The 72089-nt window shown below is 35.2% G+C and overlaps 1 protein-coding gene across 5 annotated transcripts; it reads right to left on the reverse strand.

Moving 5' to 3' along the window:
• Positions 1-259: 259 nt before the first annotated feature.
• On the reverse strand, positions 260-58391 carry LOC145688476 (uncharacterized). 5 transcript variants are annotated; one of them, XR_014131915.1, is made up of 4 exons: positions 56927-58391; positions 16456-16678; positions 5735-5785; positions 3954-4037 (listed from the first exon to the last, which is right to left on the reverse strand). XR_014131915.1 is itself a non-coding variant. In XM_081762791.1 (3 exons), the coding sequence occupies exons 1-3, from the start codon at positions 16501-16503 to the stop codon at positions 3717-3719; spliced, it is 420 nt and encodes a 139-aa protein (XP_081618917.1). In that variant the 5' UTR covers positions 16504-16652; the 3' UTR covers positions 260-3716. The 5 variants fall into 5 exon arrangements, 3 of the variants coding, with proteins under 3 accessions (XP_081618917.1, XP_081618889.1, XP_081618898.1); XM_081762791.1 differs by lacking the exon at positions 56927-58391 and having other exon boundaries at positions 260-4037; positions 16456-16652; XM_081762763.1 differs by lacking the exons at positions 16456-16678; positions 56927-58391 and adding an exon at positions 13587-14378 and having other exon boundaries at positions 260-4037.
• Between the last annotated feature and the right edge of the window lie 13698 nt (positions 58392-72089).

Raw genomic sequence — 72089 nt, forward strand, 5'->3', positions numbered from 1 at the left:
TGTTCCATGTAAAAGTTTTCCGTTGTAACTATTTTTTACCAAAATATATAAGTTTAATTAAAATTTGCGTACTCTTGCCCCCCTTTCCTATACTTGAGAATAACTTCATGAATGCTAGCATGAAATTTCCATAGTATTTTCAACATGGTACCGGTAATATATTACTTGCATGAGTTGCATAAAATACTGTTTTCTTTCTTTTGCACTTATGAGTATATTCTAGTCATTAATAAAATAAGACATAAAATGATTACTCTTACTCTCATATATACATTTATTACAGCAGATTCTTTGGTCTAGTCACAAACTACCTTTACATATATACATCTTTTTACTTAATGTACATACAGTACATAAAGACGTATAATACATTTTTTCTATATAAAAATAACAAAATTCTATGACTTGCGTACATTATATATTACAATTAATTATACATATATAACACACAAAACTACTTCACATTTTTTTATTTGTAATTTATTTTTTTACTAAGATTAAATCGGGACGACTCAAAGTTTGAAAATACTACATTAATTTTGTTAGTAAATCTCGTTTTGTGATAGAACAGTATCATCACACTTCTCTTGACATTAAACGTTAAAATTCGTATAAACGACAGACATAACAGGTTATCGTGTTACTTTTTTCTTAAATATTACAATATGGATGTTAAGTACATTGGAAAGGTTTCACGCGCCAAGGAGAGTAATTTCATAGTTACTTTTTTTTTTAAAGCATATTGTATCATTTCAACCTCACTACACTAGGCACAGTACCCTGAGTTATTCAAAGATAATTACATATAATTAATTTTAAACTATAGTAAGATTTTTTTTAAGAAAAGTTCAGTAAGTAAGAATGTCAACTAATACTTTATTTCATATAAAACAGAATTAAAACTAATTAAATTATTATTTAGTTACGATTAACATGATCACAGTATAACAAACAAACATAGTTGAAAATTGTATTTTCCATGATAATATTTGTGGGAATAGGTATTTTAAAATATACTTCTTTGAAGAATCCGATCACCTTTATCTTTATCTATTGTTAAGCATAAAACCAATTATTTCATATTATCTATACTTTGATCAAGTCACTAAGGTTTACTGATTACATTTTATTATTGTTTAAGCAGTGGACAGAGCAGAGCCATCTATCGTTCAACGTTGCAACTTTCCCACATTCCTGAGCCCCAAATTAACATATAATAAACTGGCACTTAGAGATATGGTTAAATTAACCATGTATACATCCCTTAGCTAGATTTTGGTTTGATAGTCTCATTTTTTAAAAAAAAACGAACGATTACTTCTCTTCCGTACTACGATTGGGTCATTTGGCCGCGGTGGCTTACCACTGGTGCATATAGTCGTTGGTTTGATCAAAGCTCGCGCCAAGTTGGTTTTGAGGTGGATAAACACCATGTGCTTGGGTTCTGCCCTTTCTTTCCACTTTCTTCATTCCACCATTTCGTTCATTATCATCCTCGCTGTTTCCCTTAGTATAGGAGCATAATTCTGAGACATTAAATTCTAAAAGAAAAGGGGTTAAACACTTTTCATTATATCAGAAAATGAAAAGTGTTTATGCCTAAGGAAATGTTTGGAAACAATTATTAGTTTACTTTTTAAATAGATTTTTGTAGATCTTACTTGGCTCGTTTTTTCCGTACATTTTTGATATACTTAATTTTCTTTACGTTATTCACTATGTTTTTTAAAGTAGGGGTAAGCTTAGTGAATAGCCTTAATACAACACGTTTAAGCTAATCATGAAACGAAAGAACATATTTGAAAGTTTAATTTTTCATATTCGTAAGCTTAGTTCGTGACGATAGATGGCAGAACAAACCTAGTTTCCAAATGGCGTCTATGCAGCAAAAAGTATGACTTGGCTTTCCCATAGTCTTTCAGAGATGAAACATGGACACTTTCTGTATATATTCATGTATAAATCTTTATTATGTGTTATATATCTTTTAATACAGCTCTTTTAAACTCGATGAACCATTTATAATCACTGTAAAATGAAAACTATGTACATGTTTGATTAGTTCTTAATCCATACTAACGGGAAGCACTCCTACTCGCTCTTAATTGTAAACATAAACACAATTCATTTCACACATTTCATTTCAATTCATTTCAACACATTCATAGTAGTGTAGTAGAGTATATAAGTAGTTGTAAGAGAGGTTTGCGAATCTATATACGAATATTAATACTGTAGTTCCTATCTAGAAATAGATAGAAAGTACGTGTCAAAGTTTTTTCTTACAGCTCAATGTAGGTCATCGTAAAATAAACTGAGTTTTAACTTTTACGGTACTTTGAAAGTAGTTTTATCTTTCGCTGTTGGTTATTAATTAATTGGAGCGTTCAGAGCACAATAGAATCAAATCCAATGACCAAAGCTGTGAGGAAAAGAGACATGAAGTTTGTATGGTAAGCTTAAATATATGAAAAGTTACTGTTTTAAAATATCAGAGTTATTTTCAATATTTGGACATTAATAATTAAGCTCTGAAAGGAACTTCACATACAAACCTTAAAGACGAAATATGTCCAAAATAAACTTGATTCCCTTATGCACTGAACGCACTAAAAATTACAGTTCTTTATTTTCATAACACTTTACATGAAGGGGTAAAAGTGGATCTGAAAAGGTAGGGAGAGGCATGACGTCATGCCGTTCCCCTTGCCTATCTTTGCCCATTGTAATTTTTTAGGAAGTGGGAGGACGTCATAGATATTTTATGTAAGTGGGGAGACGACGTCCTCCCGCGTTCCCCCTCACTTTTACCCCCTGCTATGTATTATAGAAAGTTGATTTTAAAATCCATACATAATTTAAGGCAATTGTTAGTTCTCTAAACGTGAGTTTCTTAAGTTTTAATCTGAATTTTCTACAATTACACTAATGTTTATCAATGCCTCAAGAAAATCCAGATAAAATCATGTTTTGTTTTGTTTTGAGCCAACCAAAAAAAAGCATACTTTATGAGCTCAATCACTTATATGCTATAGATACCGGTACTGTATTACTTAATTATATTTTTAAAAATAAATTGAAGGACAATAGACTTAATCTGTTAAAGATGAGCTTCCGTTTAAAAGAAAAAGTTCCATCTCACATATATTTTTACTCTTATTATAGATGCTTATTATTATTATTATTATTATTATTATTATTATTATTATTATTATTATTATTATTATTATTATTATTATTATTATTATTTCAGTATTCACCAGAAAAAATCATCGATCACGGTAGAACCAACCGGTCACGGTAGAATAAATAGTTCTAAACATGCTTCACTATATGAAGGTACCAAGTCTCAGTCCTGGTGCCACTAGCTCCGATGTTTGATTTATCACCATATCACTTTTCCTTTCAAGTTTAATTTTCAGTAACTATAAACTTAATGATCAAATTTATTGTGTTTCTGTTGTAACAAAACCTCAAATCTTTTGATTTTACCTTTGTCTTATGCGATCCACTTGCCTTTTATTACTCGCGTTTCCAGTGCCTGTTCTATTCTATGTTTATTTATCACAATTTTCTTTTATGAACTATCTAAAACACATGATCAAAAACTATGTTCTTCCCATTTTACACTGTTATGTTCGTTTAAACTTGCACTTATCAGTCTTTGCTTCGTTTGGTAAATAAATAACAGTACACTAGATACTGGATCTTTTCCTTTAATAAGATTCTCTTAAAATTAAAGGACTTTTTGTGGTCGAACCAAGGACACTCATGGAACTTCTCCTTTGAAGTTCTCGGTGACTTTGGCGTCCAGGAGTGGCTCCTACAGGACGCTGCTGTTGATGTTGTACACCACCCGAGCTGAAAAGTCGAGATCTGGTGTTCTTGGGTTGTTGCGACACCTTTGATGCTGGCCGAGGGTGATCAAAGACAATTGAGTACCGAGGGGGTGGTGTAACTACATCTTCATATTCCGGAGGAAGATCAGCTAAACTGTCGTTCGGGGCCTCTACTTCGTGAAAGTTGAAAGCAACGAACTGTAATAAAAAAAGTGGAATATTAACGATATTAAGAAATTATTGATAGAATTATTTACAAACTTAATTAAAGACTACCTTGTTTCACTCACAGAATGCTTGGAGCTGCAGTAACACGTATTCTGCAAATGGTTAAAAATATATTGTACAGTAAGAGACACTTCTGGATGGTAAACTTTTGCCGTAAATTTCCATATGGGTGTACCATCCAGAAGTGTCCGTACACTGACATGTGCAAAAAAGAAATGAAATTATTGTTGTTTGTCCCATGACTATGCCGTTTAGACTAAAAGAGACGAATGATAGTTGAAAGTGATTAATTATGGTGGGATGTGTACCCAGAAATTTTTGTTGGAAGGGGTCACTGGCGCATGCCACTACCTCTATATTGTATTGAACGGGTATTATTCTGTAACCGAAAAGACAGTAAGTAATTGTAAAATATTTCCACCTATATTTTCCTTAAAAAAATTTTAAAAATGATAGAACTAGATTGTTTTTATAAGAGAAAGAATACAGATTAAGGGTAAGATCAAATATTTATGCTACATCAATCATTTATTTCCCTATTAAACAAGTACATTTTTATTGAGAAGGTGTAAAAATGTATGTTGAATTAGAAACTTTTGAGGGGGTCCGGACCCGGTGGACTACTCGTGGGATGAAACTTTGGGAAAAACGAGGGAACCTGAAGAAAACTCACGGATACGATATTGCTTACCCCTCTAAGTAACTTGGCTTCGGATCGAACCAGAAATCCCTAGGACCAGTGCTAAGCAACCTACCAAGCCACCGTAAGAATAAAATACATTTTTCTCCGTTAACTGTCTATTCAGTACAAGAGCTAAAATCTATAATTCCTAAATGGAAATGAAATGCAATGAAGTATTTAGTTTAATGTCCCACGATTATGCACCGGGAATAACGGAGACGGTGGTGATAAGAAATGTATGAAATGGTGGAATGAAGAAACGGGAGAACCCCGAGAAAACCCACGCGCACGGTGTTTGTCCACCACAAAGTTCACTTGGCGTGAGGTGGGATCGAACCAGAGACACCACACACCAGAGGTGTACACTCTGCCACTGAGACATCGCGGCCCCTGTTTTGTTCCTATCTCCATTGCTTTTGTCTTTCCAAAGATTCAGAGAGAGAGAAACAAATAAACAAGTAAAAACATTAATTAAATTCCTGCTCAGTGTTTCGCATTGGAAATGTGAACTAAGTGTATAGCATAGCATTAATTAGATAGCCTCTGGAGGAAAATACCTTTGGGTAGGATAAGATGCTAGAATCATATGAAATTAGAGCTGACAGTGTAGTAGGCTATAATAAAAATTCTAATTAGATTAGTTAAGCACAGAATAGGATTAGCTATTGGGTTTGTGTTTCTGTCGATATCGCGGTGGTATTATAATCATAATAGTGTTAACTCTTCAATCATGAGTGTAAATCCCATGCGGAGTTCTCTACTGTTATGTAATTAAAAATTGTACGGTAATACAGTATAAGCCAATCGAAACTGCATAAACAGTTTAAAGGTTTGTTAAAGAATGAAATAAAAACTGATACCTAGGTATGCAGGAAAATACAGAAAGAGGAAGTTCAAGCTCATTTATTTACTTATTTATTTTGCCTTTGTGTATTGAAGAGCTACGTTTACTTTAAAAAAAAAAAAAAAAACAAAAAGGTCTTACCGATAACGCGTTCCACCAAAGACTATACGCGGTCTGCCGTCCCGTTCTTGCCTGAAAGGTAAAAGAATAACTCGACGTACTTCATTGAGTAACAGTGAAAAAATAATAATAATGCTTGTTCTTAAAGTAATTTTAAAAAAACAAAAGAAAATTAAATCTTTGATTATGAAGAAGTATTACGATTAGTAATGACTTTATTCATATGCCAACAGATATGAAGGAATTGGGAAACGATTTCGGAATAGAACCTACGTTTATGCATACTTTTTTTTTTTTTTTTTTTTTTGCTTAGTTACCCCTTTTATTATTATGAATATATTTCATTTTAAATCAAAATTAGGAGTTTTATGTGTGTCAGTGTTAGGAGCATGTGTGTCACCGTTAGAAGAAATGTATTTTTAAATTAAATATACAATAAATACATAAAAATATGCTCTAGTATAACAAAATTTATCAACTATTGCCACCGAACGACATACATTTTAGCGCTAAAAACCAGAAACCGGTTTCTAGAAAAACCGAAACCTGAAAAACCGACATTTTGGTTTTCTCCAAAACCGTTCTGTTTCCACCAAAACTGGTTTTGGAAAAACTGAAACCGGTTTTGAAGAAAACCGAACCGGTTTTGGAGAAAACCAATAACCAGTTTCGGTGAAACGGAACCAGTCTTTGGAGAAAAGCGAAACCGGTTTCGACGAAAACATTTTTTTTTAATTTTCTAAAGCCGGTTTTTGTGCCCACCACTATTAATTTTTTTCTCGATTTTTTTCAAAACCACATATGAAGCATCTTTTTTTTTTTTTTTTTTTTTTTTTTGCAAAATAAAAATTAAGGTTTAAGATTTAATCATAATTTTGGACTAAATCTTATTAAATCTATATTGAGCTCCTACCCGGCATAACCGTGGGACGTAAAACTCAAAGATTTCATTTCTATATTGAGCTCCGCCATGTTGCTAGTATCGTAGTGAAAAGATACAATACAAAAAATGAGCTTAACATGTCTTGGCGTCTCTGGCACGTAAAATTTCGGGGGGGGGGGGACATCAAAGAAAATGATCTAACTGCTAGCGAGTATCTAAATAAATTAAATTAAAATAAAATATTGAATATTTCGTATTTCAAAATATTGGGGACGCGTCCCCCCGCCAGAGACACCCATGGTGAAAAGCTTGACGAGCACGACTTCAGCACGAGTTTCACCTTAATAGGTGGCGTGGTAAATTGTGAAAATTTTCACGGGAGAGCCAAATAAGTTTAACGTCCCTTTGAGCAACGAGACTATACGAGACGTGGAACTACAGCCTAATGTAGCATCCGAACCACATGAACGTCAACCAGGAATCGAACTTTGGTTCCTGCGCCAATGGGCTATATCTACAGCCACAAGGGCGCTTAGTGGTGTTGAAACAAACGGATTGGAAGTACCAGAAAGTAATGAGAAAGTATTGGAAAAACTAGACGAGAAGTGAACAATAATACAGATAATTAGAAAATAAGAATTGTTCGAGTATTGTTTGAGAAAAAAAAAAGTCTTTTGTAGGACATGCTATACGAGTAGAAGGCATGATATAAAAAATAATAATAAAATGATGATGGGGAAGAAAAATAATGCAACTGACTGCTTGATTGAAGCTTAACATGTCTTAAGCACTGAGACTATACAGAACAAAACATATTGTTTAAAGATCCAAACCACTACTCGAGTTAAAAAGTATCCCACCAAAATAACGCACACACCAAGCATGCACTTTAGCCACTCGACCAAGAAACAACTGCAAATGATCAATAATATTAAAGAAAAATATTTTCACACAGACATCAAGACGAAGAATGGGTGAATAGAAGTGATATTAGAAAACAATCCGCGTATACGCACTATGAATGCATTAATTAAGGCGACTAGTTAAATTGAAGCGTCTAAAATGAACGTAATACATTCATTTTACGGTTAGGATGGGAAACATGTGCAAAGTGCACACAGAAGTTTGGAACAAATAGATGAGTTGAATGAAACTGCTACAAGATTAAATTCTATGGTGGGCTTTGTATTGTTGTTGTTGTAAAAAGTGTCCTTTATAGACGTAAAGCAATATAAAATAACCCACATAGGACAGAGATGTTCCGTGATCGTCAGTCCGTCGAAGGCGTCTCTTAACTATAGAATTAGTTGTGTGAACTGGTATTGTACATGAAACTCGAGAAATTTCTCGTCTCGTCTCGAATTTAAAATTGTATTTCTCATCTGGTGGGCAATACTAATCACATTACGACTTTCAGACAACGGACGTCTCGTGGACAGATGTGTTATATCGAAAGTATCACAAATGTTATGTCCTGTAAGTAATCTTTTCCTTGCCTTAATTCCATTAACTATAACTGTCCTTAAATACTAATTAATAGAGTAATAATTCTTGAGTGTATTTCTAGGAATAAGATAATAAAACTGAGTATATATATATATATATATATATATATATATATATATATATATATATATATATATATATACAGTAGAGCGTCGATTATCCGAACGTCGGTCAACCGAACGACCGCTTAACCGAACTGTGTACTCGCCCGCACCTGTTACTCTCCCACCCTACCGTCCATCATCCCCCTCACTCCCAAACCAAGTTTCCCACAGTAGTCGCCGCACTGAGCCACCGCTGGCGGAACATTGCTTCTAATGGGGCCTTCATAAGGCGCTGCTGACCGGCCAAGCCGCCAGTGGCTGTGTTTCAACAATCAGCACACTTCTGTCGGTTTGGCACTGGCTGTAGAAGTACAGTACAGTACAGTACAGTACAGTTCGATTATCCGAACAAACCAGTTTTCCGAACACCCATGTCCCCAATTACTTCGGATAATCGACGCTCTACTGTATATATATATATATATATATATATATATATATATATATATATATATATATATATATATATATATATATATATATATATATATATATACTGTAAACAAAAAATGAGCAATACACATCAGATTTCCGGTATTGTATAGATGAATCAGTTAATTTATTTCCGTTATGTAAATATCCAAACGTAAAGTACATGAAAACCTTGGGGGAAATTTGGATCCATGGAAACAGGTCTAAAAGCACATTGAAACTTGAGACTTTCTAGGTCAGGCACTGTTTACTTTTTTTTCGAACACCAAACAAAATATAAATGAAATTAGCACCTAGAAATATGTTGTATTTACCAAGTTCAGCAGTAACATTTCAAAGGTCAATACAATATACTGTAGTTAAGAGAGGGAGAAAGAAGTGGTACTAATTGCAATACGTAATCACTGTCGTTTGTGCGTATTTTACTCTACTTTTGTGCTTCTAATGACTGTAAATTGAATGATAAGTAGCGATGTTAAAGCAAAGTATCTTCCTCCTACAGCGATTTCAAAGAAGAAACGGCAAACAGTGATAAACAGAAAGACACGAATTGGATGGGTTGGTTTATTACTGCTGAAAGAAGGTGAGTAGTGCATTTAAATATCGTTGTAAGTGTTTTCTATTTATAACAACCAACGAATTTTAAATGACTGAAGTATTGATATCTACATTTATCGTTGGCAGAAATGAGTGTTTCTATTATATTTATTACCGTAATTCCCAATTTAATTTCCTGTGACTCAGCTAAATAAGTAATTTAACCGTAGCTAATATATATGCTTTACGCAGATAGCACTCTTAGTACGAGGGTTGCACTGAAAGTTTCGGGAATCACGTATTGGGAACAATGTAATCAGTTGGATTTTGTTGTAGTTATAAACTGTCATCTTTGTTCACTAAATGCAAAAGTGTAGTAACTCGGAATCTTGTTGCAAGTGAGATGGTCGTGATCAAAACGGGCCTGACGAGAGAGCACTTACGTGCCATGATTTATTACGATTTTTGCCAAGAGGTAACACGGCAAGTGTGTGTTCGTCGGATGACTGCAGCTTTTCCTGATGAAGCCCCATCCAGACGACAATTTACAGGTGGTTTTAGGAATTCAGATGTGGTCGGTGCACCCTGAGTGCTGAGGATCATGCAGGTTGTCCAACGACAGTCATTGTGCCCCAAAACATTGAAGCTGTTCGCGAATTAATTAACACTAATCGACATGTGACTTACGGTGAAATTCAAGGGACCTTAGGTATTAGCATGAGCCAAATACAAACAATATTGCATGATCATTTAGGTGTGAAAAATCTTTGCGCTCATTGGGTCCCACACAATTTAAATCAAGCAAAAAAAAAAAAAAAAGTGTGAAGTGGTGCAAAGCTAATCCGAAAGGGTGAAGTCTGGATCACTTAATTTGGTGTTTAGCATCGTAACAAGTGTTGAAACATGGATTTATGCATACGAACCGGAAACAAAGCGACAATCTGCTGTGTGGGTGTTCCGCGATGAACCTACAACAACCAAAGTTGTTCGTGAACGAAGTGTCACGAAACAAATGATTGCATTATGTTTTAGTAAATCAGATCATATTGCAACTGTCCCACTGCAGAATCGTAGAGCAGTCAATGCAGAATGGTACAGAACGATATGTCTACCAGAAGTACTAAATATGAGCTGTCAGTCCAACCCCAACCGAGGAATCATTCTGCATCACGATAATGCCAGCTCGCAAACAGCAGCTGCCACAAGTGATTTTCGGAACCAGGAAAACGTTGAAATCATGACTCATCCGGCTTATTCCCCTGATTTAGCCCCGTGATTTCTTTTTGTTGCCAGTAATCAAAAACATGTTCCCAGTAATAGATCCTCGTACGTAGGAGATCTACATAAACCTTTGCTCAGAAAAAAAGGCTTTTTCTTAAACGCCTTCTACCATAACCTATGCAGTTTTGATTAATTGATTGTAGTTTAATGGGCATGTAGTCTGAAAAAACGGTAGTTGATATGTTTTATAGATTAATATATTTTTAAAAAATTCAAAAATTGAAACAAAGTTCGCCAAAAGTAGAGAGAATATATATATATATGACAGGCAAATAATTCCAAAATAGCAATGATGATAACATATAAAAGAAAAATCTAAAAAGAAAAAGAACTTAACGAACGTTCACTATTCCAATCTCATGAACAACGGAGAGAATAGGTCACTAAAGGCCACATTATACCTCAAAACTTGATTAAGATTTTTAGACAACCCTAAACGTTCCCTGATGGCTGAGTATTCTGAACATTTTACCACTATGTCACGAATACTCAAGTGGGGCGCTATGAGTTTTGAAAATTAATAAGCATTCCATCACAGAGAAATAATTATTTGGAGATTTCATTAGCAGCATTAATTACTTCTTAAAAGTAGAACTAATTGAATATCAACAATATAAGTTCGTATAAGAACAGTAGCATACAGCTCTAAAATAGATGTGTTTCATATAAAACAATAACATTTAAATTACAATATACTATGGCTATTTTTCGATTATGCATAACCCCATATGTCAATCCTTTCTTGAACACTAACATCACTTTGGACTTTGTGTAACATTTTCTGAATTTTAATAATTTCTGTTAAATACCTCAATTTTGGTGGTAATGATCCTTGGCTTACACCAAGCTTTCTCAACCTCTTTCATATGATGATCTTTTTATCCCAACCTCTTACCAGGGACACCCCAAAAATAATTTTCCATTCCTAAAAAGCTTCATTAATTATTACTGCATACCGCTTATAGTTGTATATGCACTGATAAAAAATTGTAGATGGCGTACTTAAAAAGGTAGGTTACATGCGTAATTCCTGTAGTTTTTGGACTTAACGTACAGCAGACGTATAACTGAAAACGCATGTTTTATAATACTTTCCTAATAAGTGTTCCATCTATACGTACTTTCCGTGTGAAGCAATAGAGACGGTCAAAATCTCACATACAAATGGACGTATAGAACATGTAACTGACGAATGTAACATACTTATATGTATGTAATATATCTACGGAAGCCTGTTGGATGTGAGACATCTTGCAACGGCATGATGGAACATCTAAGGGCAGTGCGTATATAGCATATGAATAACGTATGCTCCATACCGATTTCTATAGGAAGCAAGAGGATTCCGTATATTTGTACAATACACCGCTGACCGGAGAACGGATTTTTCTCAGTGTGCTTGTAAGCCTTATGTAGAAATAGGAATAACAATTTGACAATGAGTATGGAAAGAAAAAATATGTCTATCAAATTAATATTTAAAAATATATTTTCCACTAGTAGATACTCCCTTCGGACCCTTGTAAAGATTACGGCCTCCAGTTTGAAAAGCCCCAGCTTAGATTAATTACATATTGATAGGAGTATAAACAGAATTATATTTTATTATATGTTAGTTATCCTAGTGGTTCTCAACCTTTTCTGGTTGACGACACATTACTGAACGCCTACGTCATCGCGACACACCCGTTTGATTTTTTACTAATAATAATACAAATTATAGTAGTTCAAGTTTTAAGTAATTAATTTATCTAGTACTAGGCATTATAGCTACCACTGGAAACGTTAATGGTACACGCTATCTCAGGATTGATTTAACTAATTTTAAAACTTAAATATTTCGCGACACAAACCATAGGACTAAGCGATAGACCCGTTGGAAACTACTTGACTTATCCAATTTCATCACAGATTATTTCTTCTTTCGTAACCTGGATGGAGGTTTCATCTCTTCAAGTGCAGACTTAGGTTCCAGTCTCCTATATCTGGAGATGCAAAAGAGCCGTGAGAAGAAAAAGTTTTTTTTTTTTCTTAACTCTTTCATCTCTAGCTATATCACTATGTAATATCGTCAATAATTATTTTGTAGCGTCATAATTCAAACGTATTTAAATCTATTGAAATGAAGAGTGATGGATGAGAGATGGTAGATGAATCCGTTTTCGACATATAATAAATTCGTCATTCTATCTTTAAGGGGGCAGACTACTAAATATTTTTCAAAAGCTAACAATTTTTCTTTTGCCAGTTTTTCGTAAGGGAAAAGAGATAATGAAATGTAACTTACTATTTGTATTTATTTTGTAATAAAGAGTACAAAATAAATAATTTTTAATTATCAATAGAATTAAAATACAAATATTATTTAAAAAGTAATTAACAAGGAACACAGACAGTGCGATAAGTCATCAATTACCGTTGAGTTCATTTTCTTAGTCGCTTCCATAACCTAGATTTTTGGGTAATTCAAATTCTGGTCTCACTGTAATTTCTATGGATGTCAACAATGAAAATTCTTCCGAATAACATTATGTATTACTGAGGTAAGTCACATTTCATTATATCTTTTCACTTACGAAAAACTTGCAAAAGAAAAATTCTTAGCATTTGAAAAATATTTAGTAGTCTGTCCCCTTAACATCAAATTATAACAATCACAAAACATGATACACTGAACACATTCTATTTATCTTCAGATCATTTATATTTTATTATCAACCTCCTATCGCCAGCATTCTACAGTAGCCCATTATCAGCTTCCGTTCATCCAAAACACTACCGGGCTACATAAATTTTAAATTAACGGTGACTTTGTGTTCTTATTGGTTCATCGCAAATATTAGTATGGTGTTTCTTTATGCAGAATCAGTTTCATGCAATACTACTTAATAATATACACATTCTCTACTTAGGTTTTCTCTTTATGATCAGATAATGCTGAAAATTATTATTAAATTGTTTTAAGAAGTCAATAATTCTGCCAAGGAAATAGAAACACCTAACTTATCATAAATACGTAACAAATGTTGTGTCTTTATTTACTTGCAAATAAAATATGCGGTATGCTAGTATTTATTTGTTTTTAATCGACCTATACCGTGCATAGTTATTATATAAGAATACTGCTTACCGAGGTACTCCTTCGACATCTGTATCCTCTTGTATTAGCTTTGAAGATAAGAACCAGACAACCACTGATGACAATTACAAACACTCCTATCCCAATAAGCACTGCACCTAACTTTACGTTGATCCCCCACGGTTCTGTATCATCTTTCAATTTCACTGATTTTTCAACGCTAGTAAAATAGTCTGTGTCTGTCATTGTCAACGCCATAGCTCCCATCAAGATTAATAATGCACCAATGCAGCAACAAGATATCATGGGAAGGCATCCTGCACAATGTCCTGGCATGTCGGAATATCTGATGGTTCTTGGTGATAACATACTATTATTGTTATTATTATTATTATTAGTTAGTGTTTCAGAAAAATATAAGTCATGCAATATAGGATACATCAATTAAGTATTATCATTGATAATACGTTACATTCCACTGTGAGTACAATACAAAACGGTAGCTGTCCATACTAATTATGTTGTTCTTCAGCAAAAGATTGATTTTTACTTGCACTTTGTACTTTTTGTTATCATCGTGTGAAACACTATTCTTGAATAGAGTCTGTTTGAGGGACAACTTTGTTTCTATTGTGCAAGGACACAAACACATTTATCCTCACTAAAACAATGAGAAATTTCAAATTTCAGTTTTCTTGATTACACAAATTATATATTATGTTACCTTTAACGCTAACAGATAAAACTTTAATAGAAGATCCACACTTGATTTAGAAATACGTTTTGCGTCCGCTGTTAATGAATGAGCTACGCATAATGTTTCGACTGATATGAAATGAAATAGACTGCACAAACTTACAAGGCAACAGTGTGCTTTCGTACAATGGAAAAATACCATTAACAAACGGAGTTGCTTGAAATCAGGAAACTATGATATGGATTTCCTCTTAATACTCATTCTAGTCAAAAGTCTTGACGTTAGCAACCGGAAGTGTCGAAAGGAAACCGACAGAGATGTACCGGAAGTTAGATAAAGAATATTTATTATTTTTCGAAAATATTTTCGTTTTACTATTATTACGTGGATATTACGTTTTCGTATGAATTGTGTGGTTTGTACGTTCGTATGTAAAGATCACATTGTATTCAATAAAACGAAAAAAAAAAAAAGAATATTCGATTACATTACAAATCCAATGACGAACACTTATAAGAAACGATGACCATTATCAATCAAATCGGTTAACTGAATCATTGTCATCAGAAATCATTTATTTTTATAATAGACAAAATAGACTATTAGTAAAACCTTGGGTACTGGTAGTCTAAAAAAGAGTGTAAATTTAAATAGCCTATGAATAAATATTATATTCGATTTTTACCTAAAATGAAATTACGTGTAGTCCCAGTGTGGCATATGCTCTGATACATAACCGAAATGTCGTCCCGAAGTTATACGTCCCGTTTTGACCGGGACTGTCTCGATTTGAAGGCTCTTGCCTTGATGTCCCACATATTTACATTTATCTCGGTTTTCAGTCGTAACAATCTTTTTTTACTTCTTGTTTTGTATGTTTATATTTTCATTGTTGTACCCTGAAATAGTATTATTACATACTTTTATATTATCATGTGTAATCGTAATTCATAATACACTTAATTATTAGTAGAGCATACACACACACGACGTACAGTTCATATAATCTTTGTATCGAATATGTGCATTACTTTCCTAACCGCATCATTACTGATTTATCCAGCAGAAATGAAATAAAAATGGTTCTAGTGCTGGTTCCGTACTTTCTACCGACGGAAGGAATGAAAGTACGCTTTGGACTGGCAGGTATGGTATCCCTAGATAGGCTATATTTTACACTTTACTATTTTGTAGAACAATATTTTTAATTTGATTCTAGTGACAAGGTTTACCTAACTAAAACCAAGATACTGAGCAGTTTCTTATCAAAATACAATTATAGCTTCTTCAGCATTTACCGAGGAATATATATTGTAAAATACAATAAGGAATACGTATATCAGCGATACTATAGAACAGGGGTTTTCAAACGTTTTGCAGTTGAGACTCCCCTCAACCACTAAAGTCTGAACGCGCCTCTTCTGTCAAAATTACATGTGTCCCTACAAGAAAGACTATCACTATGATAAACTCTGTTTCATTTATTAATCACTAATGGAAATATCTCATTAACACAGGTGATCTACATTGTACACACACTACACCTTTTAATGTTATTAGCCGGTGTTAATAATTATAAATTGTGGTTAAGTCAGATATTTATGTTAAAATTGAAAAATAGCAGCACACAGGGAATTTGCATAACAAACACCGACACATTTAAATGTTGAGCAAAGTCAACGGGATGTATGAACTTGTTTATTTTTCTGTTGCTTTAATTTCGGTTAATTCGTTGGTTGAACTTTAACATTCCTTTCAGCACCAAGGATACATGCGACGTAAACTTACAAGACTCCCCACCAGGAATCAAACCCGGGACCCCGTGCTTCAAAGGCGCGCGCGCTATCTACCAGACCAAAGGGGAGGGCTTTCAATTAATTCAATAATTCAAATATTACAAACATGCCAATATTCAAGTGTTCAAAAACATAATTTTACCTAATTTTGTCTAATCTAATGGCTAGCGCGTACGCGTTGCCAGATTTGATTCCCTGTGGGAGAGTGTTAAAATTTGAAAGCATGATATGATTCGGATATTACCTTAAACTGTAGGTCCCGTCTCATATAAGCTCTATGTTGAAAAGAGACGCTGAACTTAAAAAAAAAAACAATTCTACATGTCAAATTTAAAAAATGAACCACTAAATAATAAACTTCACGTAAGAATGCTTCGAAATTATACCTAGATTATTACATATATAATCCACTTTAAATGTAACTTACCATATAAAATTTAAGTCTATGTACTCTAACAGAAGTTGCGAAGCTCATTTCAACTCAATATTCAGTCTTCAGTTGTTTCTATGGTTGTAGGAACCCATGTGCCATCTTCCAATTGCTTGAAGAGTGAAGAGTATCGAGGTACCATCTCTATAACTTCTTCGTAAGGAGGAGGAGCGTCCGCGTCTTGTTGAAGACCAGCGTACAGAGCATTGGGACGCAACAGCTGAAACAATTAAATAGGCAAATGAGTATAAAAATATAAAGTTTAATTCGGAATGAGAAAAAGAAATAATAAAGACTACTTAAATATGATGAAAAGTACAATACTGTAAGATTCCAAAAGAAAGAGTAAACGTGGTTAAAATAATGAAGGAAACAGGGATGGCCGAATGATCTAGCAACATGCTCTGCTTGTCATGTATCAAGTCCAGAATAATGATGATCTTGGTACTATAACCTATTACGCTGCATTATTGCTAGAATCGCCAATTATTCTAATGATAAAATATGTGATGATAACCGATATTTTATAAACGATAACATGGTGAGTTGCTGTTACACGTGATATTCTGATATTGTAACGTAGGTATCCTCTAGTATGGTGAATTGTTGTACACGCGATACTCTGATATTGTAACACAGGTATCTTCTAGTATGGTGAATTACTATTACACGTGATACTCAGATATTTAACGTAGGTGTACTCTAGCATGCTGTTTTATTGCTAGAATCACCGATTATTCTCATGATCAAAGATAGGAGGAAGGAAGAAACATTAATCTCAGAATTGTACCACGTGAATTATTATTACAATGATACTCTGACAATGTCATGAAGGTATCCTCTAGCATGATATACATAATTATTATAATGGCATTTAACGAAATGGCATTACCACTAGCAGTAAAGTAGTTCCTTGCATATTAAGGGTGCTACAGGCGAATTTATGTATGTATGTATGTATCCCACTTCAGAATGGAATAACTTTTTTTTTTTTTTACATTGCAATTGAACAAAGTGTAATAAACGTAAATAAATACTGCATATTAGCATTTAAATAAATACTGCATGTTATTCTTACGCTCACCACTTCTTTTTTTTTAATGATGTTTAAATTATCCAATTAAAAACAATTATAATATTGCATCTTTCACTATTTTGAAAAGCAGATAAAGTGTTAAGGATATGTATGAAATGTTATGAAACAGATATCTTTTACAAAAGTCTCCATTGGAATTCAGCTGTGTTCGAAAATCATTTGCCATCGAGCTTTCGATGACTTGTTTAATCATAATTTTCAAGATATCAAATCTTCATCGAAAGCACAAAGATAAATATTTAAGTAACTCCCAAACATGACTGAATTCCTTATTCTAGACTTCTGTACTAATTATCATTCGCTGGAGAATAAACGTAAATCTGTTTCCGAAACTTCCTTTTCCAGGAGAAATTTGTTTAGTCCGTCAGTAATAATATTTCAATCTCCACGTAGATATTTATCGTATATAGCAAGGGTCTGAAAGATAGGATCTTGTAACCATATCCAGTAAGTGGCTTTCTCTCCCTCAAAATTGTGACACAAATTTTGTTATCTTTGAGTGAAAAATAAAATAAATATACGAACAAAATGTCAGGAACATATAAAAATTATCACCACGAGTGATTGATACAGCATGGTTGTCGATCTTCAAGGGTGAAAGTTTAGCTCTATCTTCGAAGTGCACCAACTCACTTCATAAAATATTATTCTGACTTTTAAGAAAGGTATTCTATTTTATCATCAGTATTAACAGACGAAAACCATATTCACGAAGAAATTAAATGTCGACTAAAAGCAGGGAATTTGTGTTATTATTCAGTTCAAAATCTCTTGCCGTCGTGAATTCTGTCAAGGAATTTGAAGCTTAAAATATATAAAACGATAATCATGACTGTTGTTCTGTATGGTTGAGAAACATTGTCGCTTACTCGGAAGGAAGAAGATAGATTAAAAGTATTTCAGAACAAGATCCTGAGACGAATATTCGGACCCAAGAGAAACGGGAATGGGGAATGGCGGGAATTTCATAACGAGGAACTGCATAATTTATACGGTTTACTCAACATTGTTAGGGTCATCAAATCTAGGAGGCTCAGGTGGGCAGGTTATGTAGCCAGGATGGAAGAAAGTAGGAACGCTTTCAAAAATCCTATCTGGAAGACCAACCGGAAGACGACCATTAGGAAGACCTAGGTCCAGATGGGAGGACAGTATTAAGGTGGATCTCTCACAAATAGGAATACAAAGTAGAAACTGGATCCAATTGGCTAAGGATACAAGTCATTGGAGAGCTTTGTGAACGCGGCATTGAACCTCCGGGATCCATAGGCCATAGAGATATTTAGTTTTATTCTATTTTATCCAAAAGTAAAAGTTTCAATTGAGAAATAATAACTTGGAACAAAATTGATTAGAAAACCTTTGCACAGCAGTGAGTGATATACCTCGACAAATTTTCATAATAAATATAAGCATACTCTTCTCTGATCCCTATGTCTTTTTGCTAGCAGAAGTGCCCATCCTTTGCACGCGAAGAATAAGGTTTAATGAATATCAAACCGGAAATTTTAATATTGTGGAAAGCGGAATTTTGGGAAACGCTGAAATACGTATTTCTTTATTTCTCATAAAGAGTTTTGTTGAATTCCACACCTCCAATTTCAGTAAATCCTAACATGAACATAACATCAGAAATATGAACATAAAATCAGAAATTAGATTATTTCTTACTGCAGTAGCGAAATTTTTCAAAAATATTGAACCATGTATTCCCTTATTTTTAATTAAGAGTTTATATACCGAATTTTACATCTCTAACTAAAGAGGGACATTTTCTAAATAAAGAAGCGGAAATTTGAAATTATAAAAAGTTCCCCTTTAAGAGGCCCCATCACGGCGAAATTAAAATACCGCTAATTTTACAGTAATTATGTGTTATCTTCAAATAGATAAAAGATAATCAAAATGTGAAACAAGATCATCCTAGACAATATTATTTTACATGAAATACCGTTATCATAACTCACTTACCTGCTTTCGATTTCTAGCCATATAGAAAATCGGAATTTATTTTCGCGTTTCTAAATGACTGCAAACGGAAGGCTACTAGGGGACTCGTGATAACGGTACCTCATGCAAAATAAAATTGTCTAGGGCGAACTTGTTCCACATTTTGATTATTTTCTACCTATTTGAAGATATCAGATAATTACTGTAAAATTAGTGTTATTTTAATTTCGCAGTGATAAGGCCTCTTAAGAGCAAAATTTACAAAAATGCTGAAGCACGTGTTAGGTTATTTCTAATGAGAAATTTATAAACCAAGTTTCATCTTTCTAACTTGAGAGATTTATGAGATACTCTAGTCTCGGAAAAAGATTAGCCCCCTCCTCTTTAGAGCTTGTATTTTTACAAAATCATTTATTATAGTTTATTTTCGTGATAAAGAGAATATTCTGTCCAAATTTTGAAGTTTCTAGCTCTAGTAGAAAGGGCCTTAGGGTTGGTGACTGAGTCACTTTTATTCTTTTTTATTATAATATAGCAGTGATTCCCATTTACTTCAGAGTTCCGGACCTTATTACTATTATTATTATTATTTCGAAGGCAAGGTACAGACTCCAAATTTTAAAATTTTGGTGTCTGTGTAGTAGTAGTAGTTCTTGGGAGGTACGTAACAACTCTTATTAAAGAGTAAAATATTAAAAATAATTAAATTAATAAACCTTTATTTAAGTTATAAGTAGAGACCGGATGTTAGGCAAAATGCCTATTCTTTAATATTAAAGATATGATCAAAAATAAAGTTTTAAAGTTTATATAAAGGGTTATAGTTTAAATTTAAGCCTATTTAATTTTGCGTATTTCGCTCCTTACTGCCAAAATATTAGCTTTAGTGCCTAATATTGCCTATTCTATACATTTTCTTCAAAATAAGACTTTATTGGGGAAAAATATATAATTTTGTGTTTCAAGAAAGGATTCTGCCTCTTCCGAGAAGTATTAGATTAAAAAATACTAACTTATGGGCCTCACTACAATAAAAAAAAATGTTGCCGAAAACAATGACACAATCCACATTTCTTACGCCCTCTATCTTCCTCTTGTTTGCAACAGCATTGCATTCGGCATATGCCCAAAAGACGTTATTTGAGTCTACATCTCAGCATAGTGGACTGAAGTTACGAACTGCTGTTTGTAGTGATAAAATGCCGTAAAACATTGGAATTCTGTATGTACTGATAAAGTGTATAAAATTTGGACTTTTATGTGTAGTGATAAAGTGTTGTTTCGAATGTATTTACCAAACATACATAGAATGCATGTTAAGTTTCGTTTATATATATATAGTAAAACAAGTTATTAACAAAGAGGTATATTTCTATATTCTTTGAACATTATCTATAATTTGAATTTTTAAAATTGTATTGAGTATATATCTTCATTATTTCGAGTTACATTTTAATGCCTATTTTACTGTCTATTTTTTTAAATTTTAAGTGCTTATTTTCCAGGTTTTTAATGCCTAAACATCCGGTCCCTAGTTATAAATATACAACATACAGTAGATTGTATTATTCATATCTTTTGTAAATAAAATAATGTTGCGGACCACCAATGGAAATACTGCCTTTATATAGATAATAGTACATGATACTTATTTAAAATATTGGTCACTAGTAAGATGCAAAAAAGCTGGCTTTTTGGGGGGGGGGGACCGGAAATTCTCGTAATTTTGACTTGTTATTCTTTTTTTAAATGAAAAAATCAAATACCACAGTGTTTTCCTGCCGTGGATTCTACAATTTAGAAGTTCCTTTACAATAATCAGTATTTGTAATTTCTATGTTCAATCCGGGGCTGGGTATTTTTTGATTGATTTTCAAAACTGACATTGGATTGGCCAAGAAGAGTAAGAGAAAGTTAAGCAACTCATCATATGACATGTGCAAGGGCGCCCATCAGGGGGCAAGGTGGGGCGCTCGCCCCCCCTAGAGAAAATTGTACTTCGGAATATCGAAAACCCAATAGAATTTTTAGAATAGTTACATCAAAATTTGAAACTATATTTGAAATGTCGCTTTTTCTTGCCTCCCCGTGAAACCACAACATGGGCGCCCTTGGACATGTGTTTTGTTGGCTGCTTAACCATCTTACCAAGTATTTGAAACTTACATATTGTGTCATCTTGTATTTTAGGGATTGTTTGAATTTATATTGGCAGGCAAGATAAAAAGGTACCAGAAACGAACAGTTACAAAAAATTTTACTTTGGTATAAAATTCCGCTTACATCTCGTTCTCAGTAGTAATAGTAATCGGTAGTAATAGTTTATTATTCACAAAATTCTTATTTTCTTTACCGTTATATCATATGAATACATTTGAAATAGGAACCTAGTGGATAGCGTTTTTAACTTTCTAAAATTTTGAGCGACCTCTGTAAATTCATTTGGCTGTATTATATATAGACACTTGTTCTACGTATACTACCATATTAACCTAGGAAATAACTCAAGTGGTAGAGCGTCGGCTTCGCGGTCGGGAGGTCGTGGGTTCGATTACCGCTGTCGATCATAGTGACGGGGTTTCCAGAATTTTTTTCAGTCCTACCAGGAAAATGCCGGGACGGTGCCTACTAATCAGGCCCTGGCCAATACCTTCTCAAATCCTTTCCACTGTTTTTGTTGTTAGATATCCAGCACAAAATGGCCTCTGAGCTGTATCTGGCGATTGTTAAATAATAAAATAAAATAAATAAATAAATAAAATGTGTATTTAGATCCTAAAACATATTCTAACTAAAGATTTAAATTATACATAAATTGTAAATGGTAACTTCATTCCATGAAGTCTACTTATAACATTTTCAAAACAATTATTGCTAAGTCTTAAAATATTTTTGTGGTTGAGGATTATTCTCGTAAAGTAGCTCTATGAGCAACTCATTCGAACTACATAGAAAATCCGTTGCGTCCACCGAACTGCCCTTTTTCTTTCCTATCGAATGACTGATTCCTTTGATTTCTGAAATTTTTCTCCGAATACGTTAATCATTTTTTTTTTTTTCGCGTTATAATTGTAACGTACTTCGTGAGGTGAAACCCAAGCACTTTATTTTTAATTCCTGGTGTGGCCTCAAAAAGAGACTAGAGGAAATTCTAATTAGGTTCAATAAGGTTATACTGCAGCAAAAAATGTGTTGGAAGCAGGTTAATTACGATTTCAATGTCAAAACGGACGTTTCAGCTATAACATTTATTTCAACAAAATTTAATATGTTAATTTCAATAACAATCATAAATGTCAAACCAGAATCATAATCACAACGAAGAAAATGTCATCTAAATATCACCGGAAACGTCCATTACTCGATGTCGTGTTCATCTCAATACATTTTATCGAACATAAGAGCAAAAATACCAAATTTTGAGGTTATAATTTTGTAATGATTAATTATCCAAAAGAGTATTTAATTCCAATTTCCTAATTTAATTTAATTTATATACTACTAGCCCATATTGCCATAAACAATAAGATATCCCCAATCAAACGAATGAATGAAAAGCAATGCGGAATGTACTTTTACATCTTAAAATTCGAAATAGGTACAAAACAGCCCAAAATGTCCCAAACAAAAAGGCTTAACAAAACTTCGTTTTTTAAAAGGACTGTATTTCCTATCTCTTGCATCTCTAGTTACTATATAACTAAAAACACCTCAAGTCCTTAGGTACATACAAAGGACAAAGATTACGAAGTCAAATGTAACAACGAGAATATATTGTTTACCATTTCCACTGGTACAAACTAATTTTCTGAGCTCATGAATGAGTCACAACTATGAAGCAATGTTGGAGGACACAGAATGTAGAAAGAGACGAAATTACGCTTTGTCGTTACCTGTTCTTTTTTATTCTTATTTTGTAGCTAGGTCTTTGCCACAAATCACTCTTTGTCATTTCGTATGCTTAGAACGCAACTGCAGAGTTCTGCGTAGAATTTTCAAATCCAAACGGATGTGATGGAACTTAACGTTCAATGGACGTCAGCCGCCAGAGATTAAAACTGAATAAGACGCTAAAAGCACTTTTTAACGACGAAAAGTTCAACAAACGCCAGCGAAAGGAAAACTTTAGTTCTGTTTATATAAGCACCAAATTATGTTTTCTTTCGAATGAGATTGTCCAATGATTCTTTTGAAGTTCCTTATAATATACAGCCAGACAGCGCTTACTATGGGTAGTTGTTATCGTACCCCTGTAGGAACCGAAGGTAATCATGGGATCCGAGGAAGCTCGTGCCCCCAAAGTTCGGTTGTGCATATAGAGTCTTGAATATCTGGCTTGGATATATCTTTGCTTGGATATCTGGCAACGGAACACAAATACGTAAATCCCCCAAAAGTTGTAAATAAATTGACGCTGTTGGACAATGGACTGGCAAACAGAATAATCGTGAAAAAAATAATCATGCATCACAGTTTAATTCACTGATTTGTGTCACACCTTGCGTCACTTTCTACATTCTCAGTAATACATTTTCATCGTGTGGAGCCTAACATTTCCGTTCAGTACCGGGACAATGTGCGTATGAAATGTGAACAATTTAACGTATAAGGTCTGAAGCATAAAGCATATGTATTGTTCTTAGAATTGCATCCATACCAAAGATGAGATCGTTAAGGATATTCGTAATACTTGCCACCATCACTAAATCACTAGAAAAAAATAAAATAAAAAAATAAAGAAAGAAAATGAAGAAGAAGATAAAAATATTAGCAAGAGAGTTAGATAACGTGTTTAGCTTCCTATTATAAACGCAAATTTTGCCTGTGATGTCTTAATCTTAGTTACTGTTACTATAGTACGATCAAAATAGAAAGAATTGACATTTGAAGGAGCACCTGTTGCCCTGTCGCCGCGTTAAAGCGCCCCCTGTGTTACCTCCACTTTGGTTGATAAACACGTCAGAATATGTGACACAAGACGGCAATATTGTAGTGTTGTTATGCCTTTCTATAGAAACCCTTCACTTGTTACTACCACCACGACGTTTATGATTGGCTCCTCTCTCGGTGACTTTAATAACCTAGAGACGTAGCTTTCCTTTTCAACACAAATTTCCACGTGATTTTGAGCCGTCAATTCATTTCTAATTTTGATCGGAGTATATAGTATCAATGGAACAATGAATAATAAACATTTATTTTAATATAGTGATATAGTAATCATATTAATGCTAAGTGAACTTATTAAACTAATCCGAACCGGGTGTTAAATGATTCGAATGATATTGAGTAGATACTGCATTTTCTGGAGCAGTAATTTTAGATTTTCGATCTACATTATGTATAAATATGTCTTAAAGGACAATCCTGTCTCTCCATCTGTCTGTCTTGATAGATATCGCAACTAAGCACAGTTGCCTTTAGTGGATTTAGTGATCTAAAATGGTTTAGTTTGCTCACTTATTTCTCTAGTAAAACTCACTTGTTCAAACAAACCCTGGCTGTTGTACCGAACACTTTGAATCTTGCGAGGCCAGTGCTCGCCAGTCTGGGACTGGTGTTCAACCGGACTTAAGCTTAATAATAAAGATCAATCCCGAGTGAATCTGAGTCCTATTGAGGGTAACAAGCCCAAAAGCCAACGAGATTAGTGTATGCGAGCTCCATTGAGGGAAGTAAGCCCGAACAGGCGTGAGCCACAACGAGGTTACTGAGTGCAACCCGAAATGAGAACTAGACTAGTGCTGTCGAATTTTTGTGATATTTGCGGTTTTCAAAACCGACATTTTGGTTTTATGAAATTTCACTTTTTTCAAAAACCGGTTTTCGGTTTTTCAAAAACCGATTTCGACAGCACTAAACTAGACCCAGTGAAGAATGTGAGACCGAGGGAGCCCAAAACAAAATGGACATATCTACAGATAAGCGATAGTTCGACCACCCTCTTTCGGAACTTTAACATGGTAGTCCTTACTGTATGAAGAATGTTCCTTTTTGCCTCTAAGTCTCAAGAAAACGTTTTACGAACCAACCAGTTTTATTTTTTAAGAATATTTTTTTATAAATTTCTCCTTTCACTCTTTCTTTTTACTGACTTGAAAAACAGTTCCACAATGCGAGGGGAGTTGAGTTCTGAGCAATGAGCTCTCCTAGTCTTTAAAGTACCAACGTAGACACACACAGACCTTATCACTCTTGAACCACTCGACCGATCTCGATCAAATTTTCAACATAAGTTATATGATGTTCGGACCTGAGATAGTTTATATCGTATCACTTTGACGGTGCGACTTAGGGGAGGGGAAGAGACATTTAAAAATGATCGAAAATGACCAATATCAGTGTCGAATCCATAGTTTTGTGGGTTGCTGACTTGAACAGTGGCGCTTCCGGTCCCGTTTACATCCGAATTCAGCTCTGCAACTTGTGGTACGGGAGGGTGGAGAAACATGAAAATGATCGAAAATGACTAATATCAGAGAGCGCTTTAGTAACAGTAAAAACTGAATGACTAATGGAATATATTGCTATTTTTTTAAAAAAAAATTTAAACCTAGCAAAGCGGGCAACTGATGTTCATGATATATATATATATAGGGCCGGATCCAGGATTTTCTGACGTGGTACACACCAATTACTACCAAAATAACCAATCACAGTGAAACTCTTCAAAGTGACATGTGACAATTCTTCATTCCTGACAACCTGGATGCGTAGGACGGAGGGAGGGTATTTTAAAGAGGGTCTCAAGTGCAGGAAAAAAAAATGTTTTCTCCTCCTGGCTTCTGTTCTTTTCCCTACTTGAGAAATGTTATATTGTTTTGCTTGGTGAATCCTTCTCCAACCTAAAGAAAATCGACCTAAACTATTGCTTTTGCAAGATTCCGCTTTCTTTTAAGCCCCAGACGGAAACATCACGGCGGAAAGTTTTGAAAAGTTTGCCTATTTTTCGCTGCTAGGTTCTCACATAGTGTAGCCTACATTTATAACGAAACGGAGTGCACGTGCGACTCTGTATATATATATATATATATATATATATATATATAAAGGCGGATCCAAGGGGGGCTATAGGGGCCACTACCACTTGACCCTTAGGTATACACTAGATAAAATGGACTTCAATCCTGTTTTACACTAGATAAAGCGGTAAACTATGGTTTAGCCCCTTCCTTGATCATATCCTGGATCCGCCACTGTATATATATATATATATATATATATATATATGTGTGTGTGTGTGTGTGTGTGTTTGTGTGTGTGTGTGTGTGAATGTATCAACACAAAGGCCCCTTCCAAACAAAAATCCTGGCTACGCTACTACTCCCAGACAAATATTTGCCACTTCTCTAAGAAAAAAAAAACATATCACATGATTGTGAATCTTTAAAAAAATATATAAAAAAACAATTGGTAACAAACTATGAAATTATTTTCCGTACACTTCACTAGTGCAAAATGTGTTCTTGTCTTCGTACTGGATATTATGCAATGTAGCCTATATTGTTTTGTAGTGCATATGCATAATGCACATATGATGGCACGAGGCACTTCAATGAAGAATTTGCTATTGTACACGAGATTTGTTATCTTAACCTTCTATCTCCAGTGACGTCACGCAGAGAATTAATTCTAAGTACAGTATCTCGTGTTCTTTTGTGAGTGTGAATGTTTATTGTTGCTTTAATTTGTTATATATTGTCTAGCGTGGCACTGACCTTGAGAGTCAGTAAACATGTGAACGTGTTTTCAGGTGGAGAGATGGAATATGGAAACTGCTTTATTCAAATTCAGGAAGCCTTCAGTGTGGGAAGTTCAAATCCTCTACCAAGGTTGCAACTGTTACGAACTCAAGACGAAAGTGTTTCAAACTATTGCTTCCTTGTATTACATTCTGTAAACAAGAGAAATGTATTTTGAAGGTTAGACAACATATGCTAATACTGCACTTCTTCTATGTATTTGAGCGAGCATGGCATCCATAATAAAGAGTAATGTAAAAGTAACGCTTTGAGAATTTTTGTTGCCGGGATTTGTTTGTTTTTCATCTTTCCCAAATAGCATATCCACAGGATGTCCACATGTCCCATACCTGTCCCGAGACATTCAACTCGTACTAGAAGATTTTAAGCATAATAGAAATATCCACGGGTTTCCTTTGGATTTCAATTGTATACGTCTGTCACGGGACCGTATTTGAATGTCTAAAAGATTTCCTGTTATTATTCGACAAAGAGATGAGAAATGTCCTACAGGAATTTCGATAGGAACAGCATTTGAAACAAAGCAAGATGATAAAAATAAAAGACAAGTGCTATTTTGAAAAATTAATTTAAACAGCTCAACCGTTTCCTTGTTTTTCTTCTTCATTGTTTTCATTCTATGAATACGAAATAACAAACTTAAATAGGTGCCTTTTTGCCCCCTTTAGAATCAGAATTTTCGGAAACGTTTGTATACTGTTCAACTTAATTTTAACTAGGGGGTTTATGACACCAAATTTCATCTGGTTAACTCGTGAAATACTATTGGCATAAATTTTGAACGCTCCTTCCTCGACTTAGGATACACATTTTAATGAAAGTGAAATGATAAGAAACCCGGCCCCACCAAAGTACTATGTTAAAAATTCATTTCAAACGGAGACATCGTGTGGATTTGTGTAGTACACAAACAAACTACGATCAGGTTCATACATAAGTTTATTATTGTAAATTAACGAACAAACACATTAAGGAGATTCTAAAGTTTTTTTTTTTTTTTTGGTTACAGTGACATTCATATGAAACAATTTGTATATAATTTTAAAATATATAACTTGAGTACCGGTACATACATTATAACTTAATTGCAGAAATTATTATTTATCTTTTTAGACTTCCAAACTATGTTATGCATACGTGTCGGAAATCTTATAGAACGGACTCTTTCTCCGTCCATCCGTCTGTCGACAAGTATCAGAGCAAAAACGGTAAGATATCGGGATGAGGCTTTTTTTGTAATCAATTCAGCGTTTAAAGAGTAGGTTCAATTTCCTGCGTTAACTAGTTAAACCGGAAGTAGTTGAGATTAGTAATTTCCGGTTTCAACGTTTATCGCCATAGAACGAAAACGGAAACGATAGTGAGAGGCGTTTTTTTCGCAAACGATAACAACATAGGATTTAGGATGTCAGGATTTTTGGAAATTCAACGGGTAGAGGGGAAGAGGGTGCAATTATTATCTTAAAATGTCCATACTTTGGAATCTTCGAAGGCTAGACACATGATATTTGGTATATGGATTTCTCATTTAAAATAATTAGAGACGTGTTAAGCGTTTTCTTTATTTATATTTCCCCTAGAAGGAAAGAAAAAGGCGACAAGAAAAAGGGTGGGGTTACAATTTTTAAAATAAGATGGTCATAATATATCAAAATTCGTAAAAGTTAGGGAGATGAAATTTGATATTTGGACTTTTCACTTAAAATTATTAAAGACGTGTTTCAGTGATTTTGATATTTCCCCTAGAAGGGAAGAAAAAGACAAGAAGGAAAAAAATCGGGGTTCCAATTGCAAGATGGCCATATATCATAATCGGTTAAGGGTAGAGACATGGAAATTGGTATTAGGAATTTTCAAATGAAAATAATTAAAGACATGTTTCAGATTTTTTTTCTTTTAGAAAGGAAGAAAAATGGATGAGGGTTGATACTGTTAAAATATACGTACACTGATAAAAAGAAACTCGTTTGTGGCATACGTACAAACGTAGGTTACATGTGTAAATCCTGTATTTTTTTGACTTTACGTACAGCATACGTATAATAAGTGTTCCGTACAATTGTTCCGAATAAATATGCTTTCCGTACGAACGAAAGAACTGTATATACGCGGTCAGGATCTCACATACAGATAGACGTATGTAACATACGTATATGTATGTAATAAACGGAAGACTGTTAGATGTCATATATCTGCAACGGCATGTTGTAATATCTAAGCGGGAAAAGTGTGTAACATACGGATATCGTATGCTCCGTACTGGTTTCCGTAGTAAATATAAGGATTTCGTATATTTGTACAATATAATGTTGCCTGGATAACGAATTTTTCTCAGTGTAAGATAACCATATCTCGAAATACCTTAAGATTAGAGATATATTAGGGATATGAGTAGTACGACGCCGCATGCCGAGCAAATGCAGAGGTCTGGGGGTGAATTCCCCGGCTAGCCGAAGGCTAGTCATATCATGTAGGGCTAGTGTTACAGTAAATAGCCTAAAGAGGATATACTTTAATATGAGTTTCATCTCAACAAATGGTATGGTTCTTGTAAATTCTCAATTTTCTGGTTCACAAAGAAATTCGTTTTCCTCCATTTCCTCCGTTTTCCTCCATTCGTTTTCTCCCAGAAGAGAGAAAGTTTTACTCTTCTGGGGGGGCGATCGCCCCGATCGCCCCTCCTGGATCCGCCCCTGGCACTCACATATATTATTTAGTTCAGCTCAATACAATCTATCGATTTGTATGTCACATATTTGAACATGTTTTTCTCCGAAAGATAAAACAATAAATATTTTTATTTTAAAAATCCAAAACGATCTCATTGGACATAATTTATTCCTTCCAACCTTAATTTCAATCATAGGTTTCGAAATTAACTTCTTGTTTTATCACGGTAAGATGGTTCTATCTGTGCACGTGGTCCCGGGTTCAATTCTTGGTGGAAATGTTTATCACAAATACAAACCGAGAGGTTATTCGAATTCCACTTGAATAAACAGTAGACTTCGTCTCGATGCTGAAAAGGGAAATAATTAATATTTCGAGCAATCAATGGACTAGTTCTCCCTTTGTGTAAGCCCTGGAAATAATGTTGCCCACGAGAGGAGATGAGACGAGACGACAAATAAGATTTTCTTGTCTTGTCTGGTAAATTTTATAGAAGTCTCATCTCATCTCAATTCTCAAAGATTTTTTTCTTATTCCGGCTCGAAAATTTTCGCGTCTCCTTTTCTAAGTTTATAACAAAATTTATGTTCTATTTTTTAAGTTTCATCTAGAAGTTATCAGAATCTTCCGTGTCACGAGAGGTCCACAAAGGTGTGACATAACAGCATTTAAAGCATATTTATTATTGGAGTGTATTGGTAATGATTTGCATATCTTTAAATGTCGATAAGTGCTCTTTATTGTATTTGTACACCCATTTCACCAATTTATACTTTTTCTTACAATGAATCATGTAATGCTAAAACAGTGTCTGCGATCTAAGATTTGGTGAACTAGTGTTGCCCAGGCTCATGAAATTTCTCATCTCGTTTCGTCTTGAATTTCCAAAGGTACTTCTGGTCTCGTGGGCAACACTACATGTAAACTTCATGTCACCCTCCTAAATGTTGGTTCAGCTACAACTAATGCGAATTGGAGATTTCGGGATTGGAGGGCAGATCGTTAACAAGAACAAGTATACAGATGGTACTGTTATTGTAGCTAGAACCCAAGGACTGTAGGAGATAATGGACAAAACAATTGACACCAGAAAACTATATGGAATGGAAATCAACATCGAAAAATCGAAAGTTAGGAGAATATCCTGTGGAAACACGCCCTTACGGATCAGAGTAGAACAAAGGTAACTTAAAGAGGTCGATCATTTCAAATATATGGGAAGTATTTTGACGAAAGACGCTTACAGTACCAAAGAGGTGAGGTCAAGAATTGCCATAGCCAAAGAAGTATTCAACAAGAAAAGATCACTCTTAACTACGAATGCACTCCCGTGCTACATAGCTATGGAGTATTGGACTTTATGATTCAGAACTTGGATATTACTGAAGTTAGAGAAGAAATATTTAGAGAGCTTCCAAATGTGGTGTTGGAGGAAGATGGAAAAGATAAAATGGACAGAGAGAGTAAAAAATCAGGATGTTTTGAAAGCATCCTTCATAAGAAGGGCAATTGGATTCGACACATCTTGCGAAGAAATTGTCTTCTTCATACCGCCATAGAAGGAAAGATGGAAAGAAAGCGAGGAATAGGAGAGAATAGGTTGATCGATAGTTTAAAGAACATAAAAAAAAAATGGCAGTTAAAAGAGGAAGCTGAAGATCCAGAAACATGGAAGAAACTTTTCCAGGCCCCTCTCCCCCAAAAAACCTTATTAGTCCCAGGCTCAATCAAAAGGCAGAATACTTAATACAGGCAATAATAACAATAACAAGTAACTACAACACGTATGTTTTTAAGTCATGAAGTTTCACTTCATTGAGAAATATTTAATCTCGTTGTCTTCAGTTTAAATGGTACATTTTTCAGTAGCTTCTATACCCCCTTAATTGCCTATTATGCTCCTTTAGGAACTGCACCACCAACTTGGGAACCAGTGCTTTAAGTAATAATCATGTTGCAACACAGAACAACACACTATTATCTTAATTTCGGTCGCAATTATGTCTTCATGATATGTCTTTGTCTTATCAAGAAGTAGATTTTTACAAACGAAATTACGAATAAAAATAACTTAGTTAACGACCTAAATACAATATCAGTATGTTGTTCTTGATAACCCTACGTGAGAGATAAACATAAAAATATTATATCTTTTCTATAATACTTGAGATTTGCCTAAAAAAAATAAACTCTTCAGAGATAAAGAAAATAACAGTTATTGTGCTTGAAAATTGTTAATAAGGGAGTAAACGAAGATGTGTTATTGAGTTATGCCGGATACAAAAAAAAAAAAATCTTTGGTAGGAGTTTACTTTAGTGCCGTGGAAGGAGTAAGGAAACAGAATACTAATTGCAAAAGCACGTAGACAGAATTACAAGGACATTCTAGATTGACATTGAAACATTTATGTTTTTTACATGTTTTTTTTTTTAAACTAAGAAAAGAAAATTTACTTTCTATGTCTAAAATAAATGTGTTCCTACATGCCTTTGTTACACAGGGCAATCTGTGAGATAAATAGTATTCTAGTTTTCTTGTTAAATTACTAATTATTTTGTTTCAATCGATATTGAGTCGTTTGTCCTAATCCTTGTTTCACCTAACCTATCTCATACAGTTACGACCAGATGTATGATAAGATTTGTGTCCGCCATTTTAGGCAAAATAGGTATTCTTGTTTTCTAATTCTCATTTTGTCTAAAACGGCAGCCAATAAAAATAACTGCCGAATTTAGGAGATTACAGTTTTCTGGAAGTTAGTTACATTTTTCTTGATTTTCTCGAACCTCAATTTTATCTGGCTTTCAGACAATTACAATAGCCAACAATTCCCAATTATATTGATCTCTCCGGTTTTATAGAAAAGTCAAATGTTAATGGACTTTTCAGCCAATTACGAACAATCTGCTTTTTTTTTATTTCTTCTATAAGAGAGTTCGTAATGTTGAGACATAACATTTTATGCAGCTTTCTCATTTTAGTTTAGTTTACCTGATAATGATTTGTCTCTCCATAAAATCAAAAATAATGACCGGGGATCAATGTAATATCAATATCTTAATTCCTCATAATATGAAATTTCTTTTGCAATTTGCCTCCAGTATTATTACCACTATTTGTTAAAATTGAATCATTGAGTTCGAAAACCGGTCATCTCCATCGAAGCTAATTTCAGAGCGGAGACAAACAAAACTAAATTATCCAATATGCATATAACATATAGGGTTGCTTTCATTTTTGGATCGTAGAAAAATGACAATTCTACAGTCCGAAAAGTTCTACAGTCATATATGTTTGATGCATATTGAATAATTTAATTTTGCTTGTCTCTCCTCTGAAATTAGCTTCGATGGAGATGACAGGTTTTCGAACTCAATGATTCAATAGTCTACCATTTTAGGCTTAGCAAGGATTAAACAAAACCAGGATCCTTATTTTGTGTAAATTGGCAGACACGAATTATATCATTTATCTGTCGTAACTGTATGAGGCAATTGGTTAGGAGAAACTAGAATTTGGTGAAACGATGCTACACGGATTTAGTCATATCTTTATATAAGACTGATTCATGGTTGATTTCTTTAAGAAAATATGTTATCTGTCTTCATTCGGCTAGCACCTGCCTTTAGAGTACGCGGACATGTGTTCGATTCCGGGTGGCGATAAAATGCAGCAAGAAAAAAAAGAAATTTATCCACTTTGTATTGCCTTTCGTTCTTTCTACCATGCGTTCTGAATATACGGAAGTTAGTAATAACTAGCAGTAGAAGTACCAGTATATTGAGAACCGTAACAGTCGGTGCAACGAACTGGGTCCTCCGGACGAAGGTGACTCGACCGGCCGGCAACCACTGTTTGAGGCTCATATTACACATTGCTGAGTATCTAAATTACACTGTTATTCATTTTGTGTGAGGTTTATACATTTTAAAGTTTCATATTAGTAGCAAACTTGATTTGATTCCCTACCCCGTTGTTAGCATGCAGATGCAAGTAATGTTTTAAAAGTAAAAGAGCGCAAAGCACTATATCCAATACGTGTATCTTACAGATAGCCAGCTTAGGCTAAGCGTTGAATGCAGAATAGCAAAACGTAACTGAAACAACGGTGAAGCTGATCATCAATATATCATAATAAGTTATCAGTAGATATATTACACACTTTATGTGTAATTCATGTTTGTTGAAACCGAAAGATCTAGTAAGCTGACTTGTTTTTGATGATGTTACCCATTTGTATTCCTCAGAAGCAGAGACCTAGGAGCCACAAATAAAGAAGACTCCGCAGAACATATCGGGGAACCATGTACACTCATGTCAAAAATGATTGTCGCATATCTATAACTGTTTTTTCATAAGAATATAATTTGATAATGATTTTGTAGGGTACTTTTAATACTGATACTGTGTGTATAACCGGGAAATGCATATTTGTGAAGCTTAAGCGGTTTGGTCTGAGCGTTGATCTATCAGTCAGTCAATCACAACTTCTTTTTTTCATAGAGATGTTAAAAGTTCAATACCAAATTTCATGTCTCTAATCTTAAGGAATTTCAAGATATAGCCATTTTACTACAACAGCCAAATGTCTTTTCTTCTCACTTTTTTCTTCCCTTGTAGGGGAAATAAAAACAGCTGCAACACATCTTTAATTATTTTAAATAAAAATCTAAATACCAAATTTCATGACTGTAATATTAAGGAATTTTGAGATATTGCCATCTTATTTTAACAATTGAAACTCCCACTCTGATTTTCTTACCGCCTTTTTTTCCCTTGTACGGAAATACCAAAAAAAAAAAAAAAATACTGAAAAACCTCTTTAGATATTTTAAATGAGAAGTCTAAATACCAAAATTCATGTCTCCAAACTTAAAAGGTTCCGAGATATGATCATCCCGTTATAACAGTTGTAACACCAACCTTTTTTCTTCCAACCTCTTTTGCTTTCCTTTGGAGGAAATATATATATATATATATATATATATATATATATATATATATATATATATATATATAAAACACTGAAACACGTATCTAACTTTCTTTTTTAACTCTTTGAGGACGCAAAAACGGGACTCCCTGAAAGCCATCCAAGTTTATGACTAGGTATTGAGTGATTTATTTGTTAAATCAAACGCAACTGAGCCTTATAAACCACATCTGCTCTCTCTATCAGGATGTGTTTATATACCAAATCCGTCAACGAAACGATTGGTTCTCTCTCTCTCTCTCTCTCTCTCTCTCTCTCTCTCTCTCTCTCTCTCTATATATATATATATATATATATATATATATATATATATATATATATATATATATATATATATATATATATATATATATATATAGTGGTAGATCCAAGGGAGGGGCTAAACCATAGTTTGCCGCTTTATCCAGTGTAAAACAGAATTGAAGCCCATTTTATCTAGTGTATACCTGAGCGGCATGGGGGCTATAGCCCCTTAGCTACTCCTTGGATCCGCGCCTGTATATATATATATATATATATATATATATATATATATATATATATATATATATATATATATAGAGAGAGAGAGAGAGAGAGAGAGAGAGAGAGAATGTTAATGAACTATACCGACAAACTTTAAGAGGTGATTCTTTACATCAAAATAAGAGAAAAAGTTCATAGGGACCTGTGGGAAAAAGTGCATACTTTCAGAGCTATTGCTGTCCAAAATCGCGAAAAAGCCAAATAATCAAGAGGTCCTATTTTGAATTCGAGAGACAGTGGATGGCTGTCCTTATCAGCGTATAGGAAGTCACGCATACGCAATTCAAAAATGCATATTTCGTTAATGGTCAATGAATGTACAGAGTATTCCCTGCAGAGTGAAATTCCCAGACATGCCATCAACTGAATTTTGAGATATGCTGTGACTTTATGATTGGTCCTAAGTAGGCAAACGATAAGCCTTGATAGCAATGAACACAGAATCCTTTGGCGCGATGTCGGAAGTGTCAAGAATCGTCAGCAGCACGGTCTCTCGCACTCAGAAAAACACATGGTGCGATGTTCTCTTTCACGCTTATAAGTGGAGAAAACGTGAATTATGCCATGACGAAATACATCGCATCATACGTTATTCCGAACACACACACACACACACACACACACACACACACACACACACACACACACACACAAAAAAAAAAAAAACATGGAGCTGCCGGTTCTTAACATTTCCGACTCCCCTCCGAAGCATTAAATGTACATTGTTGTCAGGGCTTACCTCCTGCCTACTTTGGACCCTCCTTGAAATCAGGGTATATTTGAAAATTCTATTGAGAGCATATCTGAGAATTACACCCTGTAGGAAATACCCTGTACACCTATTGAAAATTGACGAATATGCACTTTTGGTTTGGGTATGCGTGGCTTTCTTTACGCTGATAAGGACAACCATCCACAGTTTCTAGAATTCGAAATAGGGCCTCTTGAAAATAGCTTTTTCGCGATTTCGAACAGCCCTAGCTCTGAAACTATTCACTTTTCGCAATAGGTCCATATAATTTTTTTTCTCTTATTCTGATGAGAGGAATCGCCTCTTACAGTTTGTCGGTACAGTTCATTAACACCTTATATATATTAGTGTAGAGTTGTAAAAGTATATACATTTTTATACTCTCCCACTGGGAATCGAACATCATAGGCGCACGCGCTAGCCACAAGACCAGCGGGGAGGGCACATATAGGTAGATAGATAAATAGATGGATAGAGAGAAAGAGAGGGAGACGGAATTTTAATAGTTTTACAATGATATAATGATAGGATAAAGTAGTATGATAACTTTTTTAAAGAATATTTTTCATACAACTCTCTAGACGTATGAAGCGATGATCATGATTTAATATCTCATCAAGATGTGATAAATCCAGTTATTATGTAACTTTATGAACTTAGAATTAAAGATAAGTAGATATTGTTAAATTTTATATTGTTTTAGAACAAGAATATCAATTCTCATACAACTCTCACTTATCAGGGTACAGAGATCTACAAATAAGAAAATGACTTAAATTACAGTAAATAAAATTTATTCCTATTAATCCTTATATCACATAACTAACAATTTGAAGGATTATTCTTTTTTTCAGTAAATTGCATAGCTAAATTGAAACTGAAATATAGAATATTATATTAAAGTATTTACTTACGAAAATTTTTGTTATTAACTTTGCTATACATCCACATTTTTTTAACTCGACGGACATGTTAATGTGCATATAAACCGTGAAAATACGCACTAAAATATGATCATAGCAATGTAATATAAAGGTAACCAAGAAAGTCTTATCGCTTTTTCAGCCACTCACCGTGAGGCGAAGAAGGTATCAAGTGCATTTCGCATCTCTACTAGGGATTTGAACTGGCGTCCTCTAAGGTTATTGTCCAAGGAATGGAACAGGTGATAATCGGACGGTGCAATGTCCGGGGAGTATGGAGGACGCAATAGTGTTTCCCATCCAAGGCGTAGAATGGTGTCGCGGGTCATCCTAGCCACGTGGCGTTTAGTGTTGTCCTGTAACAGGAGGACTTCTTTGCTTTTAAGAAGTGCTGGCTCCACAGTTTTGAGTTTTTCTTAAAAATGACTCAACTGCTGACAGTACACAGTTGTATTAATGCTTTGACCAGCTGGTAGCAGTTCCCGATTCACGATGCCGCGAGCAGACCACCAAACACACAGGAAGACCTTCTTCTGGTGCAATGCTGTTTTATGCTGTTTTGGAACTTGTTCATGAGATGCTAACCAATGATGACGGTACCGTGGAGCTTCGTACAGGACCAACTTCTCATCACATGTCAAGGCCCTGCCCAGAAATGGCTCCTTCTTCAGACGAGACAGCAAAGAAACATAGGCGTCTGCTCGCGTTGCCTTCTTGCCCGGAGTCAAATTATGTGGGACCCATCGACCGAACTTCCCAAGTTGATGGAGGTGCTGCCGAATGGTTTTTCCACTCACGCTGAATTGTAGTCCCAGTTTCTCACATGTCTGGCCACTGTTCGCCTGAATTCCCGACTGAAGATCTTCATTTTGTACATGTGTTGGTCTTCCGGCACGCTGTGCGTCTTCAAGTGTTTCGTCACCGTCCTTAAATTTGTTAAACGAACGGTGCACTGTCCGCGTAGTGACGATACCCTCACCAAATTCCTGACATATCTTCCGCCCCTCTGCAGCGACTTTTGACCCCAGTTTGAACTGAGGTCCCATGTTCACTCTGTCCTTACGCAAGTTCACGGTGTAACTGAAATGCCACAACTAAGTAGTATGTTGGATATGAAGCGCCTAGTATCAAAAGCCGCCAAATCCATTTTTACCGAAATTGAGTTATATAGGCCTATCGCTTGTTATATGTTTGATCTAAAGAAATTTCATGGAAACAGAATTTTGTTTAAAAGCTTAATATTCCATACTAAAAAAAACTAGTTCAAATATGGGACTTTGTATGAGTGTATATGGAGCTTCACTGGACGTTTTACGAGATTACTCGAAACTTGGCGAAATGGGTGTGGTGGATTTTGATACTAGGCGCCTCATATACCCACACCAAGAACTGACCTTCGCCTCATCTGCATTCACTTTCAACTCACGGTGTAAGGGACAATTGGACACACACCTCCACAAAAAGCGGCAGAACTTTCTTAGTTACCTTTATAGTAACACAGTACTGATAGTGGGATTGTTGAAGCGAACGATCGTCCCTCTCACTAACTTCAACCCCAAATTGTAACAGTAAGTCTCTGATGTCCAATAAAACACGCACCAAGTTCTATAAAAATCTGGATGTTTTTAATTGTAAATTGATAGATGTAAGGTTGTAAAATAATTAAGTATCTCCGAAGTAAGTGATCACAACAAAGGCTGAAGCTTTGAGGTATCAGTAAATGGCTAATGCATCTCCTACTAGTGTTAGGGTTATCTGAGTTAAGTTTGGGAATTATCTAAAAGTATCGGACAAAGTGTTTCGGCGGAATAATCAGACAAGACGTCTAGATATTGTATGAAAAAACGAACGCCCCTACCATGTAATATAAATAGTATTTGTGATGTCGGAAATCAGCAAGAAGTGGCTGAAGTTATTTATACAGGGAGCCCATAAAGTCTTGCGGAAACTAAAACTCCAAAACTTCGAAACCGTTACGTTTAAGTGTATAAATTTTTGGGGTTGGAAGAAGGGAAGTTTAAAGTTTTGTTCTGGCCACAATGCTCGATGACGTTTGCGCTGGTAATCACGTGACTTAAGATGGCGTCCATTAAAGAAAAGGCACAATGTATTTTGTGGTTTACGGAATTAAAATCTTGCGTTTCAGTGCGGAGAAAGTTCCAAACAACGTATGGGAAAACACCCCCAGCAGAAACAAGCATCAAGAGGTCGTACGAGAAGTTCAAAGAAACGGGAAGTGTGTCAGATTTACCACGCAGTGGAAGGCCAGAAACGAGTGACAATGTGATTCACACGTTGCAGGACAGCGTAGCTAGGAATCCAATGAAGTCGCTTAAACGTAGGTCATTGGAACTGGAAATATCGAAGTCAACGTTACACAAAATCGTACGCAAGAATTTTAAGGTCCGGCCCTATAAGTTAAAATTTGTGCACGAGCTGATAGAGGAAGACTGTGACATGAGAATGGAATTCTGTGAATCAATGCTTACCCGCTTACAGGAAGATGGCGACCTTCTGTCTTGATTTCTGTTTTCAGATGAAACCACATTTCATGTATCGGGAAAAGTGAACAGGCACAACTGCCGAATTTGGGGTGTGGAAAAACCATGTGAATTCGAGGAGCACAAGCGGGGTAGTCCCAAAGTCAATGTGTGGTGTGCTGTTTCAAAATCTGTCCTTTTTTCTTCAAGGAAGAAACGGTAAATGGTAATAGCTACAGACATTCCTTTTGCCAGAACTTACTCGGTTAGGCATCCTTAATGAGGTCCACATGCAACAGGATGATGCACCGCTGCACTATGCCCTTCAAGTTCGGAAGAATTTAAGGAAAGATGGATTGGCTGAAGAGGACCCACACCTTGGCCTGCAAGATCACCAGATTTGTAGCCTTGTGATTACTGGCTGTGGAGAGATGCGAAGACCAAGGTGTATTCGCAGAAGCCATCTAATCTGCACGATCTCAAGAACGAAATAACTGATGTGATTTTGAACATTCCAGACGAGCACCGCCAACATGCAATTCTTGGTTTCCCAAAAAGACTGCAAAATTGTTTGGACGTGAATGGTGCAGAATTGGAGGTTTGGCGATGAACCTTAACTAGCTGAAACAAAACTTTGAACCTTTCTGTAAGTACACCAAAAAGTATTTGTTAATACATTATGTAGTTTCCAAGCTATAGAGTTTTACTTTCCTGCAGGACTTTATGGACTCCCTGTATGTTGGATTGGAGCTCTAAGAGGCTGAAGATAATATTATTTAGGTTGATGAACCAAGAGTGGCAATTGATAAGTGAGGTTTATGGTAATAAAAAGGAAGGCTTATCTTATTGAAATAGTTTTGGGAGAACATGAAGGTTCGTACTTAATTGGATGGCTGGAGTGGTAGACGAGTAAATTAATGTAGTGGTATAAGTCAATTAAAGGTTGACAATAATATATATATATATATATATATATATGGTATCGACATTTATTAGTAATTAGTAGATTTGGAAAAATTAATTATAATAATACCTTTGCTAATGTTTGATAACCCAAAACTAGTTTCCCAATTTTCATGATGTAATGTGCAATATAACGTACATAATATATAGGACAAAGTAAGCATAACGTAAGTACTGCATTAAATATTGATACGATATCTGTTTCAATAGTGTTTTTAAGTTCACGGCTTGTGTATAGCCCGTTCCCCCCAGTTCTTTGTCACCGGAACTGGAAGTGTCACTACTACTACTACTACTACTACTACTACTACTACCTCTACTACTACTACTATTACTACCACTACTACTGCTACTACTATTACTACTACTCCGACTACTACTACTACTTATATCTAGAACAGAATCCAACCAACCCCTGCGGGGCTTCTAATCCGTTCCTACTACTACTACTACTAGTATTGCTACTAACTACCACCACTACTACTTCTACGACTGCTACTACTACTACTACTACTACTGCTACTACTACTACTACTACTACTACTACCGCTACTACTACTTATACTAAAGCCTCCTTACCACAAGATTTACATCTTAAATCTTTATAACATGTGATTCCGATTCATTATGAACTAATATGAACCGTTAGAATCACTATGATTCGTTAAAAATCACTGGGGGGAGCGGGCTATACTCAATCCAAGTTCACTAAGGATTACACTAAACGGCCTTTATATTATTTAACAACACTTTCTCCAATTCCTACAATAGTATAATCAGGGCCGCCCACAGGGGGGATGTATGGCGCAAGCTGCGCCATTGAGAAAAATTTTTGGGGGGATTTTACTCTACTTTCGAACTGGCAATTTTACTGTCGAAATAGCATTAAAACATGATTTTGAGAAGCTAATTTTCAAAAATTTTCCGGGGTGAACCCCCGTACCCCCTGCTTCGATACTCGATGAATGAAGTACCGCGCAAGTAGCCGTATGAAAGGAAAGGTTGGTTTGTTTTAAGAGAGAAGGGCCGCCCACAGGAGGGATGAATGGCGCAAGTTGTGCCATCGAGAAAAAAATTGGGGGGAATAAAAAAATTGGGGAATAATTTTACTCTAATGTCGAATAAGTAATTTTGCTGTCGTCAGAATAACATTGGAACACGGTGCGATTTTTTTTTAATCTCGAGAATGAATCCCCCTACCCCCTGTTTAGAAACTCTATGAATGAAGTACCGCGCAAGTTGCTATATGAAAGGATGGCGCCAAGTTCTGGTGAACAACAGTTACAAACACTCAAGGAATCACTTTCAAATTTAGATTTGAAACTTGCCTATGTTGTCTGTTGAAAATTATAAATTAGTTTGACATAATTGTGAGCTAATGGTAACCATACAGACAACAGCCAAGTTTCAATTGAGTGTTTGTAACTATTGTCCACCAGAACTTGGAGCCTATTTTTGTCATTTCAATTCTTTTTAAGGCCACTCGTACTTGGCTCTTTTACAGGAATGTTTTTTGTTGGATATCACTTCTTTTTGTAGGCTAATTTCGAGGACAACATTTTCCTTTGGTATCAAACTCAATAACTTGTAACTTGCGTCTTACTTTTCATGTACAAGGGAATTATATCAATATTTTGTAAAGAAAAAATAATACTACTAATTGTAAAAAAAGAATACCTGTGCCATACACAGTGTGTAGAAGTTTTTATACCCTTCAATATCCTTATAGAACATATTTAGTATTGTACACTACCAAGACTACTAATAAAAGTAATGCCATTTTTATAATTACTACTGCCCCTACTACTACTACAAGCATTCTAAAATACTACTACAGGAAATAAAAACAACAACAAAAATAACAATTACTAGTACTATAAAAACTACTGCTACACTGGGCAATTGTTTTTAGAGGACTTGAGTTTTGAGGAGGGAAGAGATTATTAGTTTTGGGGGGGAGTGCGCCATCAGCTTTGGGGGGATGGGCACCCCTGAGTATAATCGTTATTTTTTTGTCCACAAAGTTCACTCAGTCCACCGTTAACCTTAATCACAAAATAACAACTGACAATCACCAGTTAGGCTGACCTACCTAAAATATTGTGTATGTGCAGAATTTCCGTTGCACTTCTTGTCCAATCTCCAATTAATAAATATTCGAGAAAATATATCACATAAAATTAGGGAGAACGAGTTCCTCCATTATTGGCGCATTTCGATACGACTGCAAGCAAATGAAACGATTAGAAATTATCAGAGAAAAATAGAGCACATTCGACGAAATTGTATCTTTTACAAAAGTTATCATAGAATTTTTACTTAAATCTTCGGCAGAGGTGGGAGTGGGGTTAAGTGAGTCCTCATATTTCATTGACTTCAACTGAGAGAGGGAAAATTATGTGAATAAATACATATCATGTTCTGTCAAAGTCGAATAATATTTACGAAAGTTATCATATAACATATGTTTTCTGAAACACAAGAAATGGATAAATTTTCATCTCTTTTACTTAAACCGAAACGACCAAAACCTAAAATTGTTTGTTGTAAGCTGAATCGCATTCTTTCTTATTAAGCTTGATACATTTCATTAGTTTAATATATCAATTTTAATCTATTTTTATATGTGAACTACTTAATCTTTATAAAAGAAGTCGTGACTGACTGGTAAACGCCTAGGTCAAACTGCACAAGGTAGAATCTTAAAATTTGGACAGTACATAGGATTTGTAACGTAAGGTAATATACAAAGCCTTTTGAGAAATTCAGCGTGGAGCGGAAGGAGTAGAAATTATTATTATACGATCAACGACGCCGACTTTCCAAAATTTATGTGGGTGCATATCAATGGCGGAGTTGTATGCTTTCAGAGGAGTCACAATATTTTTTGATTGATTTCCTTTTAGTTAATTGGGGGCCGCGGTGGCTCAGTGGTAGAGCGTTCACCTCTGGTGCTTGGGGTCCCGGGTTCGATCCCAGCCCCCGCCAAGTGAACTTTGTGGTGGACAATCACCGTGTGCGTAGGTTTTCTCGGGGTTCTCCAGTTTCCTCCCACTTTCTTCATTCCACCATTTCATTCATTACTCATCATCACCGTCTCCTTTAGCCTAACCGGCATAACCGCGGGACGTAAAACTCAAAGATTTCATTTTTTTTAGTTAAAATCTTTTATGAACACTTTCGTAAAGGGCTGTACTATGATAAAGTAAAATATACAAGTACTATAAGAATATGTTGGGGTGCCCTAGCTCAGTCGGTAACACGGCTGACTTAAACGCAAGAGAATCGGGTTCAAACCCGGGTCCAAGGTTAAGTTACTGTAATGAATATTCTCAACATATGTAATCGTAACTTTAAACAACTTACATGATGCATGATTATTGCAAGAGGCAATGATACTATCAACACGTTACTGAAAGAAAATACTAGTTTTAATGGTATTGCAGAAAGAACTGTGGAAGGATTTTGTTGTGAACATAAACTACAAAATAACTAACTTCAGTGTGTTGCTTGCTTGCTTTGTACAAACACATTTGAAACAAGTAATTATGTTTTAGAGATTAGAGATTATTAACTTCCATCTCAATGTTTTAATTGCTTATTATTTTTTGATAATGGCAAGTGAGAAATATTTATTTTATTTTGTTTCTATCCAAGATTATTTCTGTGGGTGCTAAAGCTCCGGAGCACCCACGTAGTCGGCGCCTATGTATCCGATGATATCCATAACGCGCAGTCCCTTAACATTAGAGACATGTAATTTGTATTTGGACTTTTCGTTTCACATAATTAAACACACATTTCAGCGTTTTTCGATACCTCGAAAGAAAGAAAGAAAAAAGAGATTTTGGGATAGTTCACTAAGATGCCCGTATGACGTGTTAGAATTTTGCAGCAGACTTCAAGTTCAGCCGAATACTATATAAAAGATGCAGGAGGAAAAACATTTCCCGCAGTAACACATGGGGTATTTTTTAGTTGTTATATAAAAACAAAGAAAAGATATTCATTCACATTTATCCCTTTGTTCTTGATCCAGCTTTCCTTCCTTGTTCAAGTTATCTCTGGCACAGTGGTATAATTATTCGTGAAAGAACATGGAATCGGAAGTTTACTTTTCCCAACGGTCAAAACATTTTGTGCTAATTACGTTTCCTTTTTTTAAAATCTTCTTTTGACATATTGTATGTGTCACAACTGTAAGAGTAGATAACGTCATAATGAGACATTTCTTGACAACAAACAACACTTCGACAACGATATAGTTTTTTTTTTTTTTTAAATCAATGAAACCACAATGAATCACCGTCAAATGCGTTGTCATACCTCCGTTGTTAAATGACAATCTACCGTGAAAACTAGATTTGCGACGGCAACGAGGCAGGGTTCCCACAGATTTTTGTAAACTATTTTCCCTGGCATAGCTTTAGCTATTTATCTGACAAAGATTTGTTTAATTTTCCCAATTTTTTATTAATTTGCTAGACACCTAAACTAAAAATGAAATGAAATCTTTGAGTTTTACGTCCCACGGTTATGCCTGTTAGGCTAAAGGAGACGGTGATGATGAGAGATGAATGAAATGGTGGAATGAAGAAAGTGGGAGGAAACGGGAGAACCCCGAGAAAACCCACGCACACGGTGTTTGTCCACCACAAAGTTCACTTGGCGGGGGCTGGGATCGAACCCGGACCCCTAGCAACAGAGGTGAACGCTCTACCACTGAGCCACCGTGGCCCCTACCTAAACTAAATTATGGGGCTAACTTCCTATAAAGTAAGTTGACATAGAAAACACGTGTGACCATATAGTGTTCACACCATCCGATAGGTCTATGCGATGCGGAATTATACGCAGAGCCGTAGCCTGGGGGCGGTTGCCCCGGGCGCTGACAGCAATAGGGCGCCGAACGAGCAAGAAGAAAGGAAAATTTAGGAAATCTGTAAACGATGCGTCGACCCGAAAAAATATTGGCTCCCTCTTAAATTAATATTGTTGTCGGTTTGCAAAGAAATAGATTTGTTATAAATTTTCTTGTTTGTTTCGCTTGCAACCCAAACACTTCAATAAGAGTCACAAGTTTTTACTTATTACTTTAAAGACAGTTTTATATATGATATCTTAGTGAACATATGATATACAACGTGCTAAGTAACGACGGGATCCTGCCGCCTACAGTCGGACAATTTGTCCATGCCGACCAGATGACACGGTCGGATTGTCGGCGCCGGACACTGGCGTCTTTTCGCGCGATTTTCGACGGCGACGAATAGTTGCCTTCCCGAGCAGTCGGCAAATAGCATTAAATGCATTGGCGGCGCCGTCGAAAAGAGGCCGGCATAAGGAGTCGGCAGAGGGTCGGAAAGAGAGGCCGTTCCGACTGTTTTGTCGACTCTGACGGTCGGCAACAGTCGGCAAAGGGCATTTTATTTTACGATTTTCGACCGCTTGCCGCCTTGGCAAAAGGTCGGCAACTTTCAACAAGTAGATAGTCGTGCCGCCGCGGCCTTCCACCGTCAACGGCGGCAATCCCTCTGTCCGACCGCGATTTCCTAATGGGGTATACGCAGGAGCGTTTTCAAAATAAAAAACGGTCAAAGTCTGATATACGTGTTCGGCGTTTTGATGGTGACGAGTTTGCTTAGTTAATCACGCTTTTCTAGCCAATCCTATTAATCACGACGGTGAGAATGAAGGTATGAAAGTGAGAGGAGAGAAGAGACACGCAAGCTGCTGTTTATGCGGAAATATTAAAAATAAAAGTTAACGAAGGGGATAATAACATTTTCGAACTTCAAGCAGTTGTAGAATAGGGGCTTAAGGGGTCAGAACTTAACCCAACGAATTCCGTATTTTTCAACGAGTGATCACAGCCAGTGCTATTTCTTTATTCCATTCTCATATGACATGCTTCCAATTTGAATGAATTTATAGGGATGATTTCTTCACAACTACTTGTATCGCCAGGATTCTTTTTTGTGTATATGTATTTAGTTGTGTCATATTTTTTACATACAAAACATATACACACATTATATATATATATATATATATATATATATATATATATATATATATATATATATATATATATATATATATATATATATATATATATATATATATATGTTGTGTGTGTGTGTGTTAATGAATTTATAATATATTAATTAATAATAATTAAGCTTAAAGTCAGACCTTTCATTCATTAAGAAATTAAGTAATTTCTATAATTTCAAATGTATATAGTACCCAAACTATATTTTGGATTTTACCGATTAAGTATGTTGTTCACCTCCATTGATCAATATTGAGAAATTCGCAAAGAAGACTCCTTCTGAATTTCCATTACATTTCACAAAATAATTTTTACCGCAAAAGAATCGAAATTAAAATGCTATTTGTGTGGTTACATACAGAATAAAATTACAGAAGTTTACAGTTATTACTGGAAATTAATGCAGTCACCCATTTCGAACATTTCAATTCCTTATCGATAGTATGAAATATTGTAAATAGTTGTAAATTTCCCTAACTGTTCTCCAAGTGGATTTGAATACATCCAAAGGTAGTTTTATCGAAAACAGTTCTTACTTGTAAAAGAATACATAATGATCGCTTTCGGCAATGATCTGTCCAAACAGCTTGACAAAAGTTCAGTGTAGCGTAAGAAAAAAGTTACTTCCTTTATATGTAAAAAAAAAAAAAAGAAAGAAAGAAAGAAAAAAAGATAAAAAGAAAAAGAAAGGAAAAGCTTGGTAAGGCGAAAATGAAATGAAATCTTTAAGTTTTACGTCCCTCGGTTATGCTAAAGGAGACGGTGATGATGAGAGATGAGCGAAAATGGTGGAATGAAGAAAGTAGGAGAACCCCGAGAAAACCCACGAGCACGGTGTTTGTTTACCACAAAGTTTGAAACACCCTGTATATAAAGATTTCGATTGAGAACCTCGTCCTTCGTTTGAAGTTGGTTAAAAAGACGTATGTATCTGAATTCAGAAGATCAGAGACGCCACATTCTGTCTACATTAAGGGATTCAAGATGCTGTAGCTCAACTGATTTCAGAGTTAAGAACCTAACCTCAAATCATGGCACACCACACTTTAATATAACTTAATGCATTTGTAACCTATTATCGAAGGATTATTAAATTGATGTGCAAATAAACTATTTGTATATGATGGAACTATAATTACTCAGTTCTTAAATTCATTGTATCCTTAATCATAATTTCCAACAAATATCTCCACTTTAGTTCCTTAATTCTCAATTGGTATATAATGTATTTTTTTTTTTTTTTTTTATGTATAGAGGAAAGGAACTGTTGACTTTATCTTTATTGTACTAGCTTAATGGTTCAACTTTGGGTACGTTAGAGTGAACAAGAACCTCTCTCCGGGCAGAGTAAATGGAAGTTATATGAGTAGTTGCGTAGGAGTCATTTTGGGGATATCTCTGGAAATTGTTTCGGACATCTTGCATGGCTAATCGTGTGTTTCAGCGTTCTTGATTGGCCAGAGAATGGTTGTCATTGCTTGTACATCTTCCATTTACTCTGACTCTGAGTGAACACTTATAATTCCTCATTTTTCCTGGTTGACCTGCAGGCTTTAAAGTTAAAAGTTATCAAGTAATTTTGAAGTTTAAAAAACGAAAAGAAAGTACTTGTGAAAAAATAATATTGCAAATTAAGAGTTAAGATGTGATAATTTTCCTGCTTTTTTTTCTATTTTTAAGAAAACATTCGTATATAAATAAAAAAAATACCACAAAACAAATATTCCAGTCTCATTTTTATAAGCAGTATGTGTGCAAAGGGTAATGTGTTCACTGTTTGCAAAATACGAACAATAGATACGAAGTACATTCGAGGGTGATCCCAAAAGTAAAATCTCATGTTTCTTAAAAATACTACGAAACGTTTATTTTCTATAACGTTTATATCATTTATCTAGTTTTCTGCGTAATTGCCATTTCGGTCAATAAATTTTTGTAGGTGCTGGGACAGTTTTTGTATACGCACGTCATATCAGCTCGCCGCCATGTAATTGAACTTCTTCTCTCACCTCGTCATTATTACTTAACTGCTTCCCAGCCAAATGATCTTTCAACTTAGAAAACAGGTCCCAGCTATCACTGATATGCTCAATTTACGCGGCTGTCTTGTCGGATATTGGCAGTCTTCCGCTCTCCTTTCCTCGTCGCAGATTTCAGTATGACCAGTTGCAAACTCCCTACACCAACTGCGAACGCATTTTCATGCAAGACTCGCCACACACTTCCGTCAATTGGCTATGATTTCAATCGGTTTAACGCCTTTGCGTCCAAAAACCGAATAACTGAGCTAACTTCACACTTGGGGGTAGCGCCAAGCGGCAGCTGTAAGTTACAAACGGTTGTCAAGCCAAGAGTGAGCGTTCCAGTGAGGTGCGCGCAGGTTTGTTTGAGAGTTGGGGAAACAACAAAACACAATAATATTGTCAACACTAGTACGACCAGTTTCTCTGTATCCCCAGCTCTTTAGAGACCCTACTTTGGGGATTACCTCATAAATAAATAAAAAATTTATTTTGGCAAATTAAGAACTGTCAGTTATAATTGACAAGGATTGACATGCTTTTTGGCGTCATAAAAACTCGTCATTCTAGGTTCTCTCAAAAACTATGTTTGAGAATTTAGCTTCATGCATGTTATTTTCTACAGCTTAATATGGTCTGTCGATTGATAGGCCTATATCCATTATCTCAGGACGATGGAAAAATTAACATTTTAGAGTTAATGTTAATCTTAGGCCATATCTTATTAACCATGATGTTTTTTACTGGTCTTTTTAGTGTCATAATGAAAAATTTAATGACAGTATACTTCACTATTAGTTTTATCTTAATGGACGGCGTGGTTATTGTACAGCAACGACTATCAGTTTTACAAATTTCCCGGCGGGAGCTCATGTGGTTCGGATTCCACGTTAATCAGTAGGTCCACGTTTCATGTAGCCTCGTTGCTGAAAGGGACGCTAAACTGAAATCAACTCAACTCAACTCAGTTTTACAAATAAATTCCTTTCTTTCCGTTTCCTCCAAAACTACACAGAGAAAAATCCGTTCTCCGGACAGCGGTATATTGTACAAATATACGGTATCCTCTTGCTTACTACAGAAATCAGTACGGAGTATACGTTATCCATATGCTACATAGGCACTGCCCTTAGATGTTACATCATGCCGTTGCAGGATGTCTGACATCTAACAGTTTTCCGTACATCACATGCATATACTTATGTTACTTTCGTCAGCTATATGTTATATACGTCCATTTGTATGTGAGATCCTGACCGCCTACATTGCTTCATACGGAAAGTACGTATAGATGGAACACTTATACGGAAAGTATTATAAAACATGCGTTTTCAGTTATACATCTGCTGTACGTTAAGTCCAAAAACTACAGGAATTACGCATTTAACCTATCTTTTTAAGTACGCCACCAACAATTTTTTTCTCAGTCTACGCATGCGCTTTTACATTTCACCAGGGACCATTTTGTTCAGCTCAATAAATCTATCGATTGGTATATGTCTGATCTATGGACATGTTTCATCGTTAAACGCTAATAATAACCTAAAACCTAAAACCTACTACCGCAGCAATAAACATTATTACTAATAATGCTATAATTAGGATTATATAGTGTTCGAGAATTTCCCAAATGATAAAATTTCTTGAAACAATTCTGATGTTATTTTAGTATAATACTACTGAATTAAATACAATGGTGCTTTTTCAGCTAATCGATTTAATTGATTAGTTCCGATTACTCGTTCACATGTAAGTGGTTGAAGTGTACCATGTTAAATACATAGAAATATCTCCATTGCCTTTCTGCATTCCTTAGTTTGTTAGGTACGTCTATTGTTATTTTCCACCCCACCCCTCCGGTACGGAATAAAATCTACAGGCGACCGCACTGAATTTTGTCCATGCAATTTGTTAAACTATATCGCGTTATGCTGTATTTATTACTGGAACATATTTTTGTGAATGTAACTGTAGTGAAATACGAACAAAATTATAAAGCGTTTCAACGAAACTTCGAAGAAAATTCACCCCCAAGATTAAACTACCCTTTGCGGATTTTGTCAAGACAAGTAAGTTATACCATATCATCAGATTGTTTTGATTTCAATTTTTAGTTTAGCGTCCCTTTCAGCAGCGAGGCTATACGAGACGTACCCATACAACTCAGTTCGGGATCCGAACCACATGAGCTACCATCGGGAATCGAATCGAATCCGGGTCTTCCAAGCCACTGGAGAGCGCGGGAGTTCATATCAGGTTTTTAATAAAAATACTTAATTCCGAAATATGAACAAAATCAACTGAAATTTTTATTTTTAAAAAAATGCCCGAAAAATCTCATTCTGAAGTGTAAGCTACCCCTTGTAGATTTTGTCAGTACAGAAAAGTCATACCATATTTTTAGGTTGTTAATGAAATTATTCATGAAATACAAACAAAATTGCCGGAGTCCTTTCTGAGAAAATCGCCCAAAAATAACTCACCGAATAGTAAATTACCCCTTGTGGATATTTTCAGAACAAACTATTATGGCAGATCATCAGGTTAGTAACGAAATATTTATTTATGAAATATAAACCAAATTGCCTGAGTCGTTTCCGAGAATATCGTCCAAGAAAAACTCATCCCCTATAGTAGACTACCCCTTCTCGATTTTTTCCAGAGAAACTATTTACACCACACTATAAGGTTGCTAATGAAATATTGATGTGTGAAATTTAAACAAAATCGTTAGGGCAGTTTTCGAGAAAATCACATTTTTTAAAAATTTTCAACATTCAGTAAACTACTCTTAATTTTGAGAGTAGAAAGAAAGTTTAAAAACTTTCCCTAGAGAATCTTATTAAAAAAAAAATAAAACTTGGTTACGTGTATGTTGCATAGTATGGCCTCTCTAAGTGAGTGAACATATTTATATCGGGTCGAACGGACGGATATATCAAAAATTCATTTTCTTGAGTTGGTGGGCCATAAAGGACTAAATCTGTTGAAATCTCGAATACGACTTTTTTAAAAGATCACCATACTTTCTTCTCTCTTATTCTTGCTCGAAAGTAAAAAAATAAATAAATAAATAAAGTCCTATAGCAAAAACGTTATGTAGCGGAAATGTTTAATCTTCAAATTTCTTTCTTTTTCCAAGTAATTGTATCCAAACTATACTTGATAATTGCATTGTGGTAGCGTAACTGTGTGTGTGGAGTTAATATAAAACATAATCATAATCAAAGTTTAACTACAGTAGTTTTTTTTTCTTTAAATCAAAATATATATTGCTAAGATTTTTATTTCCACTCTCGTAAAGTTGTGAAGCTTGACAAACTTCCCTCTAATTATCGACAATATTGACAAATATGAACTACTACTACTACTACTACTACTACTACCAATAATAATAATAATAATACTAATAATAATAATAATAATAATAATAATAATAGAAACTGAAATGAAAATGTTTAACCCACAAACGCCCAAGACCAGTTTTATTCGTTAGCAACTGCATTGAACAATACCGTGTTACATCGAAAACCTGAGAAGAAAACTGAACAAAATTCGTACAACAGGAGAACGGGTAGTGTGCCTGAAGTGAAACAACGGGCTTTTGGCTAAATGAATGATATAGACCATGTAACGTAGTGAAAAATAAAGTGGGTCACTGGTGGCACAAGGGGCGTTTGTGGGTTTTTTAGGCTAAAGAAGGCAGATGATTATTAAAAGTGAATTAAATTTTTGTGTTCCAACCGAGAATCGATCCTGGGACAATGTGCACCAAAGACACACGCGGTAGCCAAGAGGCGAGGGCCTACTATGATAATGGCATAGTAAAGTAAAAGTTGCATAAGGTAATTTGAAACTGCTAAAACAATTTGCTGGTTTTTGCAAATATGTCAGATTTTAAATCAATAGTTTAAACTCTGCTACAACATACTTGTATATTGTCTCTATAAATCTAAACTATTATTAGTAGGTTATTTACTTCAACTTATAAACACAGTGTAAAATAGAATATATAAAGACAACCAAGAAAGTTCTGTCGCTTTTTCACCCTCCACCTTCGAACATCTATATGTCACCTAAGACGTGCCTAGAAGATAAAAAAAATAGTCCCTATCAGCATCGACTACCTTCTGCCAACGTTCTGGAAAGCCATTGCTTCCATCGCGGTTAAATTTTGGTCGAGCTGTGAAGTGAAGAAGGTATCAAATGCATTTTGCACTTCTACTAGGGATTTGAACTTGCGTCCTCTAAGTTCATTGTCCAAGGAATGGAACAGGTGATAATGGACGGTGCTATGTCCGTGAAGTATGGCGGATACAATAGTGTTTCCCATTCAAGGTGTAGAATGGTGTCCCTGGTCATCCTAGCCACGTGGAGCTTAGCGTTGTCCTGTAACAGGAGGATCCCTTTGCGATTCAGAATGCAGACTCCAGAGTTTTGAATTTATCTTGAACATGGCTCAACTGCTGACAGCATACAGTTGTATTGGTGCTCTGACCAGCTGGTAGCAGTTCCCTATGCACAATACCACGAGAAGTCCACCAAACACACAGAAAGACCTTCTTCTTGAGCAGTGCTGGTTTCGCCTGTTTTGGAACTTGTTCATGGGATGTTAACCAGAGATGACGGCGCCGTGGAGCTTCGTACAGGATCCACTTCTCATCACATGTCAACAACCTGTCCAGAAATGGCTCCTTCCTCAGACGAGACAGTAAAGAAACACAGGTGTCTGCTTGCGTTGCCTTCTTGCCCGAAGTCAAATTATGTGGAATCCATTGACCCAACTCGTAGTGCTTTCCAAGTTGTTGGAGGTGCTGCCGAATGGTTTCTCCACTCACACTGAATTGTAGTCCTAGTTTCTCACATGTCTGGCCATTGTTCGCCTCAATTGCTGCTTGAAGATCTTCATTTTGTACATATGTTGGTCTTCTGACAAGTAGTGCGTCTTCGAGTGTTTCGTCGCCGTTCTTAAACTTGTTATTCCACCGCTGCACTGTCCACGTAGTCACGACACACTCACCAAAGGGCTGGCATATCTTCTGGGCCGCTCCAGCGGCATTTGGCCCGTTTGAACTCGTACAACCAGGGACGTACGCAGGGAGTGGGTCCTGGGGTCCGCCCCCCTCCCCCACGAAATTTCGAGTTTTGTGTAAATTTAGCCTAATTTTAGGAATTTTAATATAAAATACCCTCATATTGAATTTGAAGCCCTTCCGAAATAAATTCCTGCGTATGCTACTGCGTAACACGCCCTTATGAAGCTCTGTTGAGGTTCCATGTTCCCTCTGTCCTTACGTACGTTCACGGTGTTACTGAAGTGCCACAACCAGGTAGTATGTTGGATATACCCACACCAACAATTGACCTTCTCCTTATCTCCATTCGCACTCAACTCATGGTGTGAGGTCCAATGGAACACAGACCTCCACAAAAGCGACAGAGTTTCTTGGTTACCTTTATAGATTGCGATTTTTCGATTAAATGCATCTGGTTAAAATTTTAGTAGGTAAGCAGAGTTAGTGTTTATAGTCAAGGAAATAAATAAATTTGGTGAAAGTGCTGTTTAGTATCTACATTCGAATAAATTAAATTAAATTGAATTCTCTAACATTACAGTCCATGAAAGACTACTGATGGAAAGATGACTTTTAAGAGATATTTTAGTAGAACATTGACTTGCATTGCATTTTTTTTAAACCAGAGTTCACTACTTCTTAAATCAAGTAGCTGCCAGTCTGTCTCATGATGCTAGATAAACATAGAATTGCTAAACTAAACTGAACTGAAGGCAAGCCCAGAGATTAGTGGCATTTGTGTAACTTTGGCCATAAATTTGATACAAGACTTTTTTTTCTTAATTTTATTGCCACGTTACTTCTAACACTATAACCATCATTATTAACTACTGATACTACTATTACTTCTAACTAAACGTACACTGTACCGAAGTGAATGAAAATATCACAAAACATTAGGTATTATAGACACCTGCAATATTGGGTAGGTATATAGCCTATAATGGTTAAGATCTGATGAAATTACTATCAAGTATTCTTTGTTTGATTTTCTTTTAAACTTAGCGTCTCTTTCAGCAGCAAGGCTATATGATCTACAGCTTGACGTAGGATCCGAACATGAGCTCCCGCTGGGGAATTGAACCCGGGTCTCCCATGCCAAAGGCGCGTATGCTAACCACACAGCCACGATGGAGTTCTCAGATATACTTTTTAAGACAAGGTAATTTGAATCCAATCAGACTATGGTGTGATGTCAGAAGCACATCAAATAATTCGAAACAATTATTTCATTTCTAATTCCTAGAAATTGTCTAATGATAACACTTAAGTAGATATCTTTAACTGTGTTACAGATTTCTCAAGAGCTGCGCTTTGTTCCCAATGTTCAGAAATGCTTAATTTTAAAGCTAAAGTTAGGCGCGCACCCAGAACTGCTGGGAGGGGTCTCAGCTATGGGGGGGGGCGGTTCCATAGTACAAGCGACTACGTCTATGTATTGAACGGGTATTATTCTGCACCCGAAAAAAATGATCATTGAGCTGAGCGAAGCGAAGCTCTTATACTCGGGTTAGCCGTTTGGTTGTCCGCGAACTCCTCCTAGACCGTTTGGCCGATCTCAACCAAACTTAGCACGCTGATAGAGTATGTCGTGCTGAGTGACAACATAGGTCGAAATCAAAAATCCGATGTACCATCGAGGAATAATCACCGAAAAACGCTTCCTCCTAGACCGTTTGGCCGATCTCAACCAAACTTAGCACGCTGATAGAGTATGTCGTGCTGAGTGAGAACATAGGTCGAAATCAAAAATCCAATGTACCATCGAGGAATAATCACCGAAAAACGCTTCCTGATTACGTAGTTTAAGCTCGCTCAGCTCATTTCATTGCAATCGGGTATATACATTGCATTCCTAGTTATAAAATACTTCCACCTATATTTACAGAAAAAAATATACAACTAGATTGTTTATGAAAGAGTACAGATGAAGCATACAATGAAATTTTCCTACTATATCAATAGTTTTCCTGTTAAATAAATATAGTTTTATTGAGAAAATATATGTTGAGCGAGGAAGTATGAGGGGTCTGGACCCGGCGGACTCCACGTGGATGTGCCCCTGGCTAAACTATATAGAAATTTGTAGCACACCTTAATATTGACTCAAGTTAAAGTGAAGATGAGATAACTTTTAATGATAGCTATACAAACCTGGGAACAGATCGTAACGATTTGTATGGACGAAATAAATTGAAGTGGTCTAAAATTGTCCCAATTGGAGTCAATTCATTCGCATTGCACAGCGGAGACAATGAAACAGAAGTTGGAATGCATTTATGTTCTTCAACCTTGGAATTCAGTCATATGAAACGTCACCTGGGGTCATACTTCTTCCATTCTGAGGTCAGGGAAACCATACCATACCATTCTACCATTAGGTCTGGTCCAGCTACACTTTACGAGCAGAAATACCACGAAACCCTCAGGTTCAGAACTAAGCTAGAAATTGATGTAGGATGAGCTCAAAAGGTGAAGACAGGAAGATATTTCAGTAATGTTCGAAGTGTCACATCGCCATGTGGATGGAATGTTCCACTACTGTTTGTTACAAATGTTCCAATCAGTGTAAAAAATGCCAATGAACTGTAAAAAAAAAATCCCTGTTTCCGTGATAGAAAAAAATATGTGCAATAGATGTACTTCTTTGCTATATGCATTTTTTTCTTTTTTTTAATTTTTAGTTTTAAATTACATTCAATTACTAAGAAAGCGCCAAGTCCAAACAGTCCTGCATTTTTTCTTATTATCGATGACAAAATTTTATGACGTATTTAAAATTTAAAAAATGAATGTCGAAATTTTGAAGTGAAATTCAAAATTTCATTGAAAATGTCATAAACAACAAGGGTGTTATTTTTTTCAGTGTAGAATGTATTTTTGTTTGTTTGTTTGTTTATGGATCTATGTTCAAGCAAGAAGTATTCAATATTTTTATAATTTTGTATGAATATAAACTATTCAGCGCTAATATCCAAAAATGTTCCAATTTTTTTCAATGCCTTAACTTCCTACTGGGAAAAATAAACTGAGCGGGTCCCTACGACCCAAACGTTTTTATTTATTTATTTATTATTATTATTATTATTATTATTATTATTATTATTATTATTATTATTATTATTATTATTATTATTATTATTTTATTAGTTGTGCCAGTTAAAGGTTAAACCTACGTATAAGGAATAATATACATTCTTACCTTCAAAAGCCTCTGCTGTTGTCGCCTGCGATCTATTTTTTTACATATGAGAATTGTAGGTCCTATAGTCACCATTGCAATACCAGTCACAATCATAGCCACAGAGCTACTAATCTGTTGCAGACTTCTTCTTCTGACAGGAGCAGAAGTAGGGTCTCCAGTAACATGACTTATTACCAAACTGTCATTGTTGGAAGTTTCAGTATTCACTAAAGACTCATTTTTCTCGTAATTTTCAGTCACTGAAACGTTACAACAAAGCGTAAAATTCATTGTTGTATTGCTGTTGTCTGTAATAAAAGTCGTTTTACTCGTTGTTTCACTAATATAAATATCATAGTCTTTCGGAAACGTCCACGCGCCACGATGTATAAGAAACACACCCACACCCACCCATACACTGAGCTGGAAGTAAGTTATCATACGATTTGAACAATTTTTGGACATTGTTCAACTTCTTGGTTTTGTTTTCAGAAATTTAAAATATATATGTATACGTATGAAAAAGAACTTCACTAAAATAATAAGCACTTATTATATTCTTCCATCACAGTAGCAAAAAACACATCATTCAACAAGTTGAAAGTTTTCACTGTAAGACCAAACCAGATGACAGATAACAAAGACACTGACTGAATTAAACTCAATGACTCATCGGCTAGTTAACATACAAGCAGTCAATGATATTTGTAGCAGATATACATTTTTAAAAAGTTTATCATCAAATGTTGCGCAAAATAAAATAAAGAAGGGAGGATAACACAGCACAAATACATATATATATAATAAGTTGATTATTAAGCTGTCGATTCAAAGACGATAGTAGCTGCAGCCTTCATAGTGCAAACAAGAGTTCTAATCTTTGTGATTCTAACGCCATCTAGAATGTAATTGTTACAATAAACCTATGAAATACTATAGAAGTCATATCTCACAAATGCTGACAATTGACGACGTTGATCTCGGAGCAACCAAGGCGTTTGTTATCTCATGTTAAAAAAAAAAAGTGTTACTTTATAATTATCTTCGCACGTAAAATAAATGATAATACACAATGTATATCTCTATTAAGAATTTTGAATTGAAACTTGTGGCTTTGACCAGGCAATCGTAAAGTTTATGAACGTTAATGTATAGAAAGATATACACAAGCTACTGCTATTTACCGCATTGAGAAGGACGTCCGTCAGTTAACTTAAGAATAGCCTATGTGAAGTAACCACAAAACACATACATACACAATCATAGAGCACACGCACACCGACCGACAACCAGCGCAAAGGGAGGCCAGATAAAAAATAAACAAACGCTTTGTTGCTCCGTATGTTTTTCTTTTATGTGGTAAAGACCTTCAAAGACTGCTTTCGAACGATGCAATAAAGGAATACACTATACTGATTAGGTTACGTGCGAAAATAGTTCCTCTTTCTTCTTCTTTTTCTTTTTCTTTTCTTTTCTACTTTGTATTTCATCTTCTTCTTCCTCCCGTTTCTTGTTTTAAAAGTCGCGTCGCGAACAAAACATCGGATGTAGATATGTCCTTACAGACAACATAAACACGTACTTCTGACGCAAACTGTGTACGCGATGACTTTGTCTGTATGTATGGCATACTTAAAGAATACATAGTTCGAATCTTGTGACTCAACTTGCGTAGCAACTTACGAGTAAGAACAAAAGACATAGACGCAAACAAAACAAATTATTTAAAAAAAAACATAGCTGATAAATTAACTAAAATTAGCTTCAAAATTGAACTCGATTGCTCGTTAAAAAAAGTAAAAAAGTAAAAAAAAAAAACTAATCAATCATCCGGAAAAAGAAATAGTTAATCAATAATAGCAATACGACTGATCTTATCAATATTAAATATCGATACGTCCCTGGCGTACAGGTATGGCACTATATTATAGCTACAGCGTTTCCTTCCGGGTTAAGAATACATATTGTGTTCACAGACACAATATAGACATGTACACGTTAATGCATATAACATAAAATCACACGTGTAAACACTTTTTTCCTGTGCTGAGTTTCGTGGTGCACAATGGAGCGGAATGACCTCAAAGTTTTTTTTTTTTTTTATTTACTAATATCCAGGTAGAGATAGAAGTGTGACTATCATAAGCTGTTATCTAAAGTAATATATATTGATAACGCAGGTAACTTGGTAACAGAATATGCGTTTTTTTTTTTTCTTTATAAGGAATGAGCAGTAGAATTAACCGTTTTTTCAGGATGCATCAAATATTGAAACGATATTGTCATCCCTTGTGTTTAATTACCGCTAAACGCTAAAAAAAAAAATCACCCATTTGTCTGACTGCAGAAAAAAAAACTTGCTTTTCTTCGACTGCAAAATACCAAATGAACAAGTAGTAGTGTCAGTGTACACCACTTGAAAGAATTTTGTTTTTCATAGTGTCCTACACTATGTGAAAGTTGAATTTTTGCATTTCCCCTAACTTTCCATTCCCCACTCCGACATTTCAGTAAGTTAAATATGAATATTTGAAAGTAGAAAACGTTATATATATTTGTTCTCATTATCTGTACATGCGGTAAGAATGCAGATTGAGATATTGTGGATACGGATATAGATACTGTGGATGCTCTACGAATGCAGATGTAATATATGTCCGCACAGATCCCTATCTACTTCAGTTCGGTTAGACTCTAGAATATCCTGTGAATTTGAGAAATAACATTAAATTTTACAGTTTGTAATTGGCAGTCATCTCATCCTAATGATTCCGACATAGATTGTTTGGGTCTTTTTCTTATTTGATGAACACGTCGTTTGATCATTTTGGAAAATATTTGAATATTAATTTATGTTTCTGATCAAAACATAATTGCACTTTTCACCTGCGCTATATTTAGGAGTGGTGTTTTCTGTATGAAAATTTGTCATATTTCATTCGTTTCTTTCATAGAAATAATAATAATAATGAAGATGACGCAAAGAATAAACAGCAGTGAAGAGCGTCCCTTTCAAATCTGCCGTAAGAAAGTTTCAGTGAGGAAGCCATCAAAGAAACACACATTACACTTCAAAAATTAACATAACTATCTTCTCGTATTCGGTGATATTGAAATGATTTTAAAGCTTTTAAAGTAACCTTCAACTGCAATGTGAAAATGTGTAATAGTAGTTTGTAATTACTGGAATATTTGCACTTAATAATTAAAACATAATAAAAATGGCTTTTTTCCATTTTCTGTTGGTATATCTCAAAACGTGTTGCCGATATAAATAAAACCACATCGTTTTCTACATTGTACACTTAAAATTCTCGAATTTGTACAAGAATGACGTTTATACCTCTACTCTATGAGAAGTTATGCTTGTTTGAAGCTTACGCAACAAATTCTGGCAACGGTCATATCGATTGCGCCATATCTCCTAAATCCGCAACAGGATTTTTTTGGGACTTTTTGTAAGCAATATCTCTCAAGTAGTACTAACTATATGTTCCAGTAAGTTTCGCTTTGTTCTTTATTTATATCCAGGTTGACCTCCAAATTCTCCTTATTTCTATGTACTACAATGTTATATCAAAGAATATATGTAGTTTTATTTCTCTTCCCCCTCTGGAGGATATGACTCTGCTGCTTGGAAAATAATCCATAAATGTACCAATGTATTTTTATTATAAAGTAATTTGAAATATTAGGGAAGATAAAATACCAATAAAAATAGCCTGAATCTGAAAATATACTTAAAAGCTATAATTAGATTTTCTTATTAGTGGCACTAAAAGGAATTTTATTTCTCATTCTAAACCTAAGAATTTTGGAAGGTGACCTCTGAGGTCCTATTTTTCCTTCTCCTTTCTGGATCGGATTTTTCCGCATTATATTCAAGGGCGCCGATCCTGGGGGCTCGGGCCCCCCAAAGCTCATGTGGGCCCCCTATTGTATTTATGAATATACAAGATTTGGCATAATTTGAATGCAATTTGTCTTAAAATCCTCATATATATACCTTCTGCATCTGAATGAGGCCCCCAAATTTACAGAGAAATCAACGCCCTTGGATTATTATTATTATTTTGTCGTACAGTATTCCTTCGTAACAAATCATACATCGCTTATGTGAAAAGGACACAATAAGCAAACACCCATATCCAAATAAATAAACAAATAAATAATGCTTAAACTTACTTCCATATATGTGAAACAATTTTCTGTACATGAAACTCAAGTCCTGTTAATTCAATTCTAACTTGTTTTTATTGTTATGCGAGTAAATAAACAGAATTAAAACAAGAGAGCCGTTTTCCAAGGTTATTTATTGTTTTCCTAGCTACTTTGAAACAAGCATTTACGAGTAAAAGCGTTGGGAATATTCTAAATATAAATAAAGTGATTGAAGGAAAAAAATAATAATTTGTTAATTATGAAATCTTCAAAGAGTATTGTACAAAGCTTTCATTTGTTTGCACGCAGAACAATTTGTCTCATGACTTTGCATTTTAAAAGCGGTTAGTGTGTAAATCCAAACTTTGACCTTAATAAAGTATCTATAATTAATGATGGTTTAAATTGTAATGAAAAAGTATAAGATAAAATTCCTGTTCCACTCGCTGCATCTTCTTCAACTATATACTATTTACAAAACAACTACTCGTATTGTGAAATTAGTGTATCACATACTTCTGTTATAAATCATATTATTACTGTTATATAATGCACTGTTTTTCTTTTTTTTTAAGTATATATAACATAACAGGATTTCAAACGAACTTACAGGTAAATTACTTACCGAATCTGGAGTATCCATACCATTCAATCGTGTTCTACTCTGTTGAGTTCATTCAGTGCCGTGCCGTTGGAGGGTGAGACAAGCGGAGCGACGACCGTAGGCGTCGAAGTAAGGGGGCGCAGAATTCAGGAAGAAAAGACGGAAAGAAAAAGAGAGAGGAAAAATTACTTGTACCGATCTCACTCATACGCGTATGTACGGAGGCGCCGTCGTAAACTCTCGCCCCGGGCGCTGATTTTCCTGATTTCCGCTGAACGGTACTGAACTCATCTCACATATTTCTTCTAAGCAACAACCAACACAAACCAAAAGCTCTAGATACCCACATGGTGATAATAGTGCAATAATATTAGAGGAAGTTAGGTGCAGTACTACCGATGAAAATGATGTCAATCTAAAGTTGTCAACTAACCGGTATTTTACTAGCTGACCGATATTTTTGTGAGGTCCAATTACATATTTCAAGTTTTAAAATTATTCTTCGTCTGTTTTGAGAATTATAAGGGGTGCTAGTAGTTTTATTTTTCAGAATTGGCAGCCCTATGTTAGTCCCGGAGAAATGATACTACGGCCCAGTAAAATAAAAAACATCCTAAGTACGCTATTCAGAAAAAGATTCCGATAGTAAATATCGGAATCACATATAGGCTATTTCTTAGAATCACAACGCTAGGCAAGAGAACGGAAAACGTAACGTAATTAACATCCCACGTTCAATACCAAATAATATTTGCTTATGTTATTTCTAAAATACAGAATACTGTACAAGTAATTTCTTGTATTGGAAATCAAATGTAGACGAATGTTTAGTTGAACGATGTATTGAAAACTTTGGTAAGGAAACTATTTACAATTCAGTTAAAATATAATAAAAATAACGATCATATGAATATTGATTAATCTCATCAGAATGTTTTAGACAATCTGCTGAACAATACCCATAGACATGGTTGAATCACTGGATCAATATACTGCGGTAAAATACTATAATTATGTAATCGTATCTTCTGTGAAACAACTATACATTGAATGTACGATAATACAATAACGGTAAGTATTCATAACTACAAATAGTTATAATTAAACTATATTTTGTTTTCTCATACTTCTTTATTTTGTAATTACTATCTGCAATCAATCAGTATTATACTAATTATTCCTTCATTATTTTTTTAAAAAATATATCTATAACATTTCTTCATGTATTTATACAGAGTGGCTCAAAAATGTATACATTGCTTAATTGTGAACAACTCTCAAATATGTTTGAGGAAACATCTCGTTTTTGGTATAATTATAGTTTAATGTTCTGCTATTAGGCCTACATTTGAATGCGTGATGAACAACTGGTAGGTTTATGTACTCTAAGTGTTGGCTGTTAACATCAATACACTCGCGATGCCACCAAATTGTGGCACGAACTACCGACTGCGAAGTGACAAGTTCGGTATCTCCACAAGAACGTTCCATGGCTACTCATAGGTCACGCAATGTACGAGTCCTTTGTAAATAAACGACATTGTTGACAGTCCCCTATAAGTAAAAGTCTAGAGGAGTGATATCTGGAGAGCGTGAGAGATACTTGACAAACTCTCTTTCACCTGTTCATTATTCGGATAAATTTTCATTGACAAACTTCCTGACAAAACGATGGTAGAAGGGTAGGGCACCATTCTGTTGGAGATGAAACCTCTCATCCACAGAGAGGTCTCTACTGGCAGGCAAAATGAACATATCTAACATCTTTAGGTACCCTCATCGGTAATTGTGCTTTCAAAGAACAGCCCAATCAAAGCATGATATGACAACCCACCACACATTCAGTCTAGTAAATTCACGACTTGTCCACGTGGATTTCAGGATTTACAGCGGGCCAATAGACACAATTGTGTCGGTTTACTGTGCCATTGCGTTTGAATGTGGCCTAGCACACGATCATCTCTGCAAACGTTTTATCGTTGTCCACCATGTTTTGAAACCACTCGTAATACTTCAATCTACGATCTGACATGCAGCTTCACTCACGCCACCAACATAAAAGAAGAAATGGCAAAAATAAGACGTTTCCGTCAATCTTCAGAGTTATTCACAATTATACAGTGCACATAGTTTTTTTTAAAGATATATTTTCTTTGCAGGTACCATTTTGTAGAACTCCATAAACAAGCTACTTCATGTAAGTATGGAAGATGATTCAGTAGTTACCAACGAAAGACCAAAACGTTTGTATTTGCTGAAACTGGTACAAAACTCCACAAACGCCATATATATATTTGACCTTACATGCATTCAAAGAATGAATAAAATCATACTAAGGTTGCTATGGGATTCATGTAGAATTCTAGTTATAGTTCTACTTAAAATTATAGTTCTACTTAATAGATTAGATAGCATTCGTGCTTTTTAGGGGCCACCTATCACAGGTTGGTTTGTGCTTTTGCACTGTAGTTCTTATGCCGTACATCCGGAAACCGTATTTATACACAAATCGAAAAAGAATTGTAATTTTTCAACAATTATCTCTAGCGGCCCCCCTGAATTTTATCTATGCCAAGTGACATATTTTCATGTCGCCAGACGCAAATCTTTTCGGAGACAATAGGAAGTAAATTAGTGAAAGAATTACAATTTTTCAACAATTATTTCTGGTGGTGCGCCAAAACTACACCTGCACGACAACTTCATTTAATTACATAATTTTAAGAAGTGTTGTAATGATTTATTCAGGGGTGTAGCCGCGGGGGAATGGTATCGGGGCTAGGCCCCCCAGATGATTTCCTTTAACCCTCCAAATGACCAGTTTTTAAAACATCATCCGTAAGATTACCTCTCTTCAGTCATTTAAAAATAAAGTTTGCACATAATTAATAATTTATGGTAAATTATTTACTGATCCTTACCGATCGAAAAATAGTATAGTATCTCTTCCGTGTAAGGAATGAACAAATGCACAGCTTGCTACCACATCTGCTATAATCGATGGATCTAGTGATCCAATATGAAGCATGAAAATATTTTAGTTTTTTGTTTTCCAGACGAAAAACAAAATTTTCGTGTTTTTTTTTTGTCCTCAAAATCACTAGCTGTATCACTTTTTATTTATTTATTTTTATTTATTTATTTATTTATTATTATTATTATTATTATTATTATTATTATTATTTTTTTTTTTTTGCTTTGTACAGTGTAGTTGTCCTCCCTCAAAAACGACGGCCCCTCCTAGATAAACCTGCTGGCTACACTCCTGGATTTATTCATCTGTCGGAAACCATATAAGTACTTAGATATGGTATTTACTTAAAGATTTCTTTTTTAAATAAAGCTTTTTAAAAAAAAATCAAAATTTCAGTCCCTAGTAACTTCGTTTTCCTTTATTCGAAATACGTCATATCATGCTACTGATGTCCACCATTAAGAAACTTTTGGTGAGCATAACTTTGCCGGTCTTAGTTGTGCTGTTTGTGTGCTAGAGACTTAAAAACTTTAAAAGTTTGAGATAATGTAGTAGCATCCTTAGTTTGGAAAACTGAATAATAAATGTTCGCACTGTAAACTAATTTGTAACACTAAATTATAAGTTTTTGCTTAACATGTAAAAATTTAAATATGTAATAAACTAATGTAGTGTCGTTTGAAAACAACTGTTAGGTTGAAGAATATGTCGTACTATTTTCCCTAATTGATATCTGCTTTGTACAAAATTCCATTATTTTATTGTCTATTAGTTTGGAAGTTATACAGTTGTTGTATATCTATAGCTATATATACGAGGAGGAGTCCGAAAATAAGTTTCCCCAAGCGACTGTGGGGATGCAAGACAAAAAAAAAAAAAAAAAAAGAATGTGGCATTCAAGATGGAAACAGGTCATAACTCCTACAGCCAAAACCCCCACACTGGTAATCGTTCATAACCTCCAACGGTCATAACTCCCACACAAATGGACAAAACTTCCACACGTAGCAACGGTCATAATCCCCACATAAATGGACAAAAACCCCACACAAATGGACAAAACTCCCACATGCAGAAATTGCCACAACTGCCACACAAATCGACAAAACCCCCACACAATCGGACAAATCTCCCACACTCTGAAATGGTCCTGGTTGCATGTCTTGCCCTTGTACTTTTAAATAACATTTGTTATTCCACTTAAACTGATGTTGCAACTATTCTTCTTGCACTGTTTTCTAATGACAGAAACACTAAAGTGGGCGTCATGAAGAGCCGCAACAAAGACGTACAATCATGATCATTTCAGAGTGTGGGAGATTTGTCCGATTGTGTGGGGTTTTTGTCCATTTGTGTGGCAGTTGTGACAATTTCTGCATGTGGGAGTTTTGACCATTTGTGTGAGAGTTTTGTCCATTTATGTGGGGATTATGACCGTTGCTATGTGTGGCTGTTTTGTCCATTTGTGTGGGAGTTGACCGATTGTGTGGGCGTTTTGACATTTCTTGAGTGTGGGAGTTTTGGCTGTGGGGAGATTTGTCCATTTGTGTGGGAGTTATGACCGATCGTGTGGGCGCTTTGACATTTCTTGAGTGTGGGATTTTGACCTAGACCCTTCAAGATCAGACGTACGTTTATTTTTCCACGTCAGTACCACATACATTGAGACATTTGTCATACCGGTCTATAAGCTTCAAAAACCCTTCCCGAAAAATTCAGGGCTCTGGATACGGAAGAAGCATCGAACATCTTCTGTGATTTTTCAAGTTCCTGCCACCGAGATTCTTCTTCAAAACCGGAAAGAGATGGAAGCCACTGGGTGCGAAATCAGGACTGTACAACCGCTGTCTTGTTTCCCCCTCGCTTTCCTGGGGAAACTTATATCCGGACTGTCCTCGTATATATATGTATGGGGAGAGGGTGTTGTGGGTATGTTCTTTGGAGTTAGATCATGAAACACTTCAACTGATGAGTTAAGGATGGAAATTAAATGTATTCTTGGGACGCATAATCGATTTCAGGAATCCACTTCTCGCTATGTATTACCGGTTTTTCTTCTATATTGAGAAACGTCAAAACAGGAAATAATTGATTTCTACCCTTTCCGATGGATAGATGGCCTCCATCAACGAAATTCCATTCCTAACTTTTACGCTCTACATCTTGGCCAAAATTAATGATAATCCATCAAGTTGTTCTTGGGATTTTTTCTCTTTCCCAGATGGGTCGACACACGGACAGCCATTTTTTTCTTCCGGACGGACGAACAGACATGGTTAATAAGGGGTTTCAGTAAACCAAACTCCTTTAAAATTGGCTGCCCTACTCCTGCTTTAGTGGCTTAATGGTCCCATTTAGCTGCGTAAGGACAATTGTGCTAGAGCCTTCCTTTCACGCAACACATAGCGTCAAAGACAAAGTGAAAAAAAAAAACGCAATCCACGTGAGATGATTGTGACAGATGGATGCAAATACAATAAATAAATAAATATCATGACAATGAATCTGTTCCCGGAAGTTACTAACCAGGAGACGCCTAAGAGAAACAATAAAAAATCGAAAACAAAAGACAATCATGTGCAAGGAAGACAACCAGCGCAAAAAGAAGATGTATGCGTTCACCCGACATGACTACAAATACTGTGATTATTATTAGCATGTGATAAGCAATTGAGGAAACGAACATCTTGAAGAATCAAACGTGCAGATTGATAAACTGTCGACAGAAAAGATTTAGTAAAAGTATAGTTTTTGGGGTTTAAAATTGTCTCCTATTTAGATAATCATGCTCAATTTATTAGCTACTATATGTTTGTACACATCTTTCTTCGGTGCACAGATTAATAAAAGGTGTACACAAAGGTAATGACTATAAATATTGTGTTTTAAAAGTGATTCTAGTACTATAATTATTTGTATTTTATTAGCGACTTTACATTTATAAATTAAAAACAGGCGCAGGCTCAGCAGTAAAACGCTCGTCTCTAGCGTGTGTGTATGTGTGGAGGGGGGGGGTCTGATTTCATCTCAGCTCTCGCCATGTGGGTTTTGGAGAACGAATACTGTGTAATGGGTTTTCTCGGTCTTCTGTCTGAGAGAATTTTTGTACTAAGATTCATTTCCCAATAAAAACAGCAGCTTTGGTGTGGTTGGGTTGTGATTCTAGCCAACCACGTGCCACTAGCAGTTTCAGAAGTGCATCACTTCAAAAATGGCTCTTGTTCATTAGCAATTAAATCCTCAAAATGTTAAGTTTATTTTTCAGATAAACCTTTTGCCAACAAAAAAGAAAGTCGTTTTCAAAAAATGATTCATTGAAAACTCACTTTTCAATGTAATAAAAGCAGGGGTAAGTAGGGAGAGTAACATTACCTACTAGAGTTGCATTGTAAATAAGTAATAAGAATTTTTGTCCGTTATAAGATTTTGATTCCACATCAATATGTGTAATCACGCCTCTTACAGTTTACTACAAAATGTTATGCTAGGAGTTGCCGTGTAATTATCCTTTGTGCAACAGTTAGTAGCATATTGAGTATCAAGAGTTTATATTATAGTGCTCAACCATGCAGATGATATACAAACGTAAGTCTGATCAATATCAAATTTGATCAATGTGATTTAGCGCAATTTGAAAAATGCATAAATATGAGCAAACTATTTGTAGCGCATATTACCAAACAAGTCTGAACACACACAGCAGTAACAATAGTAGTTGAGCTGATTTTGAGTTTAACGTCCCGTTCAGCAGCGAGGCTATATGAGACGTGGACCTACTGATTAATGTGGAATCCAAACCACATGAGCTCCCTCCGGGAATCGAACCCGGATCTCCCGCGCCAAAGGCGCGTACGCTAATTGCTTAGCCACAGAAGAGCTCCAGTAACAAATTAGTAGACCTGGGATCATTCGAGTATTGCCTATCTCTACCAGAACATGTTCTTTTTAATACCAGACGATAAGGACTGTATTTATTAGTTATACAATGAAACAACATTTTACTCATAAAATTTCTCGATTACTGGTTTGATGTACTTACGTTTCGTTATTTTGTTAATGTCGTTAGAATTTGTTATTCATAGTTGCCGACAACATGTCTGTGAATATTACATAGAATATTTGAAATAAATGTGGAAAACATTCAACACAAACGAAACACATGCCATGTTTTATGAAAATTTGGTGATTTCTATGAAAAATATGTTTAAACGATTTATATCCAAATAATTTGTCCATCTTACCCCTGCTTGATATCAACCCTAAACAATGTGAATGGTTGGGAGGCCTGAAATGAAATATACATTATGTTTCTTCAAGTTCGTTTTTTTTTTTTCAGTAATACCATTGGATTTTTAAAATTACATTATGTATATCTGGAAACACACAAGTTGGTGTTGAAATTATTTATTTTTCCTTAACCGATTTCCACACCCAATCAATAGGCTTATTTCTTAAACCTTAAAAATTAGTTCACGTTAAGTTTCATTATAATTGTAAATTGTATGCTGTAAGCTAATTGTAAGACAGACTAACCGACAGCTACATAGGTGAATTTCCGATTGCATGGAGTAATGTATGAAAAAGTCTGCGTTTAAAGATTGTTTATTTTGACATCGTATATTGCTCAAATTATATTCAGTGTTTCCAGGGCCGGATTTAGCATTTTGGCGCCCCTAGACCCAATAATTTTTTCCGCCCCCTACTCTGGTTAAAGTTACTTTCCTAAAAACCGTTATTAAAAAATTATATTAGCCCTATATGTTAATTGCTTAAACACCACTCCACGATGCAATTTTATCATTTCAAGTTTTTTGAGGAATTTACTTGGTTCTGGGCTTAACAAAATACCGTTGATGTATTAACAAAAGATTGGTGAATAACTTTGGTTTTGTTTAATTTAGCCATTTGGGCAAATAAAAAAAAAACTCTGTAATACATTATAAAATAGTTTTAATCTCAGAAACACAGCTTACATGAAGTATTTTGATAACGTGACACAAAAACTGTGTTTTAAAGTAAAACTAGATATTTTGTATGCACAAATAGTAAATTGTACTAGTATAAAAAATTATTTGTTCCAATGAACTTCAAAATCAGAATGCTTTATTAGCCTGATTTTTAAAATCAATTCAAAAAATATGTTAAGTTATGGCTATTTATTTTTATTTCTAGATATTTTTTCTCTCGGCCGTGCGCCCCCTGGCAGCTTGCGCCCATAGGCCCGGGCCTACCAGGTCTACTGACTGTTTCTACGTTTTGTGAAAAAAAATATTTTACAAACATTTTTTTAAAAAAAATTCGATTTTGTTACAAAATTTTATCAGTTAACAATGTTGTGACAGCAACATTTAAGTTATCTCGGTGCAGAAAAGCCAGACGTCTTTCCCATTTCTCCTTGGAATAAGATAAGAGATTATCGAGCTGATTAAATCTTTTGATTGTTGATGTTACGCACTGCAGTAAACAAAATCTTTAATTTTAACGTCCCACAAGCATTTCATTAAGGGTGAAAGAAGCGAATGGTTAACCCTTAAACTACGGAGGTAAATCTTTAACCTTTAAACTACGGAGGTAACTTACCTTTAACCTTTAAACTACATTTAAAGCGTTTTCGTAAGGGTTTACAAAGAAGTCCATTTCTTCACTCCTATTTATCGAAGACACACGAAACAAAACGTGTTTTAAAAAAGTTATTGTAGTACCATTTCGAAATCGAAATATCCGTAGTTAAGACAATAAACAGGGTATTTTGAAAACAATATCCCGTAGTTTAAAGGTGAAAGTGAATCATTATGAAAAAAATGGTGGAAGGGTTATGCGAAGGAAACGGAGAAGCTCTAAGAAAACACATACGTGCATCGTCTGAGATCTAACCAGGGATCCTTAGCATTAGAGATAGGTGCTCTTCCACTGAATTATCGTTCCCCCTATACTATAATGAAGTTGATGCAACTCAATCATATGCATAGGCCCTACTCACACACCCGGTTTGAACCACGATCGTAATGAAACGAATGACATTCATATTGCAACTTATCCTATAAAACAAGGCTCAGTGATAGAGCGTTCACCTCTGGTGCATGGGGTCCTTGTGAGCATTATGGTGGACAAACACCGTGTGCGTGAGTTTCCTCGGGGTTCTCCCGTTTCCTCCCACTTTCTTCATTCCATCATTTCATTCATTTCTTCACCATCACCGTCTCCTTTAGCCTAGCCGGCATAACTGTGGAACGTAAAACTGAAAAAATTTCATTTCATTTTGTTCTAATGAAACAAGAATTACAAAAAGTTTCTGACGTTTCTAATACATTGACACCATTGTAACTCTTAAGAAATAATAATGATATTAATGATGGCAAATTTAAGATAAGGAGAAATTTCGCACCAAGAAAAGAAGAACAATGTTCTCAGTTATTGACAACTCTATGTCAAAGGGTTTACCTACAAACAAAGATGCGCATATGGATCTTCCAGGATTTTTCAAGCAAATCTGCTCTAGCTGTCACTGTGGTCTCACTGAAAATGTGAGAAAAGAGAGTGTTGAAGTTTCAAATATAGACTAGTGCACTACATATTTAATAAACTTTAATCATCATCCTCCTTCTCCTCCTCCTCCTACTGTTGGTGCTACTGTCAATAACTAATAATAATAATAATAATAATAATAATAATAATAATAATAATAATAATAATAATAATAATAATAATAATAATAATAATAATAACATATTATACTTTCTTGGATGATTCTTAGTTAGGGAAAATCGTGTGAACAGCGATTCTGACTGCATTGCTTTAGTGACTGATGCTCCCATTAAAACTTTCAATTGATCAATCAAATGATGTTTGATTGAGATACTTCGTTCGTATAGTCATAGGTTTTCTTATCCTCCAGATAATTATAATTCGCTACGTCTTTTTCTTGCTATTCATGGACAATTAAATCTGTTGAACTCGGGAAGACTCAGCAATAGTGATTCTTTAGAAAGATATGTGAACCTGAGCGACTTATAAATGATTTTGGGTGAATTTGTGTCATTCTTGAAGAAGTGACAAATGATACCAAATGAAAATATTTTTGTCTATAAATCCATATCTGCTAAGGCCTTATTGTGGCACTACAGGCTCTTTTGTATTTCCCAGCAAGTAACAAGTTTTACAATCCAGATTTAAGCCAAACGCCTGAAATGTTCAGCAACCGTCTGTGCGTAGATCTACTTATTGCGTAACACAACGATAGCACCTTGATAGGAAGAAACATTGAGGAAATAGAGAAATAGAGAACATAAAAAAATATTGACAGTTGGAGAAAGACTGAGGGGAACGGAAAATAAAAAATAATGGAAGTAGTAGGAAGAAGAAGAAGAATAGAAAAAATATTTATATTATTCCAGTCTTACTGAAAGAATAATGCATTGGCCGCGGTGGCTCAGTGGTAGAGG

Source organism: Thermobia domestica, chromosome 1 (genome assembly GCF_964235325.1).
Source record: "Thermobia domestica chromosome 1, izTheDome1.hap1.1, whole genome shotgun sequence".
NCBI lineage: Eukaryota > Metazoa > Arthropoda > Insecta > Zygentoma > Lepismatidae > Thermobia > Thermobia domestica.

What these genes read in the sequence shown, in the direction of transcription:
- LOC145688476 (XM_081762763.1), bottom strand. Translation starts at nt 13,976, where the DNA reads ATGTATCCTATATTGCATGACTTATATTTTTCTGAAACACTAACTAAT. An exon ending in GATGTCGAAGGAGTACCTCG is followed by an intron (nt 5,786 to 13,586) that starts GTAAGCAGTATT and finishes TTTACCTTTCAG; the next exon opens with GCAAGAACGGGACGGCAGAC. An exon ending in TTTGGTGGAACGCGTTATCG is followed by an intron (nt 4,038 to 5,734) that starts GTAAGACCTTTT and finishes TTTTTATTACAG; the next exon opens with TTCGTTGCTTTCAACTTTCA.